General features: G+C 34.8%; 4 protein-coding genes across 5 annotated transcripts; 2 read left to right on the forward strand and 2 right to left on the reverse strand.

Annotated features, from left to right (window-relative positions):
* Positions 1 to 15,274: 15,274 nt before the first annotated feature.
* On the reverse strand, positions 15,275 to 22,084 carry LOC132273904 (uncharacterized). Of its 2 annotated transcripts, XM_059775009.1 has the most exons (4): positions 21,807 to 22,082; positions 20,353 to 20,447; positions 18,692 to 18,966; positions 15,275 to 16,403 (listed from the first exon to the last, which is right to left on the reverse strand). In XM_059775009.1, exons 1-4 carry the CDS (start codon positions 21,834 to 21,836, stop codon positions 15,592 to 15,594), a joined length of 1,212 nt encoding a protein of 403 aa, XP_059630992.1. In that variant the 5' UTR covers positions 21,837 to 22,082; the 3' UTR covers positions 15,275 to 15,591. The 2 variants fall into 2 exon arrangements, with proteins under 2 accessions (XP_059630992.1, XP_059630993.1); XM_059775010.1 differs by lacking the exon at positions 20,353 to 20,447 and having other exon boundaries at positions 21,807 to 22,084.
* Positions 22,085 to 23,502: 1,418 nt separating this feature from the next.
* On the forward strand, positions 23,503 to 44,000 carry LOC132273906 (uncharacterized). Its single transcript, XM_059775011.1, has 13 exons — positions 23,503 to 23,748; positions 26,443 to 26,527; positions 26,649 to 26,719; positions 29,339 to 29,453; positions 29,594 to 29,673; positions 32,457 to 32,541; positions 32,631 to 32,711; positions 36,603 to 36,697; positions 36,876 to 36,926; positions 39,729 to 39,809; positions 42,525 to 42,597; positions 42,686 to 42,763; positions 43,600 to 44,000. Exons 1-13 carry the CDS (start codon positions 23,633 to 23,635, stop codon positions 43,636 to 43,638), a joined length of 1,050 nt encoding a protein of 349 aa, XP_059630994.1. The 5' UTR covers positions 23,503 to 23,632; the 3' UTR covers positions 43,639 to 44,000.
* A 1,507-nt stretch (positions 44,001 to 45,507) lies between these two features.
* Positions 45,508 to 46,923, forward strand: LOC132272604 (pentatricopeptide repeat-containing protein At1g09900-like). Its single transcript, XM_059773719.1, has one exon. It carries the CDS (start codon positions 45,508 to 45,510, stop codon positions 46,921 to 46,923), a length of 1,416 nt encoding a protein of 471 aa, XP_059629702.1.
* A 1,233-nt stretch (positions 46,924 to 48,156) lies between these two features.
* LOC132273907 (uncharacterized) lies at positions 48,157 to 54,952 on the reverse strand. The gene is made up of 10 exons (XM_059775012.1): positions 54,754 to 54,952; positions 54,352 to 54,481; positions 51,768 to 52,406; positions 50,933 to 51,256; positions 50,792 to 50,850; positions 50,615 to 50,710; positions 50,403 to 50,484; positions 49,439 to 49,531; positions 49,097 to 49,146; positions 48,157 to 48,860 (listed from the first exon to the last, which is right to left on the reverse strand). Exons 2-10 carry the CDS (start codon positions 54,442 to 54,444, stop codon positions 48,836 to 48,838), a joined length of 1,461 nt encoding a protein of 486 aa, XP_059630995.1. The 5' UTR covers positions 54,445 to 54,481; positions 54,754 to 54,952; the 3' UTR covers positions 48,157 to 48,835.
* Positions 54,953 to 72,089: the final 17,137 nt, after the last annotated feature.

A 72,089-nucleotide genomic window follows, 5' to 3' on the forward strand; every position in this document is an offset into this window, starting at 1 on the left:
TGAAAACAGTTTTTATGTTGAAAACAGTTTCATTGGTTTTGTTTGGATATAAATTCAAATAGGAAATCAAAGATTGCTGCTTTTGATTTGGGGGTGAGAAACTCTCAGAAATTCCATTGCCTAGTTTCTTCACCAATGTTCATGAAATGTGCAGGAGTAGAGGTATTAGGAGGATGTCTTTGTGTAAAAATACCGGATAGTGATGAATTTTGGGTAATGAAGGAATACAGAGTGGAGCAGTCTTGGACTAAAGTTCATGTGGAATTCCCAGATTCACTTTATGTAAAGCCATTGGATTTGTTAAATAATGATGAAACTCTTATGAAGACATACGGCTTCAATTTAGTTTTATACAACACAAGTGAGAGATCATACAGAGATCTTGTACCGCATGGCCTCCAAGAGATTGTTTATGATGCAGTAGTGTATGCGGAGAGCCTTATATCACCTACCAATTCTTTTTGCTAATTCCTTAGATGGTTTGTCATTCTAGTTTCAAATATTTATAGTTTTATATTAAAATTGTACCGCATGGCCTCCAAGAGATTGTTTATGATGCAGTAGTGTATGCGGAGAGCCTTATATCACCTACCAATTCTTTTTGCTAATTCCTTAGATGGTTTGTCATTCTAGTTTCAAATATTTATAGTTTTATATTAAAATTATTTAGGTTCCTTAAAAATAATAAAAATAAAAAATAAGGTGCATTGATTTTCTCTACTTCTACTTGGAGTTTATATTGTCATTTAATTTTGTAATATCATGCTTTACAATGTGTTTCTTCTTTATCCTATTAATTAGAACACTATTTACTAGGGTGAATTTATCAAAATTGAAAATTTGTAATTTATTAATATATTCTTGTGGGACCATTTTCTCAATCCTAAAGTCTGTATTTAACTGATCCACCAAATGTTAATGGTCTAAGACCATCAAATAATTTCTCATATTACAGTGTTTTGTTTTCTGTATTTTTTCCCCTGCTCATCAATGCCAAAAAGAGAAACAGTAACTCGTTTTGAGAACCATGGCCCATGGGTGACTAACTAAAAGTGGATGTGCTAATGTGCAAGTTTCTCGTTCTCAAATGAACCACCATATATCATCTCTACCAAAAAATATATATATATCAAAATCAATTTAACAAGTTACGTGTGAACCAAAAAATTATTATTTAATAGTTTACAAGAATAATTTATAACTTTTATACAAGACTATAACCAAAATAAAGTTAAATTTATATTATTTAGATTATTTATAGTATCTTCAATTATGGATTCATGATATTCACTTAACTTTGTCTCTTTTAACACCTTTATTTTTAGAGAATGCTACACATCTCGAAGATAACTAAAAAAAACATTACTGTCCTCTATTTTAATACATATTACACTTTTTTTTTCTTTTTTTTCTTTTTTGTGTTTTATATTTTAGCAAACTAAAGGAATTGTTAGTAGGAAAAGGAAAGAACAAACTATTACATTTGTTGGTTTCTCTTTATCTCTATTTTTTTTTCTTTGCTACTATTTTTTTATTATATGTATTATATATATATATATATATATATATATATATATATTATTTTCTGCACTCTCTATATATTTCAATTACTCTATATTTGTTAGGTATCTCTTTCAAATTTAACCTTAATAAAAAAATACCAAATCAAAATAAAATTATAAAAAGCTAAAAGGGAATTCTGTAAATTAGGATTCTTGTTGTTGAGAAAGAGGCTATTCATTCATGATAAAAAATTGTAGTTTTTAGTTTTAATTATTTAACGATTTAATGGAAAGGGGTTCTTATTCACAAAAAAAGAGATCACTCATGTATGGTAAAAAAATAACTTCTAATTTTAATTATTTGAAGGTTTAATAAAAAGGGTCTCCCAAACGAAGATATATACTGGCATAATTGAATTGAAGTTATTTAGCTAAATAAGGGTTTGGGTGCTATAATAGTAAGTTTTGCTATTTTTTCTCTTTTTTCTATATTAATTTATTTTCTCTATATTAAAAAATATATTTTTTTAAAGCACACAAAGCTAAATAAGCTGACATATTTATAAGAGCCACCTAATTCAAGATAAAATCACAAATCAAAATTCGTGAAGTATAGCATTTTCCTTATTTTTATAAAATAAAAACCTAAAATAATTAAATTTTAGTTAAGGAAACAAAATATTACATAATATCAACTATTGAGTTATTTCCAAGTTTTTGTTATGGGACTTTTTTGACCATGTTATGTCTTGAAACTTGGAATGATTAATGTATCTTTTATTAGAAATTATAAATTATTGCTATGACATCATATTTTATTACACATAATTTGATTTTATTTTTTTTTTCACATGATAGGTTTTATTTTATGTCAAGTTTATGTCACTATATACTTTAATATTTTATTTGTCACAAATTTATTTATTTATAGGTTATTAAAATTTGGGACGACAAAAGAAACCCGAAAAATCAATAAAACCTGTGCAGTATGGTGTGTGTTGATATAATGAATTTCTCAAGACTTGGGCTTGGTGCGGGCTAACATGTTAGAACCTTGGGTTTGGAATGAGCTAACCCCTTGGCCCGCCCAACCCACGCAAGTCCCACCCCTACTTAATATTTATCCATGTCATGATAAAAAAGGATCTCATGAGAAGTTTCAAGAGGAGACATGTAATGACCTGGTCATTTCCTTCCTTTTCTTTTTCCTCAGAATTTCACGAATGACTTTTTTTTCGTTGAAATTTCTTGTCTGAGTTCAGTTTCTCGTCGCTTAGTGTCGTCTCGAGTGCTCATAAATGGTTTATGAGTCTCTTTCCTTTGGATTGACAACTTCCTTTAAGGACTGAGTCATTTCTACATTTTTCATTTTTCGACACTATTCACTTTTTTTCTTTTTCCCGTTTGTTACTTTGTTGGCACAACCTTATTTTTTGTGTTCGGTTTTGCTTCCATTTTTGCATGCACTCATGATATATGATTTCTTAGAAATGTGTATTTATATTTTCTTAGAAAATCATGCTAAGTGTTTACTTTTCTTATAAAGGGTATGGATGCATAACTTTTTTTGTAATAGTCTTAACTTGTGGGGTTTTAGTGTAGTTATGTAAAATAATTATTTTTTTCGTCTTAGGGACCATTTTGCAATTTAATTTGGAAGATATTTTCAAAAATGACCTTTTTGCAATTTTCGAAAATTGTCACAAGTGTCACCTTCTCATTGGTCCACTTGTTGGTATTTGTGTGGGAACACTTTGATGCCTTGGATGATGACATGTGGAGGGTGGAGATTGAACCACTTGTTGACCTAGGATAGGTGCACTTGTTCGCTTGGATGGTTGACAAGTGTAGGCTTAGGATTAAGCCCACAATAGATACTTGGATGAGTGACAAGTGTATGCTCCAAATTAAGTCTTGCAATTATTTTTGGGCCACTTTGGGATTATGGTTTTAAAGAAGGATTTTTGTGCAATTGATCAAAACTTGTGTGTGTTGACCATAGTGTAAGATCACATAATGAGTGGAGGATTTCTAATTCCTCCACTCATAGTTCATCTCGTTGTTTCATTTCCTCCCTCACCAAAAACCCTAGCCACCATTAAAGGAGCTTGATGTTTAAGCTTTGACCTTAATTTTTGAGTCCCTTCCACTCACCTTTGACCATTGAGTTTGGAACACTTTTTGTTCCCCTCATCCTCCTCTACATAACCCTGAAAGGGTTTGTCATTTTGTGTTGATTTGCCTTGGATTCAAGGGGAACAATCCTCTTGTGAGGTAAGGGGAGTTATAGTTTATTTTCCAAGTCATTTTGATTGCTTTTGTAATGGAAAACAAGTGATACGCATATTTTAATGTTAATTTGAGAAATTAATGATTGTTGTAACTTACATATAATTCACTTTTGACTTGATATGTGGCACGGCCTTCACTTGATCCTTGTTATATAATTAATTTGAACCATTTGAATGAGTTTTTAAATCTAGAGATTTAAATGAATTTAATTTGATTTAAATTTTATTTCATTGTACCTTACTTGTTTTCCATTTTTGACTTGATATATGGTATGACCATGACTTAGTTCTTGTCAGATATTTATTTGGGATCAATTGAACAACTTTGAAAAATTAGAGATTTAATTAATTTAAATTAATTAAAATCTACATGATGATGTCTTGCTCATTTTGCTCTTTTGTTTGATATATGCAATGAGCATGCTATGTTGTTTAACATATATTAATTTGAGGTTATTTGGGATAGATTTGAAATCTATAGACTTTCCATGATTGGGTTAAAAATCTCTTAAAATGTAGTATTCTAATTACCTTGTGAGCATGCTACTAACTTGATGTATAATTAGTACTTGTGGCCTCTTAAAATGGTAATTGGACTTAACATGATATAGAATATCATTGATTTGCAAAGCTTGTTTAAATGTATCTTATGTAGGTATATAACTTGTTAGAATATTACAATCATTTACCTTGGAAGCTAGTTACTAAATTGAAGCTTATTTAATGCTTGTGGCTTAGGATGGTAATGTGGCTCAATTGTTGTAAAATATTCTTTTTTTGTGTATAAATTGTATATTGAGGACATGACTTATCATATGCTATTTAGACTTGAATTCTAGGACATGAATTGTGTGGATTTAACCTTACTTGTACATGGAATATGGTAACTTGCATTCGATTTTGTATAAGTTTTGAACTTATTGATTTTGGAAAGCTTGTGAAGACATAAATTATGTGATGGCTAGGGTTTGGCTCTAGTACGGAGATAAGAGTCTTCTAAGTCATAAGTGTGCACTAGGTAATACCTTGTGGGTCGTAATTACCCGAAAATACTTGCATGGTCTAGCGACCACATGTCCTAGTCTTTTCACTATTTGTTTTCGCATTTAATTTCAAACTGTTAATCATGGATTACTTGTAGCTTAAGAATTGATGTTTACTTTGGGCATTTGAATCCTATTTAGTATACTTGAACTTGTATACTTGTTCTATGAGTTTAGATTGCATTTAGTATACTTGTGCCATGTATACTTGTCTTGTGCGTACTTGTTTAGCTTAGTATACTTTTGTTTGTATATATCTTATACTTGTATATGTATGCTAGATATTGTTTATCCCGTTTAACGTGATTTAGTGTACTTGTGAGCATGTGTACTTGAATGTCATGTATCATGTTTTAATACGGTTTAATGTACTTGAGCATGTATATTTACATGCCGTAGTTCATTTCAATTACATGAGTAGTTTAGGATGATCCCTGAGTCTCATCTTAACATAGACGTTAGGTGGCATGACCCTTTTGAACTGTTTCATGTTAGTCTAAAAAAAAATCTGTAAGAAATCGAGTCTATGCATGTTTATTCTCTACAAGTAAACTTGTTTACTCACCCTGAAGTTATTGAGGGATTTGTTCAGGTACGAAGACTTAGTTCGTGATATTCATCATTGCTTGGATGATTGTAAACTTGAATATTTTAATTCTTGTAAAGGTTGGCTTGAAATGCCACTTATAGTCTTTTAGGTCAAAATGTGTATATTTGATTTCATTTATGTAATGTGTACATAAGTACACTCTATGCAATGTATTTGACTTGTATGTAATGAGGCCAAGGGCCAAAGACACTTTATGTGATATGTATGCAAATTTTTAACTTCATTGTTGCTTATGGAAGTTAGGAGATTTCATGCATTGAAGGGTCATATTTTACATACAATATGCCATGAGGCCGTAGGCCATTGTAGTACGTCTATTTTATCATATTACGTATGTTTGCATGTTCACTTTGGCACATAATACCCTTATTGATAAAACAGAAACTTAAGGTTGCATTTTTTTGAGTTTTTACCCTATTCTGTTCCAGGGGCATTTCGGGTATTTTGCAATGTGTTTTTTAATTTTTGCTCACGTTGTTGGGTAGAAAACTCAATTTCGGAGGGGGTTTCTTCTTTGTGTTTTTTCAGAAAACGTCATCTTGGCCCTCAAAATCCATTTTTTTTCCAAAAAATCTTTGCTGCAAGGTTTTTGCTGAATTTTAATACAAGTGTACTTGGTACTATTCATCGACTTTTTTCTTAAAAAGAGTGACGACCGATCTGAAACTTCCGGAGGTCTTGTGGGTGTATTTTAAGATTGCATTTTCAATTTAGGCAATTTAAAAACCTCCCGAAGTCCCATTTCCTTTTCTTGGGCAGTAGCTAGGACTGATTTTTACCCTCTTGACCTGATTTTCTTGGGGGCATTCTGGGCATTTTACAATGCATTTTTTTTTGTTTCCGTTCACATTGCCGAGTAAAAAACTTGATTTTAGGGGGGGTTTCTTCTTTGAATTTTTCCAAAAAAGTTCGTTTAAATGCCCGTTTTTACTCTCAGTTGTAGCAGTAGTGGGTTGGCAGCACTGTAGCAGTCTTGACCCTCGTTGGGCCGCCACGACATTGTTTTTATTTTTGACCTTTCTCCCACGTCCGGACTCCAAATCGAGTAAAAAAATTTTTGAACTTGACTAATTTTTCGTCGTCTATTCAACAGTATACTCGGTTATGCCCGGATATTTCTAAATAATTACCAGTTTACCCTTTTTGCTTTATATGTCCGTTTTTCTTTGTTTTGTCGTTTCTCCTTCGTCCGGACTCCGAATCATGCGATTCTTGAGTCCATCATGATTAGTTTTTCATTATATTTCCAGCGGTGTTCTCGGTAGCATCCGAATCCATATTTTTGTAAAATGACTATTTTGCCCCTGGGGGCTTATTTGTCATATTTCTGATCTTTTGCTTCCGTGTCAGTTCTCATTGAGTTTCACGACCTTATGGAAGGTCATCAAAGTGTCTTAAAGGCGTGTTGTTCCTTGGGAGACCGTTGTTTTATTTTTTGCTTCTGCATCTGGATCCGTTATCGATTCAATCTTCGGTTCATCACATGACGCACTGGCTTGAAAAATCAGGGCCGTCACAAGACATCATACTATCATTACTCTTCTTTTCATTTCTATTTTTTTATTTTTTATTTATATATATATATTTGAAAATAAGGGGAAAAAAAAAAGTTATCTACATTTTCCTTTCATGGGAACTTGAATTGGACTTTTTACCGGTGAAAAACTTGAATGGAAACTTTTGCTTTAAAAGTAGAGAAAGTATTACTGATAATAAAAGGGTAATTTTGAACTATTTGTTAGAATCTTCCCTAATAAATTGCCAAAAACCTATCTAAAATATCATTGCAGTAACCGACTTGGGGAACAAATGAGTCAAGAAGAAAAAAATTTAGAATAATGTTTGCCTTAGGCCGGATAAGAAGAACATTGCAGTAGTCAACCTTGTTTTCAACTCTTGAAAGGATGACTCACATGCCTCATTTCATACAAACTTGATCCATTTCCGGGTTAATCTGGTCATAGAAGCTACCAAACGGGAAAAATCCTTCACAAATCTGCAATAATATCCCACTAGACCAAGGAAACTCCGGATCTCAAAAACATTCTTGGGTTGCTCCCAATTCAAAACTGCTTTAATCTTTGATGGATCAACTGACACTCCACCTTCCGAGACGACATGTCCCAAAAATTTCACTTTATGTAGCCAAAACTCACACTTCTCATATTTGGCGTACAAACGATGCTCCCGTAAAATCTACAACACTATACTCAAATGGATCTCGTGCTCCTCCCGAGTCCGTGAATACACAAGTATGTCATCCACGAAAATTTTCACAAACTGGTCCGTGTAATCGTGAAAGACACGGTTCATTAAGTCCATGAATGCCGCCGGCGCATTAGTTAAACCAAAAGGCATGACAAGAAACTCATAATGTCCATACCGCGTACGAAAAACGGTTTTTGAAATATCCTCTTCTCTAACTCGCAACTGATAATAACCCGACCTCAAGTCCATCTTCGAAAAACAACTGGCTCCTTTCAACTGATCAAATAAATTATCTATAATTGGCAAATGATACTTGTTCTTAATGGTGGCATGATTCAACTTCCGGTAATCAATGCACAACCTCAAAGAACCATCTTCTTAACAAACAAGACCGTTGCGACCCACGGTGACACACTCGGTCGGATGAAGCCTTTCACTCTTAAATCATCAAGTTACTTCTTCAATTCTTCTTATTCAATCGGTGCCATACGATACGGTGCCATAGAGATTGGCGAGGTACCAGACATTAAATCAATAGCAAACTCCACCTCTCGGTGTGGAGACAACTTAGTCAAGTTTTCCGGAAACACATCCAGAAAATCGCACACAACCACTGGATGATCAACCCCACAAAACGCACCATCATCATCGGTGAAAAGGCTAGCCAAGAAGAACCCTTGTCGATCCCAACCTCTAACACCAAAAAATGAAGGAATGAGAGAATCACATCGATCCCCCACAAAATAAAAGCAATCCCCATCCGGGGTACACACTGACACTCTACCCCTAAAACAGTCGATAACAGTCCTAAAGGACGACAACCAATCCATCCCAAGAATGACGTCAAACCCTGTTATCTCGAGAAGGATGAGATCAAACTCCAGTACCCATCCGGTAATGGTAATAGAACAACCCTGACAAACTCTACCAAGAGTGACTGAACCCCCAATAGACGTGTCAACACAAAGCGGTCTGTCTAACTGACTGACCTCCAATCCCAATGCCCGTGCAAATGATGAAGCAATGAACGAATAGGAAGCACCAGAATCAAACAATACACGAGCCCAAGAATGGGACACAAGAAACATACCCTTGACAACTGAAGGACTGGATGATGGCTCGACTGGAGTGAGTGCAAACACACGCCCCTGAGTCCTCTGCCCTTGAGAACCACATGTCTGATAACCCGATTGCTGAGTGGGTGCACTCGAAGAAGTCCCTCTGCCTGGTCGAGAACTCTATGCTATCATAGCTGGCTGAGATGACTGAGGTGGTGGTGGTGGTCAAAACCCTGACTGAACTATGGCAGACTGCATCTCTGCCTCTGCTGTGGACCTCCACCTCTGCCTGAACTACTGCCCCGCTATGGACAATCCTTTACCCTATGGCCTTGCTGGCCACACCCAAAACATCCACCTGACGCTGCTTGAATCTAAGTGCACTGGGTTTTGTGGTGCCCCAACTGCCCACATATGAAGCAAGTCAACTGAGTTTGAGTGCACTGGGACTTGAAATGTCCCGGCTACCCGTATCTGAAACAAGTAATATTCGGTCTAAAAGACCCCATAGACACTGAAGCTGTGGGTGCGGATCTGGCTGACTACTGTCTCCTGAACCCTAACTGTTCATTCTTCTGCTTCTTACTTGATTGACCCTCGGAGATAACACTCATGCTCCTGTTGTGCTTATAGGACTCCCTGATAGCTTTGCTGTCCTTGCTTTCGGCCTCAACTACTAAGGCTTTTCGCACTACTTTTGCATACTCTGTCGGTTCTGAGGCAGCTACAATTGGCCTGATGGTAAGATCAAGGCTATCAACAAATTTTTATATCTTTCCCTCCTCATCATTAGCAATCCCTGATGCAAACCTTAAATGGGACGTAAACTTATTCTCATACTCAGTGACAGTCATATTTCCCTACTTCAAACCATCAAACTCTTTCTTTAGTTCTCTCCGCTTAGGTGCCGGAAAGTACTTCTCGTAGTACAACGTCTTGAATGTATCATAGGTCATTGTGTCCAGATTGTGGGTGTGAAAAACGGTCTTCCACCAAATCTCAGCATCCCCAACAAAGTTATAAGTTGCCAAAGTGATCTTCAACTTGTCCGTCACCAAATTCATGGCGTTGAGATGCTTCCCCACCCTATCCATGAAATTATCCGCAACAAGCGGATCTGGACCGCCTTCAAACAGAGTTGGCATCAATTTCACAAACTTTGCAATGTGGTAAAGAGTCTCATCTGACTCACTTGTCTTTGGAGGTGGTGGTGGTGGTGGTGGTGGCACAACCTGTGACGATGATGCCACCGCCGTCCGAAACACCTCATAAAAGACCGCATGCACTGCCAATTTAAGTTGTTCCTCACTTATTTGAAGAGGTGGATCAATAGTCCCCCTCACTTGCCCCCCTATTAGTGGGACCAAATCACGCAACAAGACATCTTCTTTAACTTGCTCCTGATCCCTTTCTACGGGATTGGAGCTAGAACTTTCCCCGGGGTCTTTTCTTGGTGGCATGACGCATAAGAAAAAGGAAACTGGTAAAAAGCGATGACACTAAAACACGTCCGAAAACTGAGTCCTCACATGAATGACTTGACAAGAATAGAAACACATAAACACCTTCCATACTTCCGGAATACGCAACTAATGATAAACATAATCATAATAATAATATATATCAACTTTAAACACTTAGCACGTAATCACATAAGCATTTAAGCATGCCTTTCAAACAATTTTAACACTTTGCACATAGACATATAAACATGCAATTCAACTTCCCATGCAATCCTAGGTATGCCTCTACCAGTCGTCCTAATGGTATTCGAATCATTACTCTAATACCAAATTTGTAACGACCCAAAAGATACCAAAATATAATAATAATAATAAAATATATAAAATTTCGGCATGACCTCCACAGAAAAAGTCCCTCTACAACCAGTTGAAATACATAAAAATGCAATGGTCTCACTGGGCCTTAAAACTAATTTATCTTGTCCCAACGCACAATACAAATATTATATCACATTCCTAAAATGATTACATACATATACAAAGTCCCGTTCCTCCATCTCATCCAAACAAGGAACACACTTTAATCACATCAAGTTACAGTCCATAAAATATGGGTAAAATTTAAAAGTCCATAACTTACAATATTATACCAATTAAATTAAAGTTTCACAAAATAGTTAAGATTACATTTACAAAATATTAGAGTTCTAATACAAAAGATAGCAAAATAAAATAGGCCTCAAATCTCGTCTAAACTTGTGGGGGATTGTCGTCCGCCACCTCTTTTTCGTATCTTGAAAAATGTGTAAAATAATGGGATAAGCATAAGCTCAGTAGGAAGTGTCTAAGACACACTTCTTATGACCCCGTAAATTCACGCAAATAATAGAAAAAAGTAGACGGGATCATGCAAATTCTGCAAGAAATATAATAATAATATCAATAGCAATAATCCAAGTCACAAATAAAACATGTCATGTTATAGGATGCAATGTCATGTAATGTCTCTCCCCAATTTTCAAAACAATTTCATTTCACCGTTCCAAACTGTTAATGTAACCCGACCCATAACACCTCTATGGCATCACGAAAAAAGGGTTGACTAGCAATCCCCGACCACATGATACCTCCATGGAGTCATCTGAGCCTAGGTAGCTCAACCACACTAGAGTCTCTCTCTAATTCCCTCTAAATCATAGTAACACCACGGACCACTAGGCGCCTCCTAGGCGTCCGGGTTTTCATAAAATCATTTATCAAAGCATTTCCCAAAAAAAAATCATTTTTTTTCCTTTCTCTCCAAAAGATCTTTCCCATTTTCTTTCCCAATGTCATGCGTGAATGTCAATATATTACAATGCCGTGAAATGAGGAAAAAATCATGTCTTTCGATGCCATGTCAAATATACATTCTCTTGTATCATATTTAAACCTTAATCACATAGCATGCTTAACAAAAAATAAATAAATAAATTCTAATAAAAATCAAATCATGCTTTCTAATAACAAATACTTGACACATTAGTCATATAAGACATGAAATAAATTACTTAAGCATACTTCTTCACATAATATCAACAAATTCCAACACATACATATCACTTACGACTTTGAAAATTTATATTTCATAAAATTGTCACAAGTTAAACATGTTATTCAACAAGAATTGAGAAGTAATTCACAAAAATCAAAGAATTTATGCCTTAGAAATCCCCTACCTCAAATGAGAGAAAAAACCCCAACTTGAGCCCTATATTCGAAATCCCTAAGCTTGGCCAAATGGTGATTGGCTCCTATCAAATCAACGGTCTCGACGAGCTCTCCAACTTTGCTTCATAAGGTTCTACCAAATTCCAAAGGGATAAAGCTAGATCAAGCCTAAAATGTGGAGAGAAAAAAAGAAAAAAGAGAATGCCGACAAAGAGAAATTCTGTAATGAGAGGAAAGAGAATGCAGAATGGGTCTGTGCAATGACTCATTAGTCATTGTAATGACTAAAAGTAAGAGTGGGTCCCGCGGCTGAAAAAAAATTTCTTTTAATATATGCACAATTTATAAACATTACACTATAATTGATATTTAATGGATTAGTCGAAGGGGTAGTCAGGGATGTACCCTATAATGACTTTTTGGGTATGATCAAGGACTTGTCTATTTGGGAATGCATTACCCTTTTTATTATGGCCATGGGCTTAATGTGCCCTTATTGTGTGGATGTGATCCGGGATAATCTGGCGAATAGACTACAAACCAGCCACACGTGTGTTTTCGGTAGTCCGAGACTATACGACTCACACCACTTTGTTGGATGGGAGCCTGGGGCTCAAGTGAGATATGTGGATTAAATAAAAGTAAATGATATATATGGTTATTTATTGAGTTTATAATTAACTGGAGTTAAAGTATTTTTAAAAAAAAATTTATTAATGCACTTATTTGAGTTACTTATATATATGATAATACAAAGTAAGGTTAGCTTGCTGAACAATGATTGTATTTAGCATTTCTTACTGAGCTTGTAAGCTCACCCCATTATAACACTTTAGGTACACGTTGAGTAGGAACGTGATGGGATCAGATGACAACGATGGATATTAGCTCGTTGCACATTGATTTGTTTTAGCTTAACTTTTTCCTATTATGATCATTGTAATAAGGATTATGTTATTTTTATGGAACCTTATTTAATTGGTTCAGAGAACTTGGATTAATTTAGATGATATTATTATTGTCTTGGAAGTATCTATGTAATAAACTGTTAGATGGTGTTTTACCTCGATTTATTTCTTTTTATAACTAATATAAAAGAAATTTGTATTGACCAATAGGAAAGCGGATGTATTTATTTGGTAATCAATAGAATACACAAAGCATAAATAATTCACTAATATATATATATATATATATATATAAGAAACTTGTATTGACCAGTAGGAAAGTGGTTATATTTATTTGGTAATTAATAGAATTACAAAACATAAATAATTCATTAATATATATAACTAATTTGGTAATTAATAGAATACACACAGCACAAATATTTCATTAATATAGATATATACACACATATAAGTTATATGTGTGTGTATATATATATTAATGAAATATAAAAAAACTAATATGAAAAAACATGTATTGACTAATATGAAAGTAATTGTATTTATTTGGTAATTAATAGAATACATAAAGTATAAATAATTCATTAAAAATACATATAACTAATACAAAAGAAACTTGCCAATGAAAAAAATATACAAAAGAAACTTGTATTGATCAACAATATAAGAGCAGGTATATTTATTTAAAAATAAATATAATACATGAAGCATAATTTATTTATTAAAAAAAAAATATATGTAACTAATATAATGAAATATGAGGTTTCTTCTTCTATTGGGGCTTTGGGTATATATATATTTACATTTGACAACTAAACTATTCCGGTTGTACAAGTCGAGAGAATATTGGGTACCCAAGGGTACCCCGTCAGCATGTCCCCCTGCTATCCCAATCCAATAAAAACATGACACCTGGTAACTTTCCACATCAGCTTCATACTCTACAAGCCACTAACGGAGACGTTAACTTCTCTAGTTTCTCTCTCTACCCTTTTCTTCTTTATCCTCACTGTACTCTCTCTCCTCAACCGACCATTATAACCAAGCTCGCCACCAGCCTCTCCCCAGCCCTATCCGACTGGACCGGCGCCGACTACTGCAAGTGGTCCGGCCTCGACTGCAACAACTCGAACCGGGTCACCGGCATCAACCTCAATTCCAAATCTTTCAATTTAAGTTGTAATTTCTGAATTCATCTTTTGCCCAGATTAATTGCATAGTGATGATTTTCTATGTTGCGGGTTTTTAAATGTTGCGAAAAAAAAAAAGAATCAAGATAAATGTGAGCTTGCAATCTTACACAGGTTGTGTTTGGGAATGAATATTCAAAGAATTAAACTTCTCATTTTTTTCTTTCCCGTGAACAGAGCATTGAGCACTTTGTCTTGTCTTTTATTTTATTTTTTTTTCCTTTGTGGGTCTCACCAATTTGCAGACCTTGAGTCTCAAAGACAACCCCAGTTTGTCGCCATAGACGATTTTTCAATAACTTCCCCAATTTGCAGAATCTCCGGTTGTCTGACAACAATCTGACCGGTCCGTTGCCAGCGTCTTTCGGGTCATCGAAGATTCAGAACCTCTGGCTGAACAATCAGTTGATGGGATTGTCGGGTACGATCGACGTGTAGTCCGCGATGACCCAGCTTTCTCAGGTGTGGATACAGCAAAATGGGTTCACGGGTCCGATCCCGGACCTGTCTCAGTGTGCGAATCTCTTCGATTTGCAGCTCCGGGACAATCTTTCAGTAGTCGGCGCCGGTCCAGTGCAAATCTCTTCAGTAGTCGGCGCCGGTCCAATCAGAGCTGGCGAGAGGCTGTTGGCGAGCTTGGTTATGACGGCGGCCTCGTCAGCTGAGGAGAGAGAGAGAAAGTACGGTGAGGAGAAAGAAAAAAAGAGTAGAGAGAGAAAGTAGAGAAGTTAACGACTAACGAAGGCTTGTTGAGTATGGCGCTGATGTGGAAAGTTCGCCAGATGTCATGTTTTTATTGGAGTGGGAGTAGCAGGTGGACATGCTGACGGGGTACCCTTGGGGTACCCGATATTCTCTCGTACAAGTCAGGACATGTGTACTTCAAACAAAAAACATTATTACCAACATACCCAACCTAAAAGTACTTGACCCCTGCTTTCGAAAGAAAGGGAAGGGATATTAGAGATTAAAATCTAAGACTTTCGAAGTTGAAATCTAAGTGGAAACATGTGTGTAAAATAAAATAAAATAATTATTTAAAAACATGACACCTGTAGTGACACTCAAAACATGACGGCGTGACAGTATTTCCGTCTCCGTGTTCCCAACAGAACTTAAACTTACCTTTGCTTGAAGAGTACAAGTGTAGATCTATGCTTTCATTATCTCTGCTTTGTTTTGTATCTGTTTTGGGCCTGTTTTGCCCTGCTTTTTTATTTTTATTTTTATTTTTTTAAAAAAAAAAACAGAACTATGCTTTCAAGTTTGTTTATAATTTTCTGCCAGCTCAAACTCTGAATCTGAAGCCCCCATTCAATCCAAAAACAAATAATAATCACAATAATAACAAAACAATGAAAAAGAAAAGACTCCAAAAATGTCATCCTTAGTATAAGGATTGAGTTGATGTAAATTACAACTAACTGGTCAGAAATGGTAAAATTGCAGCTTTCAAATAGGCTACAAGATGACATGGAAAGAAAAGGAAAAGGGAAATGGGAAAAGGGGGGAGAGTGAAAAGAACTCCCACAAAATCATAACCTCCCCTGGGCCGAGATTGACGACTTCATGACCGAAAACCTCCTCAACTTCCAACCTTGTATTGATTCAGCTCCACCTCCTTCGATCCTCTTCTTCATCTACTGGAGTGTACCATGATGGCCGCTGCTTCGTGCTGCTCAACCTGTAGTTCAAGAGCAACTCTTCATCACGAAGTGCCCTAGTAGCCACAAGAACAAGAGTCTTGAGAATAGGAACATCTGATCCACCATTGCTGGACCCTCCAGATTTAAACCAAAAACTGCCAAACCTCTTCATCTTCACATCTTCTCCACTTCCGAATAATATATTTGGTATATAGGTTCTCATGTCCTTTTCAGTTAGTGGAAAATCATAAGGACAAACCATGACATTTGGGACCATACCCTTCGGTGGATGGTTGGCAAAATGAGCAAAAGCTAGTGGGTTTCTCCGCTCCAAAATGTCACCAGTACGTCCTAATCGCGGGCCTTCCAAAGGTTTACTGAGTAGCTTCCAAATTTTGTCTGAACCTTTCTCAGCAACTTGCACGTCAGGCTTGGATTCAGGAACACTTGACCAATCCCATACTTCACGTGTTTCACCACCAACACCCCAAGGCTGTGCATTGATCACACTTCCATCATACCTAGTGATCAAATAAGGATTGTGTGCATCAACTCGGGGGTATCCAGGAATATAACGGTAATAAGCAGGAGAATATATAACACCAGGGTAGAAAGCTATGACAGCACCAACGTCAGCTTCACCATCCAAGAATAAACCCTGTCCAGCTTCCTGGTGAGGAATTTGAGATGGTTTAAGCTCTAGAGTGTAGCCCATGAGATCCTTCATCCTCTCAGACAGCTCAGCACGTTTTAATGGTTTTGTCTCAGGTATAGCTGTGCTGAAAATCCATTAATAATCAGATTGAGAAGCAAAAATTGCTTTATAATAATTGGGTGCTCCATCCATATGAGAAATTAAGGACAAAAACTTCAAATGACCAAATTTTGTGAAGAAATAAAATTAATACTTCTATTTTATTTTTTATTTATTTTAACTTTCAAATATGCATGCAATCAAGTTACAACGACGTCCCGGATGCCTCGTTAATTGAGGGTGATGGGAGGGGTAGATTATAGACCTAATTTTTTACATTATTTGCACGGTGATTCTCTCAGGATTCATACTACATTCTCACACTGAATATAACAGTGAACAATTTTTGCTCAGCTAATCTTATGACAAAAATATGATTCAGTCATAAGTTTATTAATTCTGGAACCAAGGGTTTGGCCTAGTGGAATTTCTTCCTCCTTCCAAATGGGAACTTAAGGGTTGAAGTCTCCGGACTTCCCACTTGGGGGCAATAGTGGGTGTGTGTGCTCTCACCTTTTAAAACAATTTTCTTTTATTTAAAAAAAAAAAAAAACGAAGAAGAAGAAGAAAAAAAGTAGTTTTTGGATCAAAATTCTGGACAGAAAATCAATTATCACCTTAGCCTCAAATTATTAATGTATCACTATCACATAAAGGGTGTAAAAAAAAACTAGTATCCTTAAAATGACATTCTGTCTATTCAAAGCATCAAACTACAATAAACAATAGAAGTTAGCATATGGGCAGACATGCAAAGACATGCACAAAGAATCATCCATTGTCTTCTCAATAAATAAATAAATAATCGTCTATTGTTCATGGAAAGTAAACCACATTCCATGTTTTCCAACTATATATTTCTTTTAGAAATCATGAATCATAACAGGAGCACTCCCACAAACACAGTTAAAAATCATGAATCGCAAAGGAGCCCCTGCAGTCCTGCACATAACCACAGTGTCCGTATTGCTTATTCTTATTTCCCAATTCCTACCTAGATTTTATTGTAATCTCTCGCGTAGCGTTATGCATAACATAACCAGCCTTCCCCTCTAGCGGAGGGGGCCACCGGGTAATAACCTTTTTAAATCTTTTTATAAGCAGACTGCCCTTTTTTTGGTGACTGAGAAGCAATAACATTATTGTACCCCTGTGGGCCATGTTGAAAGTTTATTTCACAAGTCACAACCATAAACTAATGGGAATTTGCAATGAATGCAGAGAATGGAGGTTATAGCAGCATTGGCTGCATCGGTACTTCTGCAAGCCTTCAATACATAATTGCACTGGCATTGGCATGTCAGAAGTGGACATGGAGGTGATGGTGCTCCAGTAGCTGGAGATGGTTGTTGGAGAAGATGGTAATAGCAAGCAGTAAGGCAATGGTAATAGGGTTGATGATGTGGATGTGGTGGGTTGGAATGGTAGTGTTTTTGTTGGTTCTTAGGGACGCTGGAGGCATTCAGGTAATAGCAGAGGTGATTTCTCATGGAAGCAATGAATACCAAAAACAAAACTGGAACAGGTTCAACAAATTGTCCACTGAACCAATTCGCTGTATGGTTATAAGGAGAACAATGATGGCCCAGTCTAAAAAATCTTTAATTTTCCCAGTTCATTTGACCCAGAAGATTGAATTAGAAAACCAGGGAATTGGACACCAGTGTACAGAACTCTCCATGTTCAGACTACAAAACTGAAAACTGCAATATCTTAATTCACATAGAAATGGAAACCCTGAATAGTAAAAAAAAAAAAAAAAAATTGACACCATATCAATTGTTCAAAATATAAAATTTCCAAAAACCAGCCCCTAGATGCTAGAGATTTTGAAAGGAGACTCGGATGATTTAGTCAGTCAATCACTCTTTTTGGTAATACCGAAAACAAATGAAAAGAGATCGGGGTTGATAGTTGGCAAGGAAATTGATCCCCCCAAAACACACATGCGCGTGCACACAAAAAAAAAACGAAAAAGAAAAAAGGAAAGAGTGTTCTATCTGTTTTTTAGCTCATCATGGCATATAGATTGAACTACTTTAAACTAGGATCCAATTCCAGTAAAATTGTATACCTTTCTCTTTAGGACGACAACAAAGAAGCTAAGGTAAGTAAATGTAAAAATCAGGTAAAGGACTTATTATATCGTTGTCAGCTTCAGTAGGAAAAAATTGAATTATAGAACTTCCATTAATATGCCACTGGAACAATGTCTAGCAAACAATACATCACGTGAAATGTTCTGGCAATTCAAAATCAATATTGCATCTACAGATAAATATATATACATATAAACATGTACACTCACCAGAATGGTCACTTGGTGGACTATTCCCACCAACAGCAAGACTAAGGCCACTGCGGCGAGGAGCAATATGCGGTTGTTGAGTTGAGTTAAGTGGCTCTTTTATGCTCTTCATATCAGGAAGGAGGATGTCATTCATAGACGTGCAGAAGGTTTTAATTTGAAAATGAATATTTTCTTGGACCTGCTTCTGTTGATCAGCAAGGGAGGCCTTACCAGCCATGTCAATTATCTCCTCAGCATCTGCTTCAGCAGCATCCCTTCCTAAACGATTGTAGCTGAAAAATCAAGTTTTTCGTGAGTAATCAAGATTACCATGCAGAAAAGACTTGTCAATTTAAAATGAAGCCACATGGCAGATTCAAAGTCTAAAAGTCATATAGTAATACTAAGTCTAGTCTGGCGGAGTCCCGGCATAATGAAGTACAAGATGTAGGGCTTATGAACATGATGTAGGACACAAGATGTACAAATAGTAAATCCAATACAAAAAATGTTTGATATTGTTCTTTGGGTTGACGTTTATCTTAAAAGACATCAGTAGTAGGACTCACAAAAAGGAGTCCATATAACCGAATATGATCTAAAGCCTTGCCACTCATTTAATAAGTAGCACAAAATTATGAATTTGTCAAACAACATATACTGATCATTTATATTATGTATTCAATTCAACAGAACAAACAAGAAGCTTAATGCAATGACTTTCAAAAAGTGTAATATTATTTTAAAGAAAATTTGAAGGAGTTTCGGACTTTATTCTTTTTCAAGATTAGAAAACGAACTTGAATGGATATAATACATTCGTAACTTAAAAGGCACAAAGGGAGAGTGGGTGCAAGAGGCAGAGGTGGGCTCAACTGCAGCAGTATCGGAACACTTGCCTTTAGGTGGTTCAAAGCTTTACATATGAAAAGTTAATTCGATCTAAATTACCATTAGAGCAGTACTTAAAATTACTAACAATTAAAATATTAAAGAAGTAGCGGATGAATCTCTGGATTCATATGTGGCAGACACTAAAGCAGCTGCATTTTCCGCAGCTAAAGTGGTTGAAATGGCAGGAGGCAGTCATATGTTGGACTCGAAGGGGACTACTTTGCTGTTTGTGCTGCAATCCAGTCATGACTTTGATTTTATAAATTTAATTGCCTGTTGGAAAATTATTTATTATTATATAAGAATATAAGTAGGATATTTATTATTAGTAGACGAAAAGTCAATTCTCCATAGAATAATTAGATATCAACTCCCTGTTTTAGATCTAAAAACAAGCAACTATTAATCCATTTTATTTAAGATACTTGATAATCGTCCTGTAACAAATAAAACCAGTTAACTTACAAACATCTAGGTAAGAACTGCAGGGTTGAAAGTTGGGATTCCTGATTGGGAGCTTGTCAAAGTCACAATCAATCCATATGACCAAGGTTTATTCACACATACCAATCACGTGATGACACTCCATCAGGATCACAACATAATTTGAAGCAGATAAAAACAACATTAAACAGGTGATCAACTATGAAACTAGTAGTGGCCACCCAGACATATTGGCGGGCCAAACACGACCAACACCAGCAAAGTTCTTGATTGAAACATGATTCATGTCCAAAATGACATCTTACAGAACAAGTTCAACTCGGATAAGAAAATGAACTGACCTGGTGTAAAGGAAAAGGCGATTAATGTCTGCTTCAAATTGAAGCTGCCTTGGATTTTTAGCAAATGTTGGACTTTTTGCAAGAGTTCTCACAAACTAAAAGAAGAATGCACAAAAAGGCAAAATTTTATTAACAAGAAATGATAGAACAGAATTATTCAATATTAAACCAATATGGCCACATGCAACAGATTGGAGAACTCATTGATTGACAGATATAACTAAGAAGAACTGCAATAAAATAAATTGCCTCTAATAAAATATGTCTCCGCCTCATTACGAGAATGTTAAAAACCCAGTGTTCATGTCTACAGTCAAAACACAAGACGTGAATCTTTTAGATGGAATACTTTACTTGTTAGAATCAACTCCCAACATGTTCATAAATGCTTTTTCTTTCTTTTTGGTTGGTAAGTTCATAAATGCATTTGATATGAAAACATTTAAATGAATATCAAGATCTCCAATTTGAAGAATGTCACCTACTATGCAAGCATCAAGAAGGCATTTGTCTAAATAGTGCCTAGTTTCAGCAAAACTCTCTGTTTGCCATAGTATCGGGGTTGCAGTGCTAATCAAATTAATAAAAGATAGCAACCGAGGACTCCAATGCCTCATAACAATAGTTGCCTAACTTGGCTCCCATATATTTTACAATTTTGACTCAAAAGGGTGTACCTTCAAGAGGTACTCTGGTTGGATGTCTACTATGCTGAAAATAGTACTGCCAAGAAGCTAGACAGCCAAGAGGTCTTGTGTCGATCAAAAGACTACATCATCAAATGATTTTAAATCACAAAACTAGTTAGATTAGCCAAGCATATCTTGGAAAAGAAACGTGACACCCAACTTTTCAATGTCAAATTTTGTAAGGCTTGTTGCATTGAGTGTTGAGTGCCGTCCTGTGTTTTTCAAAATACATTATGGGCAAGATGGAGCTTTTATATGATGAAAAATGAGGTTGTATGTGTTATTGCACAATTGTAAACACTTGTATCATCCAACCTAATACACTCCTAAGACAGCTATTGCTTCATTTGAATATCAATGGAGATCATTACCCTTCATACCTAGTGAGTAGTGAGCCAACTTATCACAAAAAAAAAAAAAAAAATCCAAACCAAAGATCCTTGTGCCCAAGATCCCCAGTAGCTTTTTAAGTCCTGGAAAAATTACTGAAAATTCTCATAGCTGATTGGTTTACAATTGATGACGCTTTTTAACTGTCACCCAATAAAATTTTACTACTCTACATCACATAGAAGCTTCAAAAACTTATAAACCTACAGTGGGTAACAAATGTGTTATTTGAACAGCATCTGAAACCTAAATTAAAAAGAAATGGATCAACAATAAGCATTGTAAACAGAAAGAGTTAAGACAATCATGTTCAGATAAAACCAACAAATAATCAGTAAAGCTTGAAGATGATAGGAGTTGAAAATAGATGTAGACCTCTTGAAATTTTTGAAAAAGAAACGCCATGGAACAGAATCAGGTGAAACTCTAGCTGTGGAAGGCCAAACGCTGCACCTGAAAGCACTATGAGAGAACTGAGAAGATTAATCAACCCTAGTTTCAAGAGAACCCAAAACTCATCGAACCCGCGTAAAAGACCCAAAACCCCCACGAACCCACAAACCACAATGGGTTAGGACCTCTCTTAGTAGCTGTTTGGCTTGCAATTGCGTGATGACTTCAATAGGTTTGTGAAAGAAAATGCTTTTGTTACCCTTTAGCAATCGTGGAGAAAAAATAACTATTTTCCATCAATGTCACAAGATTTATTTATTTTAACCAGTGTTTTCGTCTCGCGAATTTAAATTCTAAAGCTTTTCAAATTTTATTTTATTTTATTTTTAAGTGTTTTGTTGTATAAGACACCATTTTATTAGATAAAAATGGTAAGAAATGAAAAGAAAAGTTTAGAACATCTTGAGTTTAAATTAGGGTTGCAACTCGGACGTGTTAAACGGGTTTGAGGTATAACTCGAGTCAAACTTTTCATATGAAATGTTAAACTCAAATCCAATTCTAATCTTATATTCAACTCTAACTATTCAACCCGAGCCGAATTCATCTTTTTACTTTTAAATTTTGACTTGCAACTCGGGTTAAAATTAGTGATTAAAAATTCGGGTTACTCATATGGTTGGCACACTGAAAATTTAATATAATCTTCACACTGAAAATTTAATATAATCTTCAATTAGTTTTATATTAAATTATTCTTAATAAAAAATAATATAAAGATTTTTTTTTTAATTTTAATAAATTACAAACATATTTTTAAAAAATTAATTCTACTACATGTTAATTTACAATAATATAATCATACTTTTACATACAATTAGTTGTCTACTAAGTTGAAAAAGAAAAAATGTAATCATGGTTTAAATATTATATATAATGTATTTAAAATTAAAAATATATATAAAAAATAATATTAGAATTCGGATTGCTAATACCTCAATCCAAGCCCAATCCTAATTAAATTGAAGTTGGGATTTTTTAACCCAGGCCTAACCTTGATTGTAAAAATAATTGTCCAAACCTACAAAAAATTGGAATGGGCTCGGGTTAGGTTCGGGTTGCCAAACTCAAGTTACACCCCTAATTTAAAGGATTTTTGTATCAAAAAAATAACTTTTCATAACCACTTATAATTTTCAATAATTTTATTTTACATTTATTTATTTAATTTGTTTTCTTGAAAAAGTTATATAGAATTACAATTATATCCCCTTTTAGTCTTTAAAATAAACTGTTTTTATTCCAAAATTTTTACAAGTATAGCATAATATTCTAAATCTCTTTTTAGATGTCCTAAAAAATTTTAAATTTAAATTCTTATAGTACTTTTATTTTTAAAAAGTCCAAAAAGTATATATTTAATATTTAGACCTATTTGTCCTATTTAATAAAATTAAGTACACTTAGGATAAACCATAATTTTTATTGTAACTTTTCTGTTGTACAAATCATAAAATTGTATTTTTCAAATAAATTTCTTAATTTTTTTTATACTAACAAAATAAATCCAAAAAAATTATTTTTCTTTCCTTCTTTCTTTCACAAATGGAACCACCTTTAATTTCAATATAAACAAACAGACCCTAGGCGTTGAATTAAAAGAAAATTGCTTGCAAAATGTTTTACACTGCTTTTTTCTGACAAAAATGACTTTTCACCAATCCAAAGATCAAAAGTCACTGTTGTGTGAAAAACATAGAGCGAGATCGTCATTCGGGTTCTGAAAATTCCTACTGAGAATCGATCAAATGGATCCTTCAAACCTCTCCTCTCTTCCCGAAGAAAGCTCAGAAGAAAATCAACAACAAACAAAGAAGGACGTCTCTGCATTTTCTTCCATTCCCGCTCGTCCTCCAACTAATAAGTGAGTTCTCTCTCTGTTCCGCTCAATGATGTCCTTTTCTGTTTGTTCAGAGCAAGTAAAAATATCTATATTTTGATATCTGAATTCTGAAATTTCCCAAGTTTTACACGCTCATATCAAATGGGTATATACTGATTCTAGCGCTTCACTAGTCTTTTTCTTATTTATTTTTAAAAAAATTTATATATTATGTTCCAATTCATGATCGTGAACTTGGGTTTTCATTTTCCTTGATTAATTAATAGTTTGAACTGGGTTTTCTTTTTCTTTAGTAAAGGAGATCAATATTATTCAAAATTATTTCATTTGGCTGTCATGGTAACTCATATTCATATATTCATATAAATGTATATATTTTTAATTGAACAGGAACATGAACATGCAACAAATTTGACAAACCAAAAATGTTAAAGTTAAGGTCAAATGGAAGAGGGAATGGATTGGCTTAATCAGAGGGAGATAGGATAGAGTTTAGGTGATGAAACAGCTAGAACTCCAAGTAATCTTTTTTCTACTATATTTGTGACGTCCCACGGGGGAGAGGTTTCATGACACTATAGAGTATAGACACCCCTTACCTGTGTAGACACTTTTTGAACAAAACCATGAACACCAAGAGGAGAGTGTGCAAAGCGAACAATGTCTACATGAGTTGGGTGGGTCGTGACAGATAGTATCAGAGCCAATCTTTAGCTAGAAATGGGGGAGCATGCACAAGCCCATGCGGGTCAGGCCAATGAGGACACTGGATCCCAGAGGGGGTGATTGTGACGTCCCACATCGCTTGGGGGAAGAGGTTTGTCACTTATATGTGTGGACACCCCTTAATTGTGTAGACGCGTTTTGAACAAAATCTTGAGCACCGAAAGGAGAGTGTGCAAAGTGAACAATATCTACATGGGTTGAACGGGTCGTGACAATATTAGTTTTAGGTTGATAGGATTAAATTGTTTATGTAGGGAAGGATTGAGTTTATTGAAGGAGGACTTCTAAGTTGAAAATTATTTGCTAAGGGCTGGTTTAGTTAAAAAGGAAAATATAGAGAACTAAAGAAAAGAAGAAGAAACATCTAGGAATATTCTCTTTCCTCCAGGTTAAAATATAGGAATTTTACCTAATTTAGCTTGGCTATAATGCACATTACACAATCTTCAATGCTTTAAAAACTCGATTATGCTGAATAGATTACATAGATATTTATGTACTCCATGGCATGGAATACCATCACATAATTATATGAAATATACCACAAATCACACAATCTTATAGGTTGGACATCTCTTGCCTTTTTGAGGTTTGATACTTTAGAGATGAAACTCTTGACACTTTGACCGGTAAGGATATTCCAGACCTAATGGACAGCACGTACAACAAACTAATAACTTAACCCAGAATAGGAGACCATGATCCACTACCTTTGCCTATGTCCAGCAGAAATTATTGAAATCTCTGATTCTTAAAATATACAGGACACAATATAACGCAGGGCTTGATTGATGCAAATAGAGAAAGGAAATGGTCCACTTATAGCAGTAATTAAGGCGGGCATTACTCTAGTAATCATTGCAGCTTATATCCTAAAGGAAATCAAGGAAAAGACTGAGGAACAATTGTAGACTGATTACTGTAAATTATATTGGAGAAAACATGTTACAACAAAGTAAGGGTACTTTTCGTTCTATAATGCAATCACTAATGACCTCTGATCCTTAAACGGACTTCTTAGATTTCACACAATATAATGACACTCTTTAGTGTTCGCACTTTGACTCTATATTTAGTAACAAGGCACTTCCCAATATTATATGCATCACTTAAAGCTCTTATGGTTACAATCTACAATTATGCTACCACTTTCCTAAGCATACTTAGTAATTCCAAAGCTTAGTAAAACAAGGAGGACTCTTTGACTTTTCTTCAAGGCACTTTCCAAGGCGGCCATTGACTGCCTCAATACTGACTAAATTAACTTTAATGACTTGCATCACATTGGCTCTGGTACCATCTATAAGTACCCGCCTGGAAGTGCGGACTTTAGCCGTGCAGATGGACCAATGTCTTGAGCTGCACACTCGAGGAAACGTATGGTGCGTGGTGGACACCTGTTAATGGGATCCTAGGTCGCTTGGGAGGGCAGAAATTGTTGAGAATATATGGGGGGTTTGCACACCATATGTTAGCAACACGCAACTTTTAGTCATCACTTGTTCATATATTGTACCTAATCATACTTTTTGTGTAAATTTTGTGTTGTTGTCATGTCTGGCTCTCACTTTTGCTGATACATTTAACTTTTAGTCATCACTTGTAAAAATATTCATACCTAAGCATACTATCTATGTCAATTTTGTGTTGTTGTCCTGTTTGACTCTCGCAAGTATGCTGATAATGCGAAATTTGTGTGGCTACCTTTTGAAATTATAGTTTTGTTGAGAACTCAAACCTGGTAATCATGAGATCATAAAACTTACACATTACTTCAACCTGTTTTTATGGTGATTACATTGCTTAACAACTTTGGCATTGACAGTTTATTTGGGATTGGCCAGGATACTAATTTTATATATTGTTATTTCCTTTTTATTTTTATTCTTTTGATGAATATCTTCTTCTTCTTCTTCTTCTTTTTATTTTTATTTTTTATTTTTTATTATTTTATTATTTATTATTTTATTTTAACACTTGTTCTTGTAGGACTTCTTCACAAAAGTGCTCACCTTTAGATTGGTCAGGGTATTTTGATAAAGAGGATGATGTTTGCATCCCAGATTCAAATGATGTTAGTGATATCTGTCTTTGACACTTCCATTACATGTGAAAGTTTTTCTTATTTTTGTCTTGTTCTTGTGTTTTTTTTTTTGGGTAAAATTATTTTTGTTTAATGTGCCTTTCTATTTTAGGTCTTTCACGTATATATGGCAGGAACACAGGGGCCAGTTATTTTTTGTCTGCATGGAGGTGGTTATTCTGGGTATGTTTGATTTTCATTTTGCTGAAATATTTTCTATTCAACATTGTACATTTGTACCGTGTTCAGTTTTATGCTTGAATGATGTGAAACCTGAAATCCAAATTGATGTAATACATCGTAAAATTTAGTGATGCATATCAACAAACAAATACATAAGGAGAATTAAATGTTACTTTTGTGTGTGTATTTTGGTTGGGGGGTGGGGGGTATGCATTATTTTCTCAATCTTATCCAACAAATGAATGGCATTAGAGACCAGAGCAAGAATTAGCAAGGAGAAGTAACTTTGAATTATTCATGTTCATAACTTTTAACTTGAACTGATTTTTTTCTTTATCATTTTCTTTTATTAATTTGATAGACAGCAGAAACCCAAACCTGGACCTTGTTTCCTTTCTACCTTTGATGGTCATTTTGGTTCCTCGTAACCACCACCACCACCATCATCCTTGCCTTATTCTCATATGAATGGGGTCAGCCACATGAATTCTGTGTCTCCATTCTATTTTGTTACACTCTATTTCACCTAATGTGCTTAACCTTTTAAAGTCGTTTCTACTAACCACATCCCATGTTATTTTTGGTCTCCCTCTCCGTCTCTTACCATCTACGAGAATTAATCTTTCTCATCTTATTGGTGCATCCACAGGTTTCCGTTATATGTGTCTAAACCATCCAAGTCTACTCTCTCTTATTTTCTCACTAATGGCAATGGGTGCCATTCGTAATTTTTGTCTTTCAGTTTCATCAGTGACGTTATCTCATAACCAAATCTACTTATTTGGTTGTACATATGAATCTGACATTCTTTTAAGTGAAGAATTTTCTTCCATAAGTTAAATCTCTTATAGAAAATGGTGCTGTCAAGTGCATGGCAAGTATACAAGAGGGAAAGCCAACTCAAATAGAAAAGGGCGTATCACCATGGACTTGTGAAAGAATCAATGGACACAATCACAGCTTCATTAAGCCATAGAAAGCGGTTAATCAATCATAAACTTCATTTTCTGATACCAAAGTTCCACCTGTTTGTAAGATCTTCTACTCTTCTCCATCCATATATGCCACATCACGGATAATGTGGCCACTTCCCAGATCATCTGAACACTCTTCAGGGTGCAACCCCCAAACCAACTCCCCAACTAGTCTTACACAAACCTGCTATGGCCCATATCACTTCGAATAGAGCGACAGTTAAAAAGAGAGGCTCCTTTTAACTGCTATGCAGTATCACCAAAAAAGCAGGAGATGACTAACAATTTCCCCTGCAGTATTGCATATGCAAAAACAAAATCATTCTGTAAGATCATCACCGCTCATTTAAGGTGAAAGCGTACTATAAACAGTTTCTTGCTCTTGTGGAAGGTTGGAGGATTCTTTTATTTGGAAAGGAGTTTGGGAGAATACAGCTCCTATTAAAGTGGCATGATTTGGATAATCAACGGCTCAAAGCAAGATCTTAAATGTCATAACTTGATTTTGAGGGACCAATCTATGCCAAACTGGTATTGCATTTGTAAAGAAGATGGGGAATCAGTGACTGCATTCATATTCATTGTAGAGTAGGGAGGTAGATGTGGCGTTGTGTTCTTTTGATGTTTGGGATCTTTTGGGTGTCTCCTACTTCAGTATGTGCTCTTTTCAAACACGTAAATGGGGAAGAATTCCCAAGAGGGAGAGGAAGAATTGGGAGGTGGTGGTACCTCATTGTATGATGTAGTCAATTTGGAGGAAAGGAATCTGAGGCATTTTGAGGGGTTAGAGGAAACTATTCGCAAACTGAAGAGTATGATTTTGTTTTTGTTGCATCGTTGGACTACAGGGACGGTGAGTCCGAATTTAGAGCAGTTTTAGGATTTTGTGGAGTCGGGATTTTTTCGCCCCTAAGGAGTCTGGATTCTTTTGTTTTCTCATAGAGTTATAGCTTTCTTCACATATGCTTGTACATGGTAACAACACTTTAAAACCTTTTTGGTGAATCTTATTCCTTGTCAATTCTGGATCTCGGAGCTTTTTTTGTTTTTATTATTATAAGAGATATCAACCTTAGAACCCAAGTAATAATGCTTTTTAATTGTGGGTATATGTTTAATGGCTCACTAGACTTTTCCTGTATGGCACGACAATATGTTGTCTAAGGTTGTGTTCTTGTTCTTCTGATATCATCAATTTTGTGTGTGTGATAGTTTCTTTATTCGAATCTTGATGTATTCAAGAAGTGGTAGCAAATATCAGCATGTTTGTCAGCATTGTCATAAAAACCTTTACAGTTAATGCTGTTATATGAATTCTTTAATTCAACTTTCTGGTTTGTTAGTTCATTTTTGTCAAGAAATGATTTATGTGTTATATACAATGTCTTTCAAATGTGGAGCTAGACTGCCGTTCAAAGATCTTGTTCTTTATTCATTCCTATTTCAGTTTATTACTGATAATCATTGAAAGTAATACAGCCGGGAATTTAGTATTACTAGCCTGTTGGGTATTTTTCCTTTTATATAATTGCTTGCAAATTTGAGATTATAAAAGACAAAAAATCATTGCTTATTTTGTTTATGTTGTTATTCCAAACTCTCTATGAAATTATTACAGATTAATATAAAATGATTATTTGGGCAGCCTTTCATTTGCATTGTCAGCAAGCAAAATTAAGGAAAAAATGCGGGTAGTAGCCATGGACCTGAGAGGACATGGAAAGTCAACCGCAGAAAATGATCTAGACCTGTCTATTGAGGTATGCTTTTTCAAAACTGCTATAGATCTTATTAATAAGAGTGTGTGGTTCACTACTCTTGCAGTTGTGATTTTTTAAATGTTTTATCCAAGATATGCCATCCCTGTGCTTGAATTGAAGCGGAAACTTATTGATTGCAGACTCTGTGTGGTGATGTGCTGGCTGTTTTGAAGACAATGTATGGAGATTCTCCTCCTGCAATTGTGCTTGTTGGCCACAGGTTGTGCCCCTTTTGATGTGTTAGTATCCCTCCGAGTTTCTATATTGTGCAATAATCATATTAAGTAATTCTTTTATGGAAAAAGAACATTGTGCTACACAGTTTCTGAGGCACATCTATGATGCACCAAAATAGTCAATGCCACAACTATGTGGGGTTTATGTTCTTCTTTTAAAGAAATAATTTCTTATTCCTATGACTTATCAAAAAAAAATCTTAATACTTATTTGCTTGCATCAATAACAATTACGAAGAGAAGTTCTCTGAGCCTGGTTAAAGTAAAATGGCAGAAGTAATTTAATGATATTGCCTGGGAAAGATGTAGTTACATACCTATTTATTGCTCCTTCTAAATATCGGGGCTATAAATCATAATGGCCGTTCCAGAGCCATAGTGGTTTATAACGGCAATTCCACTATGTAGCTCCCATAAGCTTTTTTCTACCCATTTACATTTTCGTTTTCTTTTTTACAGTTTCAGGTTCCAAACCCTTTGTAAACATATTTTAGTTCAAAATTTACTTTTCAAACTTTGAAGTAAAAAAGAGTTAAGCTTAGAGCTTGAATCAAATGTTTAAGACATCTTTTCAGTTGATTAGTTTTGAACTATTGTTTATTTACTTTTCGTATTATTTAGGTAAGGAGTTTGCTTGATCTTGGATCCTGAGAGATTGTTTGATTGATCTTGTTTCTATTTGACATTTATAAGGAATTATTCTCAATTTTTAAATTAAAAGATGAATTGTTTATATTATTATTATTATTAGTATTATTATTATTATTATAATTTGTGTGTGTGTGTCTTACTGATCTATAAGTTGAAATTTTGTAAGTTTAATGCTATTATTTTTATTAGTGATGTTATGTCAAGCATCTTTTATTTTATTTTATTTTATTTGGTCACATTTTAATATCTATTTTTTTTCATAGTTGGTACTTGGTACTCACATACACGTCTCTACTGAGACTTGAACCCCTGACCTTCCTTTGGGAAGTAAGAGGCTGATACCACTAGGCCACTGGTCACATTTTAATATTATTTATGATGTTTGAATTTTGAATGTTGTTTTCCTGTTAATTTATTTTTATGGCATATAGAATTAATTATTTGCTGTCCATAAAGTCATATAAGTTCAGTAATTCAATTATCAATTCGTTGTTAACCTTAGAAAGTTGGAATTTTGAATATTTTATAAATTATTGTATACTTTTTTAATATGTTGCTAATTTATTCTTAAGATTTTTAACTAAGACACAAATATAGTTTTAATGTCTACATATTATATTATAAATATTAAATGAAGAGTTTTTTTTCGGGTTAAATAATATTTAATACCAAATTACTGGCTAAATTATAAGTGCTAATTATAAATGACTTGACAACTAGGTTATTAGATATATGTTACAAATTTGTAAACAATGTTAATAATTCAGTAAATAAATAAATATAGGATATACTGGATCTAATTACTTAATAGTTACTTATTAAAAAAAAAATTTACTTAATAGTTAATATGTAATTACATATTATTTAGTTTTTCCATCTTTCAAATTCTGTTTATAATTTAATTTATAAAAATTATTTAAAATGTAATTTTCTTGCAGAATTGATTATTTCGCATCATCACGACAGGAAAGAGAATACCAATTTAAGTCTGCATATTTTGTTGGCGGTAAAGGTTGGATCACAAAATTGAACTTGAAGAAACACTTGACGCAAAGGCAAGGCAGCAGTGTATCACTGTTTGGACGTGTTCTTACAGAAGTTGTGATATAAATGATGAAACTTGTTAAGGAAAATAAAGGGAGGAGGTGAGAAAAATAGAAAATGAGAGAAGGATAGAGGTTCACTTGAGGGTGACCGGTGATGATAATCATGGAGATTTTGTTGACTTAGGAAATCAGTTTGATCCAGATGACCTTAGGGAAATTTTTGAAGGCAAAGAGAGAATTGGGGCAGAGATAACATTAAAAAAAAAGAGTTGGTCATTTAATATGAGGTCAAAGCACTTTTGGTTCTTGTAGAACTTTTAGTTAAGAGGTAACGGTAGTAATCTGGGTAAGGTAGTTAGAAAGGTGGTTGAAATATTGCCTTTTGGTTTCGTTGGCCACAGTTTTTGGGATAGTGCTGAGTGTTGGCCGTCTATGGATTAATGCATATACTTGTGAAGTTAGGTTCATGGCAGTATTCAGTACCCTAAAGTGTAAGAGTTCCAAGCATTCAAGAAAAAGGTAATCAACAATTAAGTTTTTGAGGTAGGAGTTGGGATGCAGTATCAGATTTTACTCTTTTATCACATAGCTTTTCACGTGGAAAATTCAGAATGGATGTAGCCAATGCTTCATGTTTTTGCAGTATAAAAGTACACTCTTTAGACGTATAATATTTTCAAATTTTATTTTTGTACTACTTGTTTGGTTCCCCAAATGAAAATTCTTGGGTCTGCTTCAGAGTATTTTCTTATCTCAATGCCCACACATTCGTTAAGTTCTTACAAGAGATAAAAATAGATGCTGCCCAATAATTTGTACAATAATTGCACAAAATTTTAGGCTTTGGTATGTCACTAAATCATTCGTTCTTAGTATTTATACGCAATTATATTTTCAGTGAGGAGACTGCTAATGCAGCTGTGGCTTGCCATTTTCCCATTTTCCTGCTTTTATCTCTAATGGACTAAATGATTGTGTAATTTAGTAGGGATTCTATTTTATCAGGATTCTCAACTGTTGCTATCTTAACTACCATTGTGCATAATTTCATTGCTGAAATTGTCATACAGCATGGGTGGCTCAGTTGCAATACATGTTGCTGCAAAAAAGGCATTACCTACTTTGGCTGGGCTTGTTGTTGTAGATGTCGTTGAGGTGGGAATTTCAGACAAAAAACATGTCAACATTGCTTATCAATGGTTAAATAAAGCTTTATTGACACTTGACAGCTCACTGAATTTCAGGGAACTGCCATGGCTTCTTTGATACATATGCAGAAAATCCTATCAAACAGAATTCAGAATTTTTCAACTATAGAGAAAGCGGTAGGTGATGCCTTTAGATTCCAATCCCTTCTGTCTACAGTTAATCTCATTTGTTTACTGTCTGGCTATTGTTAATTTGTCTTCTTTCTTTTGCATATCATTGTCTTTAAATGTTTATCACATCTGAGGTTACTTAATATTGAATATATAACTATATATATATATATATATATATATATGGAGAGAGAGAGAGAGAGAGAGAGAAATCGTTGGATCCCAGTTCCCTCCTCTACACACACACATGTTTGTGTGTTTGTTTATCATTTGTGAGGTTGAGTAGAATTATAGATCGGTGCATTCCCTTGCCTAGCAATAGAATCAATAAAAACAAGATTATCTGAGTTGTTTTGATTTCAGTTACAGAAGTGTTCTGACATTGGGTTGTGAGATTTTTATTTTTTATTTCTTACATAGGCAATCAATTAAAAGGTTTAGAAAAAAAAGAACAAAAGAAAAGAAAAGAAAAAATGATGACCGCATATGTTCTTTTAGATTTGAAGTAAGCTGAAAAAAAGCGTATGATTTGGTTTCCTTGGTTTCAGCATCAACCCATTTTTATGCTTATGTATGAATTGTCAAAGGTCTCATGCGACATGCTATATGCTTTCAGCATATGTTTAACTGATATTAGTTCTGTAAAACTGTTATATTAAGGTCTTTGAGATAGAGATTTTGGTTTAAGCAATGTATGACAATATATTGCATACAAGTTGTTCCTATTGCTGATTGTATTTCTAGATTTTATTCTTGGTTTAATTATCTATAAGCTAGGAGTTAAAGATCGAAGTGACTGTCGTGCTCAGAGTTGAAGTGATCCATGAAGTTCTGTAGATATTTGGAATATCGGGTCATTGATGTTTACTTTAAAACTGAAAGAAGAATAAACATAAGATAGCATAGAGCCATCCACATTGATAGTACAGAACGTTGGGTCATGAAGAAGCAGCATGGTCATTTAAGTGAAAGGAGCTAGAAAAAGGTTATTGAAATATATGAGTGGCTTGACCTGAAAAAAAGCAGTAAATTGAAATTGAATGCATATGCGAGATGTTAGGACTTTTTGGGGACTGGATGAGAGAGTGGAGCACAGGATTGAGGCTTAGAGACTTGAGACTCCATCATGCACCTCATGTGCATCATTGATTTTTTTAGTTCATGCTAATGGTGCAGCTAGTAGGAGAGAACAAAAAACACGTGAACGTGATAGTAACTTGTAACATAGTAAATTCGCATATGGTATGCATATAAATTGTAGCCGTTCATAGCTTCACACATTAATATGAGTATGTACAAATTGTTAAAATTTCATCCTTATTCCGTTCAACACAAAACGATACAGTAAAATTTGTGTCTTATTGTTTGCAATCATATAAAACTCTTCTATTTGGCTGTCATTCAAAAAAAAAACGTCTAATATGTTCAAATTGTCCCCCAGTTCCTGATTCAATTGCTTCCAATTGTATTCTGATTAAAAAAAAAAAAAAAAAAAAAAAGGGTGATACCTAAATAATAAACACTGCTATTGTCTTCCTCTTTCAATTTCCTTATTCTCTCACCGCAATTGTAAATATTCTCTCGTCAGAGTGATATCCTATTGCAAAAGCTGCAAGCCGGCAACTAATAATGTGTGAAGCTATGAACGGCTACAACGGGATCCAATCAACCATAATGATTTGAATAGATTGTCTCTAAACTGCCATCTATGGTTGGATTGAAGTTATTCTCTCTCTCCAATTGCATGTATATATGCAATATAAATTATAATTTTTGTGAGCATCAAACAGCATAATTTATATAGCAGCGTGATGGATTTGAGTGATTGCTGGTGATGGATCATTGGAGATCTCGTGCAGATAAGGGAACTTTATATTATATAGAGTTCTCTTAATAATGTTCACTAATCATCAGGCTTATGACTTGTTAATCTAAGATGCCTGATTAAAAAAATTCGACAAAACTTCTCTTTGTGAAGGATATTTTAAAGGTTAATTAATATTTAACCCTTTTTTTAAAATGAAAATTGAATTATACTTGTACCGTTTTACGTATGCAAACATATATTTTCTCCTTACCTTATCTTAGTAGCTATTGGTTGTAGGTATTATGTTATGTTTGATACAGTACAATAGAGTAGGATGGAATTCCCATTCTAGCTCTTCATTTCCTTTCTCTTGTTTAGTAAACCAAAACAACGCTGGAATGCCTATTTCCTTGGCATGCAATTCTCACAAATGTTGGATGTTCATTTGTCTTCGTCAGTCCAGAAATGAGCATTCAGTTCCATGAGAGAGCCAAACAAAATCAACTTAAGAGATTGATGCATAAACATAAAGCTTCTTACATGATAATATTATATAATCTACGTTACATGGGTTCTTCAAGAATGCGTGAAGTACCCATGTCGGGCACACAACAGTTGGACTTGGTACGAGATATGTGTCCTACCTGTATTATGTTCCTTTTGCTTCAAAATAGAACTCTTTTATTATGTTTCTTTTGCTTCAAAATGGGTGAAAACACTTTTTAACTCTACAAAATAAAAATATTAAATAATATGGAGATTTGGTTGCATCCTTAGAAGTCTTTGGGTTTAAGAATTTGATAAATCTGTAGGCACATATTAGCACTCAACACACACGAGTGCATGTTAATAATAATAGACTATATTATCATGTCATATGTAGTATAATATCTTTAATACAATTTAATTAATTAATACTATTTTATTTTATAATACTATATAATCAAATATATTAACAGTAATTATATTGTATTAATATTCTATCATATTTTAATACAACAATATATTTTGTTATTACAATTATGTAGTATAGATTTACATGATATTCTACATTATAATGTTATTTTCTAAAGCATTGTAATAATGTTATATCATATCATATTATAATGTTATACGTAGTATCATATCATATCATTATATCATATAAAATGAAGTGCAGAAAACCCCATTAAATTATAGTGTTTTTTTCTAGAAAACCCCCTTGAACTAAATGAAATATTATATGAATCTTGTTTTGCCATTCCACTTTATCTATGACCATTACCTCAGCTAAATTAAATTCTATTTCTCTCAACCCATGTTACGTCAGATCTTCCTAACCAGTGCAATTATTGGTTGTCGTTATGCATGGCTAGACCATCTAAATTGGTTTTATCTTATTTTATGTCAACTAGTTGCTACTTCAACCATCTTGCGTATGTACTCATTTCTAATTTTATTCTTCTTTTGATTTGTCATACATCCATCTCAACATTCACATTTTTGTCACTCTCATATGAAAACTTGTCTAAAAGCTGTTTTGTAGAATATTATCTTCCAATTTTTCTATAGTTACGCACCAATCTCACAACGTCCTCGAAGCACTCCTCCATTGAACAAATCATGCTTTAATACTATTGTTAACATCATTTCCAATTTCTGTCATTGTGCATAATCAAACCTAGGTAAAGAAAATATTTGTATTTTTTTTGTCATCTTTTGACCTTCAATCTTCACTGCATCCTACTTATCTTAAACCCTTCTGTTTCCAACAACTAGTTTTGGAAATTTCAGTAACTTTTCACTTTTCAAAACCAAGTAATTTCCAACGCCCTTTCCTTTAAAGTCTAAACTTTCTCTTCCATCTTCTTTACCCTAATCTCTCAACCTAACAACTTAGTCTCCCATAATATTGATCATAGACAGTATTATTCTAACATCCTTGAAGTTGGTCTACACTGGTTCATGCTATCTTTTCTAAGATGACATGGTTATCTCTAACAAAAGATGTATAATTTAACAGCTTTTACGTTGACATGATATTTTCTTATGTCAGCTTGTGTCTACCATTGACGTTTGGCTGTCATATTGATTCTAAATGTCTCTAATAGATCGAATGGAGTATCAAAAGTGGTTCTTTAAGAAACACAGAATCTGCCCGCATATCCATTCCCAGCACATTAAAGTACGACGATTCAAAAAAGTGGTGAGTATACATGTTTTGGTTATTAATATCAATAAATATTGGAGGTTTTTTTATTGTTTTCCATTTGTTTTATCAACTTTCAGTGATAATTTATTTCAAGTGTTTAGTTAAAAATATAGATTTGAATTAGATCCTAGTCTGACACCTAAGATTGTATAACTTGATTTTGGTTTTGTAGTTATATTCACCGTGCACGGCTGGAAGAAACAGAACAATATTGGAGAGGCTGGTATGAGTTATTTCTTCAATTAATTGATTTGCATATTTAAGAATGATGGCGCACTTCAAGCTTATTAAATTGCTCGTGGTCATTTGAAACATTTGTTCTTAGTATTTATTAACCGGTTTCATTTTGTGTACTGAGATATATTTTGCATTTGAATTTTTTTTGTTAGTGGTATCCTTGCTAGTAATAATGTGCTGCAGGCTTCACTTATACAAGTTACAGGCCTTGCTAGATGGAATGACTAATCACCTGCTTGTGCCTTTTCATTGCTGTCTTTTTACTTCTTTTTCCGGGATATTTTCTTTTGCCTTCTCTTTTTGCACCTACTTCATACTTGCTCGATTTTCTGGACAACAATAAGAAATAGAGTGAGAAGAATTAGAAGAAAAATATGGTTGATTTTCTGCATTACAGCCCCTGTATGGTGTGGCCGAAAATAGAATAGTTTCACAACTTAAAAATGTTTACTGCTTCTCTAATAGAACATGATCAACCAATTCTGTGGGAAACTGACCCATTGAGCTCTATATCGAAGAATTTTGTTAGGTATATGAGCCATGTGTTGGCAATTTTCTACACAAAACTTTGGTTGTAATATGTTGCGAGTTATGAAGACAATGCAGACGCACATTTCCAAAGAACACGATGCGATATTTACAAGCGCAATCACATACCTAAGGCACATGGAAATGAACTTAGAAAGACCTCAAGTGACCTAATTTTGATCTTGGTGAGGCTAAAGAATTCGTAGTTAAATTTGTTTCTTGAAAAATTGGTTCTTTAAGCGTGATTTTCGAACGTTTAAAACTAAGTTGTATTGAAAATCAGTAGGCCTCAATAATTGAGTTCTCCTCAGAGTTATTATTGATGGGTGGATCAATCAAAATTTTACAATAATCCTTGATCAATGTCTCAATTGATCGAGAGGTTCCTAGTAAGCGTTGATCGATGCATCGATCAATTGAACCTTGCCGAAGTTTATTTTTAATGACTCTCGAAGAGTACTACAAGGTTTCAATTTACGAAAAGGCATGTTCTTCTATATTGGCTATATATATAAGTCTATAGTCAGTCTAATTTATCCATGCCTCTAAGCATCTAAGACACAGAAAAACCTTTTAAAAGAAAATTTCTTTGTACCACCCAATCTAAGGAATCCTCTAGATTCATACATATGTGATAAGAGTACAATAAGGAGAAGATCATTAGACTACTGTCGTCTTTATTCTTTTGGGTTAATGGGCGAAATTGTATATCCTTGGATAGTCTTTTGGATTTTGTTGATAGTTTAAAGATGTAATGTCGCTGGTAGCGGCTTTTTGTTCTCTTGGGAGCGCTCCCCTTTTGAGTGCCTTTAATGAATTTTACTTATCAAAAAAAAAAAAAAAAAAATCAATTCATTGATCAAAATATAGAGTAGAAGGATCGAACAGGAGAAGTAGTTTGCCGGAGTGATGGAGCCGATCAAAGGTCTGAAGACTCTGAGTGTGAGTTTGACTACAGTAACTAGGGGTCCTAGGGTGTGGGAACTGTAGACCTAGTTATATCTTTTTTATCTTATGGATTGTTCATGGTTGGATTGGTTCTGTGGTTTTGCCCTCGATAGTCGATAGGGTTTTCCACGTAATAATTTTGTGTCCCAGCTCTCAATTTATTTTCATGATTGTGTGATTAGCTGTAAGGCTGAAACAAACTAAAAGGTGTCTCTGCTCTCTATTTATTTTCATGATTGTCTGATTATTAGCTGTAAGGCTGAAGCAAACTAAAAGGTCAATCACAATCAGTAAATATTTTGCCTCCTAACTAAAATTTGAATTAATATCCATAAGACCTATTCATCCCTCTTCTAGTTCTAGTTTGCTGCTCGCACTCTGACCTAATCAGAGTTGCAACGGTCCAGCAATCTATCAAATCCAAGCAGTCCTATTTGATCATCTATTTAGGTCTTTCAGATGAGCTCCATAATTTCAATGATGGAAATAACTTGGGTATGAAAACTGTCCAGCTACTGTCTATCAAACAAAGCAGTTTTTCAAAGATGAGCTCCATAAATTCAATGATGGAAATAACTTGGGTATGAAAATTTTTAGCTTCTGCATATCAAACAAAGTAATTGTTGACAAACCAACAGCCATTCCCATCAGTAAAGTTTTTCAGAGAGAACAGCCCTAGTAACTAGGCACAATGTTTTAATAGTGAAATGACCATCCAGTTCCTTGGGGATGGGCAAACCCACCTTTATCCTGTCTTAAATCTACTATTTGACGATTGATACTTGTAGCAGTCCAGTACCTAGTGAAATTTATGTTATCCGTTATGAATTTTAATTAATGCAAAAAGATCTTAGAACAGTCGCATTTCCTCCTTTTTCCACTTGTGGTCAGAGGCATCTTGGTTCAGCTTTGACTCTTTGCAAGATATGTCTTCTACTTGCTTGATATTTACATGCTCAGGTCTTTCAAGATTCTTGAACTTATACAGTTTGGAAAGCAAGGTCGATACTTTGATTTCATATCCAAATCAAAATGATAAGGAAAAATAAAGCCATATTTGTTTTCCCATTATAGCTAATAACTTCTGCTTTTAATTTATGAAGAAAAAAAATAACTTCTGCTATTATGATTTATTTTCAACATGCATTTTCATTTATTATTATCTGATGCTTGTGGAAATAGAACTTCATGAAGAAATTGTTGATTTTGTTGTCAGTTCGTCCACTGATAGGAGGTTCTTTATATTCTGTGCATCTTCTGTTGTGAACGTTCATATCCACTTCAAATTAGTTAATGCTTACTTATATTCCAGGTATGAAGGCCTTTCAGAAACATTTCTGTCATGTTCTGTTCCAAAGCTCCTGCTGTTAGCTGGAACAGACAGACTGGACAGGTGTTATCTCCTTACCTTGCCTACAAATCTCAGAAATTTCAATACAGTTTTTCATATATACCTTTCCTAACAATATGATCCCTCCTCAAAGTTTCAATTTTTTTTTTTTTTATTAACATTATAAACTTGTTACATGGTCATCACAAGTCAAGCATGCAATTTCACTTTTTCATATATACTGGGCAAAAGTATAATTGTAATGACAAAGTAGGAGAGTAGTAGCATATATAATATATAAATCTTTATGATCTACATATAGCATTGTCTTCAAAATTATGTAACTCTTAGTATAGAAATTAAAAAATACTTAAAATTCTATGTTATCTTATTTTAACAGATTTATTTAAACAAAACTTTATATTTTTGTATCAGTTTCGTATCATGCGCGTGTCTGACTTACATTGCTACTTAGCTCGACTCTTGAATAAAAAAATTCTAAGCCTCACCTTTTGCAGCCAAAAAGGCCACAAACCACATACATATTTTCTGTTCTTACAAGTCACCCAACAATCAACTCCCACCAATTCCAATTACATGCATTGTGTGTGTCATGTGTATTCTCTTGTAAAACCAGAAATGAAAAAGTAAAAGACTGAAAGACTTGCTATATAATATGCCATTTTAATACATTGGAGGGTCTTTCAGTGGATTTTTTATTTCTTAAAGAAACACAACAACTGTGTAAGCAAATATAATAGCATGATTAGTGACTAGTGTTTCCTCATTTGTTAATACTATTTCTTGGTTGACATGGAACTGGGACTTATGAAACAAAAGAAAGACACATAATAGTGAATTTTGCGTCTCTTTCTAACCAGAAAACTTATTATACGCAAACACATCAGCATTTTGTTGGAGCTTGATATACACACTTGGGCCTTTTTTCTAAAAGCTTAAGCTTTTGTGTTAATCGGTATTCCAACATGATTGTTAGAATATTTGAGATATATTCGAGTTAGAATATTCTAGAAAGGGGAATTCCTTTAATTTGCCACTCACCAAATAATATATAAGTAGCAGTGAGTAAATTTTAGGGTTAATTTCTAGAAGGTATATTGTCTTCACCACTGCCACAACAGAGGTCTCATCGGCTGCGGCGACTCCCTCCTCGCTTTCTCCTCTTTCTGTTACTAATTCTCATCCTGTGTCTGGCGCCGACAAATCCAATCGCAACCCATGTTACCCACAAATCGCTTCGCAAATCAAGCCCTAAATCATCCACCTTGCTGTCGCTACCTCAGCGTCGCCCTAGGCTATGTCGCCGCTTCCATCGCCTAAAGTTGCTGTTGTGAACCACGCCACCGCTTCCAGCCCGCCTCAACTTAGCCATTGTTGATTCGGCGTGGTTGTTTCACCTGAATACAGAGTGGTTGATGGGGGTGGGGATGGTGGTGGTGGCTGCTACGGGGGCTATCTATATCCATATCTATATATGTAACATAAGAAACCATAAAGATATATAATATAATTTGTAAATTTACAAAATATTTAGGGATATTTTAGTCTTTTTATCTAATTCTTTAGGTTAAAGAGTTATTTTTACAAAGTCAAAGGGTATTTAAGTCATTTTACATTGTGTCAGAACGGTGCAGGTAACGATTGGGGTGTGAGTGAGAAACGGAGCAAAAGTTTGTAATATGAGTGATAGTTATTTTCGAAAGATATTTGAGAGAGATATTTGGCCAAACCTAAGGGGGTGTCAGTGAAATTAACCCTAAATTTTATATTTCAACTTGGTATCAGAGCTTTGATTTTGGGAGGTCATAGGTTCAAGTCACCATATTTGCATTTGTTCCCTAATTTGGTGTACAAGTTTACACTTTCATCATGTGCAAGACGGTGTTATACACGAGGGAGGGTGTTGGAGCTTAATACACATTGTCTGACCCATTCTCTAAAAGCTTGAGCTTTTGAGGCAACCGGTTGACACTACCTTTTCTGTTTCCCTTTTTATTTTTTTGTGCTGAACTTGTAACTATTTATAACAGAAATCAAATTATAGCCAAATGTATACGAACCAAATTTTTTCTGTACCCATGTTTAACTAACCTTGCTTTTTACAATCCACTGCCAACATCCCGCTTAGGCAAGGCCAACAATAGGTAATTTCCTTTAATTATTATTGGTGCATACACTGTATCACTAAAGTGTAGATGCATGTACGTTGCTATGCTAGTATGTGTTTATTAATTTAGTAAATCAGGTATATGTGTCTGCGTTTGTATGTCTGAAGAGTTAAAACCAATGTAATAAGTTCAACAGCAGACGACATAATGCATTTGTTTACTGCTTGTATCTGTCCAAATTAGTGTTACGCCAACAGTTTTTGGAGATAGATGGAAGTTTTGTTGTGTGAATAAGTTGAACAACAGAAGGCAGTATACACTTGTTATTTTGCTCATATCTGCCAATAAAAGCAGTGCCAAACAGCTGTTGGGCCTGGGGTTGGAAGGTTGTCTTGTCCTGTCGAGAAAAAAAAAAAAAATATATATATATATATATATATGTTATTAAAAAAATTAATCAAATTCATGAATTGTTGTAGATTTTGTGATACATAACTTTTATAGTCCTACGTGCAGGAAGCTGGAAACATGATATACGTGGTATTTGGCTAATTTCACGTTTTTCTGAAGTAAACATCATCCAGCAAGGCTGGTTGTGGAAACTTGAGAACTTGATCACATACTGAGAACTTTATCTGCATTGTTGCAGAACTCTCACAATTGGTCAAATGCAAGGCAAGTTTCAAATGGTGGTTGTCAGACACACTGGCCACGCTATTCAGGTCCATCTTTTACTTTACTGTCCTTTAGTTTACTTTTAGTTGACAATACTCTCTCTCTTATATCCATTAAAATCTTTGAATTTTGTAGGAAGATGTACCTGATGAATTTGCCACCCTTATACTCAATTTTGTTTCTCGCAATCGAATTGGCCCCCATGGCGTTGAGGTTGGTGTCGATAACTTAATATTTTGTTTCTATGAAGGTTTTAGTTCTTGAGAACTAAGCCCTGAAGCTACACAATGGGTGGCTCCCCCAATTTTTTTTAATATTTGTATGTATGGCCCCTCAAAAATAGTGATTTTGTAAATAAACCTAACTTGTGATCTGGCCCCCCATAATTTTCCATAATACTTTTTGGGCCCAAATAGTTAGGGTTTTCCTTGCTTGAAGTCCACCATCCTTCTCGTATCCACCATGAAAGCGTAACTTATAGTAACATATGCTCAAGAATTATAATAAAACCATCATAACTTCAAAAAAATTAGAAATTCAAGCACTGCATAAAAGTGGAGAATATGATTCTTGATTTTCCATGATTTGCCGGATAAACTTCATGCTAAGTAAACATTTGATAGTTCAGCATAGGGGATATGGAATGAAACATCAAATATAGGAATTCTCTTCAAGTGGTCTTGGGGACTGTCCAAGATTTTACTTCATGATACACAAGGATGTGTTTGTGTGTACAGGAGTCATAAATAGAATTTGGTTTTTCACATTCCAAGTTCATGCTTTATTTTCTCGTATTCTACAAGTGCAATTTCAGACGTACGCTTTTAACTTTTCTCAGAATCATTGTTTGGTAAATCTGATTCCATCACATTATTTTCTTCTGAAAATTCTTGATTGTTTTATGGAATTAAGATGATTGAATTAGTACTCATTCTCCTGAATTTTATTTTCGATGTGTATGCATTTCCTTTTATATGAAGACATTGGCTCCACCAATCCCTGTTTGTCCAGTATCAGCTGTAAACATACTTTATTATATTGTGTTGCAGATACCGGGAATCCGCCGGCCTTCTCAGTTGCAGCCGTAAATCAGATACTTATAAAAGCTTAAAGATGCTGAGCCCCCCCTGACGATTTATGATTGCGAGAGTTTATATAACCAGAGATGTGCTTCCCTATATCTTCTGGCTCTTCTGAATTTGTGCGTCATTATTGTTGGGGAAGACTATATTTTGCAAACGATGAGATACGCCGTGAGCTGAATAATACATATTTTGCGGCTTTGTCCTCTAGATTTTTAATATGCTCTGTAAAGCATGGCCCTGATTGATTGCTAAAAGCCATTTTGTAATCAAATAATTATAATGACTCAAACCGGAATTATCGAAGTTTATGTATTCATCGTCCGCTGATCATAGCACCATTGATGGTATAATTTGTTCTGTACTAATCTTTGTTAGTGGCATTGATGAGTCCATCTCTTCCTGGCTGAAGATAGCTTTCATTGGATAGAAGCAGAAGTAAATGGTGAGAGATTCTAAGAGCAAAAATTTTATTCATGAAACAGTTTCTCACTCATCTAGTATCTACTTGGATGCCCTACTGCATGATATATATATACACTGTCAGTTCACTACTCTTAAGCCTTTTACTTTGAGTAGTTTTTCCTCAGGAAAACAACTCAAAAAAATAAATTATCAAAAGGGCTTCTAGCCCAATGGTATAATTTCTCTATCTTCAAAACAGGAGGGAAGGGGTCGAACTTGAATGTGCAAAGAAGTGTGTGTGAGTACTTACCTGATAAAAAAAACTTCGCGACGGAGGTCATCCCGTTAAGTGTTTAGGTCAGTTACAAGGAATATCTTTTGTTGTGATGATTAATTTTTTTTTTAATTATTATTATTATTTTTTTTTTGAGTATTTTCTCATGGGCTGACGGGAATTTTAATTTTTGTTAGAATGGACACTACAATATCATTTGACCTATTATTTTAGCACATTTTATACCATTCAACGTAGAAAGTGAATCTTTCATGAATATTGGTCGTATCTATTCTCATCAGATTCAAATAACAAGTCAAAACAAATAATTAAATATCATTTTTTTACATGAATTGATGAAGATCGATAGTGAATTTTGATTACTGTGGTTGATGCCTTTACAAGTATTATTGCGTGCAATGTTTCAATAATGAATCTTGATTGAAACTTCAACTATTAATTAATTTTTTCACTGTATGCAATATTGCTAGGACCCTTTTTCTTTCTTTTTGTTTTTTTTTTTTTTTTTTGAAGTTTTGAAATATTACTCGAGAAATACAGCTAAATGACAAATTTTTTCTTTTCAAAATTGATAATAAGATATGTAAAGAAATAAATAAAAGAACAGTCGAAATTTTACTTTTAAAAAACACGAAGAGTTCGGAGAGAGAAATTTTTCCCTATTTTATAACTAAACAAATAGGTCACAAAACTGAACAAAGCCATATGACCCAAAAGAGAGAGTGAGGGCTTCTGGGAAAATGCCAACGACAGCAACGACGAGAACATGAAATGAGATGGAAATCTCAAGCATTCATCGCATGAAACTCATCAGGTACTTCTCAAATCCTAACCACTTCTTCTATCAATTTTCTTCTCTATCTCAGCGACTCCCTATTTCTCTCTCATCCTCTCTAGAAACCCTAAAACCCTCTTTCTCTGTCACTCCTCCAAACACTACCTTCCACTCACTTCAACCTCAATCAAACACCAATTCAAAATCTCTATATTCTCTGATTTCCTCAACTGGATCACCTTCAATTTCTTCTCAAACATCTCCAATTTCTCAGAATGTAAATTCTTTAACCATCTGTAGGTGTAATTATAGATACCCAATATGTTGTAATGGTTTGTTGAGACCTCAGAGTCTCTTTCGGTTGTTCTCTGTATCTTCTTCCGATGTCTCTTTGACTTCCATGTCAAATGGGACCACGTTTGCTGATAAAAATAGTGAATTTGAGAATTTGGATGGTGATGGGTCTGATGATTCTCAGTTGACGAAGAGGAGTGTTGATGGGTTTGGATCAAATGTGAGTCCCAAACAAATTAGGGAAAATATTGAGCTCATTAGGAACGATGAGGATGAGACTATGGTTTCTGATGAAACTAATGGATTCGAGAATTTGGACAGTGTTGGGTCTGATGATTCTCAGATGAAGAAGAGAAAGGTTGATGGGGTTGAATCAAACGCCATTCCCAAACAATTTTCTAAAATTGTTGAGCTCATTAGGAGTAATGAGAATGACCTAGAGTCGAAGTTGAATGTAATTGGTGCAAGTCTTTCTGTTAGATCTGTTAGTGAGGTATTTCGGGTTCTGAATCTTGCTAGAGTATCTGGATTGCGTTACTTTGAGTGGGTTCTAGGTAGAAATCGGCAGCTGTATTATAATGCTGATGTTTGTAGTTTGATTATTGATAATTGCGGGCGGTTAGATGATTATGAGACAATGATTTGTTTGTTGAAGAATTTTAGTACACATCGAATTTGCCTCACTGAAAAGGCATTTGGGTTTTTGCTGGTTTTGGGTTCGAATAAGGATTTGGTCAAAGGATCTATAGAGAGAGTGATAAATGTGTTAAATGAAGCTGGGGGTTCATGTCGTGGGTCTGGTATTTGGGCATTGATTAAGATGTTTGTTTCGCAGGACTCATTTGAAATGGCCGAGTTTGTGATGGGAAAAACAGAGAGGAAGGTGTCCTATTACAATATTTTCATTCGTGAGAAGTGTCGGAAATGCCACTTTGAAGAAGCACTTGGTATGCTAGAAGAAATGAGACAATTCGGTTGTGAGCCAAATGTTACAACCTACAACTACCTCCTTAGCAGTTTGTGTAAGAATGAGAGGTTAGCTGAAGCTTGTAGTGTGCTCGAAGAAATTCAAGAAAAGGGTTGTCATCCCGATGCGTTAACCTTTGAAATATTTATTTATTACTCATATAGGCTTGGCAAGATCGATAGTGCAGTTCAGTTTCTTGATCGGATGGTGTCTGTTGGTCTTGAACCTCGGCCACAAACCCATGCTGCCTTTATCAAAGGTTATTTCAATTTGGGGAAATATGAGGAGGCACACCAGTATGTAATTGATACGGGTGTCAAGTATGAGCACTCGAGCAATATGAATTACAGTTTGCTTGCAAGTCTTCATGAGAGAGAAGGAAAGCTCAGTGTTGCCATAGACATTCTAATCGAAATGATGGACAAGGGTCTCAAACCACAATTTTCACTTTATAGGAGAATTTTGAAGAGGCTGCAAAACTCTAGCCAAGCGAGAAGTGTAGCGAGAGATTTGGTAGGAAGGTTCTCTAGATTGAGATCAGAATCATCAGAGTAAAGCATGTTGACTTGATACATCGATTCTAAGTGCTTGCGCCACTCATAGAGAGAAGGTTTCAAGCCGAACTTTCCAGTTGTGTGGTAAATGATAATTTTAGCCAAAGTTGGGGAAGCTGCTTCTCTAGGTTGAGATTAGATTCTTTTATGTCATGCCTTCTTTTTCCTTTTTCATCTATTCAATTTCTTGCTACAAAAAAACTAGAATATAGAAGCTTTTTCTACAAAAGCATTGAGGTTGTTAATCGACAGATTTTGAATTAACAAGAGATGAAGCTTGAGGGCATTTATCATGAGAATGTTCATAAATGAATCTTTTCCCACCATTTACACCATTACATTTTTGTATCAACTTATATCTTTTATTTTTGATTTTTTGATAGGAAAAGTAAGATTATCATAACCAGTTTATTACTTGCGCTTTCAAAATGTTATGGTATTTTTTTTTCTACATTATTCTCTTATTTTATTTTTTCTGAAAATTAGTAATTGAATTTTGGCATCTGGTGTTTCTTGTCTTGGTGTATTTTGGGGCTACTACCAGAATATATGTATAACTTTTTGGTTGTTAGGGTTTTAGGATAAGAAATAATGAAGAAATTGCTGTTGGAGAATGGCTTCTCTTTGCCTTCTTTGGTGCATCCTGATTCTAAATTTTAGAGATGTTTCAAGAAAAAATGTTATTTCTGTGTGGTTCAGGGTGAGTAAGTTATATACTGTGTATATATATATATATATATATTGCCATTTTATCCGTATAATCATAAATAAATTAATAATTTGGAATTTAAAGTTAAATTTTTATTATTTTAATTTGTTAAATTTTATATATATTTTTAATTAACTCATATTATATTTTAAATTGAATTGAATTCAATTTTTTTTTTAAAAATAATTACAAAATCACCCAACCATACAAGTATCCAAAACGTATCTTGCTGTGTCCGATTAAAAAAATATTCACTAGGAGTCAATGTTCCATACTGTCACGACACCGGAAGAGAAATATTTTCCCATTGCCGACCCTTGATATTTTCCCATTGCCAATGCCAACCAAGGGTCTAAATTGACTTCTCCCAGATACCGTGAGTAGATATAGATGCTTGTGAGACCCACCGATCATGGTGGCCCAACAAACAAGCCGTGCGACTATTGATGGGCTCCACAAGCAGGTTGTGCCTAAATACACTATCAAGGGCCGAAACTCAAAAGTGAGATCATATGCAAGATAAGATTCATACAAACAACAGACTGCAATAAGACGTTCCAAATGCCATATGCAGCTTCTAAAGTCACTATATTATGTTAATACAGCTCCATAAATCAGAGTTACAACCTTCTAAAGTGCTGTTAAAAAGTACATACCTTTTATCATTGGGCCAAGTAATACTGTTCTTTCATTTTCTCCCAATCAATTTGTAAGAAGAAAAAAATGAGCTAGGTTAAAATGAAATCATAATCGGACGACAAGCGATCTACATTTACATATTGCTGTGGCACCAGTTATTAATGTGGCACCAGTTTTATGGTCACCAATCACACGGACTGTGTTAAATACATAAAGTTGGAGAGACTGATATGGAGGAAGATGGTGCCGAACTAAATTCTTTCGTTAACAGCTGACCTTGTTCCTTTGCTTGGTTCATCATTTGCTGTCGACCGAGCAAAGCAGCATATACAAATTTATTCTGTATAAGCTTCAGCATCATAAATCAATTGTTGTTTGTAAAGGTAATTGTAACGTATCTCTACTTCGATTCTCAAGCTACTCTGATGACGTTTCCAGTCGGCTTTCTTGCATCCGCTATACCTTTTGGACCACCGGTTTGCTGCATTTTGCAAGCCATAAGAGGGCCTTCAGCAGAGTCTCTTTACCAGTTACAGTAGCACCGAACTCTAATCAGATTTTACTCTCATCGCCAGCTTGGCATCTTGTGCCTGCATGGTAAACCTGGGTGAGTCCTATTGCAAACTCATACATGCTTGGTATTAGGTAATACAGATCTTTTGTGTGTATCTGTGATGCACACCCATGTCTGTCCAACTGTCCTTTATCATGACAGTTACAAGTCCTTTTTGGTCAATTTTAATGTATGATTGATCAAAGCCAACATCTAACATACAGTTTCTAAGTGGGGACCTTAGATTTGACAAATTCAGATAGAACATCGTACCCGGGTTCCCTTCGAGCGTGTGTTAGATCTACAGAATGCCATGGTCCAACCTGAAAACGGTGAATAGATAATTTTCATTTACAATAGTTGTTCACAAAAGGAGAAAGTAACACTAGAGAAACACTGTTTATAAATAAAAAAAGACAAGGAATTATATTTGTAAATGTGGGGGAAAACATTCATAAGTACTGCCCAAAAAATTAATAATAAAAAATAAAAATAAAAAATTTCAAATGCAAGGAAGAGCAAATTTACTTGTTTTTTTTTTTTTTTTTTTTTTTTTTTTTTTTTTTTCAGGAAAACCCCTAAAACTATGAAATGAAAATACTGATATGGTATAACCTTATGCTCCAGTTTCTGATTCGGAGCTTTGATAGTGCCTGATGCCAAATATGAGGCAGGCTTTGGAACTCTTCCACTACCAGCATTAATTACCTGTTCACATACAAAAGAACATGGTCAATCTTCCAAATTCAGTGTGATTTACAGAATACCTGAAACAACTGTGAACTGTACCTATGCATGATCAATACATACAACCAAATTTTGTCTCGTAGGACATTTTCATAATCTCATGAAATGTCCTATGACATTTATTTTTCTAAATCTTACCAAACTATCTGTTGCATTCCTGACTTATTCTGAGCAATTTTTCTTTTCATTATGGTAAAATATATTCTTCTTTTCCCTAACATGCATTTTATTATCCTACATTGATTATATAGCAGATACTTGGTATTGCCTTTGTTCTTGGGCTGAGTACCCTTTAATGAAATCTTACTTATCATTAAAAAAAACAAAAAAACATGGATTTAGTTATCCTTAATTGCTTGCGTTCAGGCTGAATGTTGTCAGTACTAGGGCAGATATTCTTCATGATAATTTTCAGTTTAAATCTTAAATTTTGAATCATTCCAACTCTACACAATACCCAAATTCAACATTGCTCACAACTATAACTCAACCACTAGACACCAACTCAATTCAAATGTTGTGGCAAAAAAGAGTATTCCATTAAAACAAATAAATAACACTACTCCATATATGTGAACACAAGCATGAAAATTAGAAAAGTTTTGGTGGAGATATAGCTGCCATGGGCCCATGACCCTGGTCCTTGGCTCGCGATGGTGTGGGTTTAAAATAAATCTCAACTTCAAACCTTACCAGCAAAAAGAGGGATAAAAAGAAAAGTTATCCATATAAACCAACAAATACAACCAAATGATTACACAAGCCACCATCATCAGATATCAGAATATATGACATAAAATATCTGCAGTGAACTATGGCTGTTTATGATTACCTCATTATGTCTTCCTCTGACTTTGTTACTCCCAAATTCGTTCCCAAAATTTTGACTTGATTTATTCTGAACAGGCACAGACCTGGGTATATTCCAAATGCTAACATTTAGTTTCATATTCAAACCAAAGAAAAACTCACAATAATGTAACCAAGATTTTTGAATGAGTTCCAAATTGAAAGAAACACAGGCTTGAGACAAAAATGCATTACATGGCTTTTAGTTTCTGCTTCTCGGATTGTCCTCGCTTTGGTATCACATGACAGCTGCTCAACTCCAGAGACTTCCCAGCAACCCCAGCACGGGTCCTGAAAGATTAAATATTATCACTGTCAATAAGTCTCTAATTCCAAATAAGAAAATGACGTGTTACTTTCATGGCAACAAACCTTTTCTCTAAATCCATTTTTCTTGCAGCACCAGTGACAGTGATCTCCTTTGAAGTGCTCTGCAAATAGAAGCCATGGACCAGTTACTAAATACACTCATGCAAGAAGTTTATTTCAACAAAAGTGGCGAACTTTTGGTACCTTGTTTCCCAGGCCTTTGAAATTCATATTTGCCTTTGCTACACCACCTCTGATACTAGCAGAAGAAGATGCTGGCTTATCCTTTAAAACAGAATCTCTCATAATAGTGACACTGGACCGTACCTCAGTACTTGATCTATATGAAGAATCAGTGGTGGACTTGTTGCTTGCTACCTTAGATGTAGTTTTTTTGCTTGAAACAAGACCATTTTTCTTGCTAGTAATATCCCTATCAAGAGATGAATTGGGTTTCTCAGCTGGCTTAACAGCATTTTTCATAGTTCTGCACTCCACCTTTGTTTCTTTTCTAGCTGAAGCAGCAGTCTGCTTGGTTGTGAAAACAAACCGAGACATGGTGTTAGATCAGAACCAAATTACTACTATAATTGAGGAGATATGAACTGAACCAATTGCTTAATATGGCAGGAGTGCATTACAATAAAATAACAGCATGCATGGTAGTGTTGTGAGTACTGAATTAGGTTAGCCTGGAACAACAGGACTATGTGAGTGTACCATTATTTCCCCTGGCTTTCCAATTGTTTCTACACCTTTAAGGAACTGATAAGTAAGAGATATTTCATATGATGAATACCAAGTTGTGATCCTTCATTGTGAATTTTCAAAAGATATTGTCATGTTGCCGATTGACATGACTTTCAACTATTAACCATCTATTTGAAGAGGCAGGTAGCAAATGCCATACTATTCTCAAAAGCATGTAATTCACTACTTTTATTGATTTATTTTTTTAATTTGCTTCTTTTGAAATTTGAGTTAGGAGTGAGGACAATAAAAAGAAAAAAAGAAAAGAAAACGAACACCAAAAGTTCACCTTATCTTTCATAAGAGGTGCATGATCCATTGATTTGTACACACCAAGTGTGCTGGAGAAAAGATTTTCTTGCCGTGTAGTTCCTGAAAACCTTTTAACTGATGGAGTAGGTTTTGCCTTTGGCACACTTTTGTTAGCAAAATGCTCTGGTTTGATGGTGGATGAGGAGATTTCATCCCCATTGCTAACACTTCCATCACGGGTATTACTCTCTTGCTCAGTAACAGACAAATTATTACCTGAAGTTTCTCCAAATGGCTCCTTATCAGTAACAGTGGCAGTTTCCAGAATTATAAATTGACTAGCATTATTGGGTTTCCTTTCCTCTTTTGCCTTGGTAATGTTGCTGACACTGCTTTCTGCTTCTGTAATTGTGCTTTGTTCTTCTTGACAAGGATCTGATTCGTGGCTGGTTTCTTGTTGCTCTGCCTGCATTTTCTTCATGGCTCTGATTTTTTTGTAATATTCTTCAAAGTATGCCTTCTTCTGAGCAACTAGACCAGGGGCCTTGAACTTCTCCACTTCCTCCTGATACCTGTTGTGAGAAAAAACTGACCATTTCTCCCATGCAAGTGACTCCGCAGCAAATCTTCCGAAAGATATTGAACCATGATCAATAAGTTCAGATATGGATACTTCCTGCTTGTAGAGTTCAAGACAAAAAAAAGTAAAAATAAATCCATAAGGCAAAAAATATGAGAATACTCTCCATCAGGCAGACAGTCAATGTACCAGTCAGGGACAGAGCCAAGATTTCATTTGGCACGGGGTGGGGTAGTGTACTTGATAAAAAATAAAATAAAAATCAACTAAATGGGCTTACGATGGTGTAATGGAATAACTAATAAAAGGATGGTGTGGTGGTTAAACATTAGACACGTTGATTTTTTAACACGCAATATTGACTCAATCCATATATTTTGTTTTTTGATAAGTAATATTGACTCAATCAATATTGGGCACATTGGCTTGATTATGGCCACAGAATTCAACCTAGGTAGTACTATCCAACTTGTTTATTTTTTGAAAATCACACCAATTTTATAAAAATCATTTCTACTCACCTGAAAATGGAGTTTGTTGGAATATTTTACATAAAGACTATCTTTAGTCTTAGAAGACTATCTTTAAGCATATATGGTCAAAATAACTTGTTCAAAAAAATTAGGGTTTGATTGAAGAAAAGAAATGCAAATTTATTTGAAGATAATAAAAAAATAATAATAATAACAAGTGAAGAGGAGGAAGAAGAGTAAGAAGGAAAAGAAAGAAAGAAAGAATTAAACAGATTTATAGAAAAAGATAATTTTCGAGGGGGGTATGTAATATTTTACAAATTATAGAATTATAAGTATACATATATATTAAAAAAATAGTGGGCCAGCTGGCTCTGTCCTTTGTACCAGTGATTATAAGTATCCTTTCGTGCATTTAAATATTTTAATGATTATATCAATCCATTAACTATGCATTGCATTTATAAGAGTTTATTATTCTCTGTTTGCTTTAGAAATAAGAAAGTAAAAAAGTAACTTTTATGTATTTTCGTTTATCAAAACTTTATGTCAAATAGCTGTCAGTTTTACTTAAGTGGAAATTTTGTATCTCTTTTCATACCTTATCACCAATCAGACATGTGTTCAGTCATGTATATACATATATAAATTTCTATATATATATATATATATATATATATATATATATATATATTTTAAATGTGTTCAGTCATGCTTTATCATCATGATGTTATCATGTAAGCAATAAGCAAGCTATAAAGGACATAAATCCACACTGAAGTGATTTCCTTTTAAAGGGCAACCAAACACCCTTAATGAACATGTAAAAATCTGTGTGTTAATGATTAAATGTCTTTACAAAATTCTGAATTTTCCCTGTATTTTTATCCAGAGTTATCCAAAAATCCTATTAAATAGTTGTGAAATCAATATGAAATTCTGCAAATTTGGTTTTGAAATTTTGGTTTCACTTGTAAATTCCTAATAATTACTTACTCATCATCATCATCCTAGCCTTTTACCCAAATGAATGGGGTTAGCCACATGGATTCTCTTTCTCCATACCATTCTATTATACACCATGTCCCCTCTAAGATTCAATGTTCTAAAATCATTTTTAATTTCTTCATTCCATGTCAGTTTTGACAGTTTTTACCGTCAATTCCAAAAGACATCCTGCCTAATTTATTATTTATTTTCTTAGAATGCATTAGTTTTTCCTCAGCTGCAAATTCTTCTTCTATTTTTGCCGATAATAAACCTGAAAATTCATTCAATTTGCTCAATCTGAAGTATGAACAGTATGGCGGCTAATACCTGAATACAGAACTATGACAATAATCCCAAATTATTTGAATTAATTACTGTACGTCAATCTAATTTCTCATTTCGTTAAGTGTTCACTGACTCACGCAATCCAAACAGACCCTTTTAAAATCCAACCAAAATCAATACCATGTTCATGTTCTGTGAGTTATTTAAATAAACAATACAGTCCCTAAATCGTCAACCGATAAAAAAGCATATCAAAATGGCAGAGAGAGAGAAAGAGATAGAGTAGTGAATACCTGAGGGTGTTGGGGGTCTGAAGGTAGGCAGTCAGAACGTGACCAGTTGTTGCAATAAGTGTGATGATGATGATGATCAGTGTCGGTCGCCATTTTTTAAGATTTCTACTTTATTCTACAAAGAAAACCCCTGCAAAAACCATTGAATCAATTTAACTATATATGCCTTTCAGTTTCAACTTTCAACCATCCCTCAACTCTCTCTCTCTAATCTCTCTCTATAAAAAGAAAAACCCAATAATTAATGGGTCGAGACCAAGAGCAATGGAGTAATTAGGAGTTCTTATGCAATTTTCGAATCAAAAATTGAAGTGAAAATGCAGTTTATTTATCAATTCAATTCTATGAACTAATCGAATCTCTCAAGAACACAAAAGTAGAAAGAATCAAAAGCTAACGTACCAGTTAAAATTGCCCTAGATCTGACTCCACCTTCGGAAACCATCTCCTCTCTCGCCGATTCTGCAACGACACTTTCTCTCTCTATATGTATATGTGTTGTGTGTGCATATATATATATATATATATATATATATTAGGGCTATGTAATACGCATGTGTGTTGCAAAATGGTTCGTTGCTTGAAGAAGAGAGTGAGAGAAACATACAGAAAGCAACAAGAAGCAACCACCGGGGACATTGACGTACTTCTCTGCGATGCACCACCACGCCTTTTTATGCAACTGGGTCCCATCCGCCGCCACGTTCATCACTTCTTAACCGCTCGGAACTCCATCTTTTCATGTAATTACATAAATTGCCAACATGGTGGAGCTATATGCTATACATGAGCCTATGTCAATTGAAAAGTACCAAGCGTAATAGTGTGCCACATTTCACACAATTTATGTTGATTTCTATGTAAATAATTTGAGTCTAGATCTAAGTCACACAATTCTAGTCAATGATTGTTGCTCTCACATTCCGAACGCACTCCCGCTCTATGCGCTCTCTCTTTCTTTCTCATTCTATATGACTCGTTGCTCTCTTGCTCCAGCTTTTGAATTCAATCTTGCTCCTACTCCTGCTCTGTATGACACTTTTTTATGAGTTTGGGCTCAACTAGGAGAAATTATTCATTGCAATTGCTACAATGATGATGTGGTACAACAGATGATTACAAACACTCTATCAAAACAAAGTGGACCTACAATAAAACCAAAAAGTTAATATATGTGTTAGTGGATTGTTTGTAACTGTCCGTTACACCACGTCATCGTTGCAACGATTGCAATGAATAATTTCTCATCATTAGAACTCTTATGAAATCAAAAAGCAAAATAGAAAACAGTTGTCGAGTGTGACCTAAAAGGGATTTTCGGATTGCCTGTTCATTGCAACGGTTGTAATGAATAATTTCTAAAAAAGCTCTTATGAAATCGAAAAGCAAAATAGTTGTCGAATGTATCCAAAAAGGGGTTGATTGGTTTTGGATTGCCGGTGTACGCATGTGATTGCTTGAGGACCTAGAGATTTGGTGTGAGTGGGTTGTTGCTTAGACCAATTGTGATGGATAAGAAAAAGGGTTAGAGAGAGTATTTTATAAATGGCACATGCGGTTCCACGTGGATGGAGTAGGTTGTAGAGATAGGAGGGTCCATTAGGGTCCACGTGATCTAAGCATGGGGTCGTGAATATTGTAGTACAAAAGGTGAAGAGAATCTAATTTGCGTGTTTTCCGGATCTCTATAGCTGTGTGCTATTGTGTGCAAAGAACAACCAAATATCTAAACTGAAGAGACAGATAGGACATAAATGGAAGTGGGCCAGAGCCCATATCATTAGACTGTCCTATTGGCCCAATTGATTTTAGAAACTATTAATGGATAAAGCCCAAATCAGTGCAATGCAGAATGAGCCCTAAATTTCAGAATATGAAACGAGCAGAGTCCAGATGAAGCTAGAAAATTTTAGTAGCATATATATTTTAAAATAAAATGTTATTACAAAGGGAAAAAAAAAAAAAAAAAAAAATCCAATTCTATTCCATTGAAAATGAAAAATGATAAATTCTTAAAACAATTATTTGAAAAGATCTATCTCCAAGTGGTAAAACAAATGTTTGATCAAAGAAGGAAAAGCAATAAATTTTGGGGAAAAAAAATAAAATAGATTTGAAAGTTATTAAACATGATAATTAAACTATGAGTAATGATTTAGGGAATGAATTTGGTAGCTAGCGAATTTAATTTCTGTGAAAGGGGTGGTGGGGAGTTTCATTATATGACGTCATGATGATGTCACATGATGAGGCTGACCATTCCAATCACATAATTTCATAATTTGAATTCGGTAACTGCTGAATTCGATTTTAAAATATTATTATTAAATTTTTTATGAAAATTTATAAGTGTACTAGCGTGTAGATTTTTTTTTTTTTTTTTTTTTCCAAGGTAAGTATGTAGAATTTGTTGAGCTAAGGCCTTTAACTATGCCTTATCAATGAGAGAGAGAATAATTTATTTTTATATATTCCACACTTGGGCTTTCTAGTCAATTAATTACATTCCTAAAGCATAATCCATCTCATAAAACATTCGATGATTTACTTAAAATTCTATGCATATACCAGAAAGCAAGAAAAAAGGGTATTAAATAAATTTTTTATTAAGTTGCACTATATGATCGGTAACTTCTTTTTTTTTTTTTTTTTTTTGTGTGGGTGGGTGGGTGGGTGGGTGGGAAGGTAAATGTATTGTATGGATATAAGAAGAATGTACAAGCAAGGGAACCCACAACATAGGCAAGCCCAAAATATTGAGTCCACAACAATGACAATCCCATAATTACCCAGCCCAAAGGGTCAGTGCAAAGGCCTGAGTCAGTTGTAGTCTAAGAGACCTAGATTATAGATGACTCCGTCTTCAACATACACTTTGGTGATGTGCGTCAGAGGCCAAATTAATCAATCTGGTGCCGCATGAACGATTTGGAGAAATCCCAGTCCTGCATGCGTATTGAAGTAACCGAGTGATAAGCGTCAAATATTGCATATTTAAGCGCCTTTAATTACATGATTTAGTCTATTTAGCATATTAATAAAGTATGTAAATTCGTGTATATTTATTTTTTTCAGGGTTTATGTAAAATAGGGCTTTTAATGAACAAGGTATTTGGCGAGGTAGAACCCGACAAAATGAACCTAAGTCCAAAGGCACACTTAGCCTGGGAAAGAAGTCGAATCCGTGAAGTTGAATAAGAGATAAAGAAGTCAGCCTTGAAGCATCAGGCTTGGCGTCCGGACGAAAGTTCCATGACCAATTCTTACGTCCGGATGCCATGTGTAATTCAGGACCAACAAATTCAATTTGTTGAAAAGTGAAATCTAGTAGCCAGACGAAATTACGTCCAGACGCTCAACCATGCGTCCGGATGCCCAGTGCCACAAGCTAAGCGAGCCAGCGCCCAGCGCACACCATGACAAGCACCTGGACACTCAGCGTCTAGACGCCCTTCCTTGCGTTTGGACGCACACCTGCGAACTTTAAGCATATTTGAAATTTCAGTTACTTTTCTCTCTCCTCTCTACATGAATGCACGATTTTAAGGGTTTTTGAATTGGATTTTGCCAGTGGGGGTTATATACACATGTATAATGTTGTATCTCATATAATAGATCATTTGAGAATTCAAAATTTGTAAGTTTCTAGAGAGAGAAAGTGAGGAATAGCTAGAGTTCTTGAGTGTCCTTGGGCGTGCCTGCCATGGAGCTGAAGATGGAGGCTTCCTCTTCAACCACCACCAGAATGAGTTAAATCGCCTCCTAGGGGATTTAGGTAGCCTTGATCAAAGTAGTCATGTAGTCTTTGTAATTTAATTTGAGGAATATTATTGTATGTGATGAGTTTCATGAATAAGAAGATGATGTATTTTCAATTTGTATATTTACATTAAATTGATGTATGATATGGGTAGAATATATATATGTAAGTATATATACCATGTAATTCTTGTTTTTGAACCATGATTATATATTTATATTCTTGATATCTTTATATGTGACAATGAAGATTGATTAATGAAATGGGATTATAGGCATGTTATGTATGAATTTAGATAGATTATGCCAAGGGAAGATGGACCGTGGTACACCCCTAGATTAACTTAGTTAGGTATATGGTCCATGCTAACCAAAGATGGTTTATGCTAGATAATTGATCTCATGTGCTAAAACTTGTAACATCAAGACCTTGATAGGCCATGCATAGGAAAGATGGCTCATACCACACCCTAATTTAGGTGGATGAGCCATGCCAACCAAATATAGGTTATGCTTAGTCTTGAATTGCATGAATTTCTGAAAAATTGTTATGGTTTTTTTTATACTTCTACACTTTAACATTACATGCAATTGTCTCCCCAAGTTAATTACATTAAAGCATGATTATGAGTTCTTGGTGAACTCAATTCCCTAGCCTCACTTTAATTGTTATTTTAATCTTTGAATTCAATTTAGTTTTATTTAATTTTTATGGAAGCGAAAAACAAACAAACAACTCTTCAAACCATCTTTTGTGACATTAATAAACAAGAAATTAGTCTTAAAAACTTGATTGCCATAAGCTTTGCAATCTTCGTGGATCAATAACCCTACTTAGTCGATTTCTTTGTGAATCTGTACTAATCGGTGGTTTTATTATTGACGCACCGCTTAGATGTGCATCACTGAGTTACGCACGGATCTTGTAAGTAATCTTTGTCGCACCATGTCTGTAGTTTGCCCTAGGATTATCAATTGGTTTACGTCTCTGATTTTTAAAAGCCTTATTGTTTCTCTCAGTCCAGATTATGTTAACAACAATGGAAATAACAAGTTTATTGACTGAATTTTACAAATTCCAGGTCGTCTACCACTATGATGTCCAGTCGACGAAGTCGTTCCATAGTAATATCGGTGAGTGGAATTGGCATTAGTGCTGAAGGGAAATCCAAATTGGTCGTGTGAAAGAGCACTCAAAAAACATATGGTTGTGAGATTTGTCAACTGCTTGGCAAAAATGACAGAACTTGGATAAAGGGACAAACTACATACAACTCCTATCACTAGTGGGTAAATTATTCTGCACTGCAAGCCAAAGAGTAAATATGCATCTTAGCACCGATATAGAGCTCTAAATAAGATGTTGCCATGGAGAAAGTTGCAACAAAGGAGACATCCATAACATAGTATCTCAGAATGAAAACAATCTAGATAGTGATGGCAGCCAAAATGATATGTCTGTGGAGGAAGATGGAGGATCAATATGTGCAAGTTCAAGGAAAAGTTGAGCAATATCGTCAGGGAAGCTCCAATGATCATTTAGTATTAAAGATGAGAGCTTCTGATCGTGGTGGATGGGTGAGTTACTTATGATCTCCACTGATGTTTGAAAGGTAAGTGATCCACTCTGGAGCCAATTGTCCTCCCAAAAGTAAGTGTCAGCCCTGTTTCCCACATTCCTTCTCATCATAGTCCTCGCTGCCCCCTGAGCTGCAATATCTTTTTCTATCACAGGGATGTTAATAGTCCAAAAATACATGTTCCTAATCAATTGTGACTTTACCTATTGTGCCCATAAGTTATCTATGCGATTAGAGATTAGGGTCCAAATGTGTTTGAGGAATGTAGCCTTATTTACTTCATCTAGACTTCTGAACCCCAACCCCCCCCCCCCCCCCCCATTTCTTTTGGTTGGCAAACAACAACCCAAGTAACCTTGGCCTTAAACTTTTAAACTCTGTCCCTATCTATAGGAAGCTTCTCAGAAGATTATTAACCTCAGCTAATATAGACTTAGGAAGGATAAATAAGCTTGACCAGTAGTTCATCATACTATAGAGCACCGATTAAATAAGTTGGATTCTTTCCATGTAGGAAAAGAAGTTAGACGACCAATACTTAATCCTACGCGTGATCTTTTCTACCAACCCTCTGTAATCAAAGGCTATGAGTATGGTAAAAACTAAAGGCATTACCTAGTATTTGATTGGAAGAGTACCAGAGTCAATCCCAGTAATTGCTTGATGTCGTTCAAAATAGTAGTATCAATCCCAGAGGCAAAGAAGGCATTCTTAGAACAATTGATGTACAATCTATAGAGGCTTAAGAAACGATCCAAAGCACTCTTAATGGCAGTGATAGATGCCATGTCTCCATATGAGAATAAAAGGAAAGCATCTACAAAAATAAGATGTGATATAACAAGGTTTCTGCATCTAGAATGGAACCTGAAAGCAGGATTTGCTGAGATGAAGCTTTTCCGAATAGAGGTGAACACTTCCATGGCAAGTACAAAGAGCAAAGGGGAAATGGGATCCCCTTGCCTCAACCCCTTCATACCTTAGAAATGACCTTGAAACTCCCCATTAAGTGAGATAGTGAATGATGGGGTAGTTATACAGGCTTTGACCTAACTAACAAATAGAGTAGGAATCCAATTAAATATAGTGAATCAATTAGAAACTCCTAACCTAATGAGTCAAAAGCCTTCATCAAATCCACTTTGATTGCACACCTTGGTGGTCTAATGTAACGACCCATTCCACCACATGGTATGATATTGTCCGCTTTGAGTCTGAGCCCGCACGGTTTTGCTATTGGTCTTTACCCCAAAAGACCTTATACCAATTGGAGTGACACACCTATATATAAGCATTTCACTTTTACTTTACTCAGGTGATGTGGGATTGTGCACCCATAGCTCACCAGTGTGATAGTCCGTTAATGTCTCACACCCGCCCACGGCATACCCGCCCACAGGATCATCACAATCCACCCTTCTTAGAGGCCCAACGTCCCCATTGGCACACTTTCGATTGGGTCAGGCTTTGATACCATTTATAATGACCTACTTCACCACATAGTATGATATTATCCGCTTTGGGCCTGAGCCCTCACGGGTTTACTCTTGGGTTTTACCCCAACAAGGCCTTATACCAATTGGAGTGATACACCTACATATAAGCACTTCACCTTTTTCTTACCCAGACGATGTGAGATTGTGCACTGATAGCTCACCAATATGGTAGCCTATCAGTGTCTCGTACTCGCCCACGGCACACCCGCCCACAGGGTCATCACAATCCACCCCCTTGGAAGCCTGACATCCCCGTCGGCACACTTCCGACTAAGCCAGGCTCTGATACCATTTGTAGCAACCCACTCCACTACATAGTATGATATTTTTCACTTTAGGTCTGAGTCCGCACGGTTTTGCTCTTAGGATTTACCCCAAAAGGCCTCATACCAATTGAAATGACACACATACATATAAGTACTTCACCTTTCCCTTACCCAGCGATATAGGATTATGCACCCGTAACTCACCAGTGTGGTAGCCTGTCAGTGTCTCGCACCCGCCCACGGCACACCTACCCATAGGGTCATCACAATCCACTCCCCTTGGAGACCCGAAATCCCTATTGGTACACTTCCGACTGGATTAGGCTCTGATACCATTTGTAACAACCCACTCCACTACATGGTATGATATTGTCCGCTTTGGCCTAAGCTAGCACGATTTTGCTCTTAGATTTTACCCCAAAAGGCCTCATACCGATTGAACTAACATACCTACATATAAGCACTTAACCTTTCCCTTACCCAAGCGATGTGGAATTGTGTACCTGTAGTTCACCAGTGTGGTAGCCTGTCAGTGTTTCACACCCGCTCACAAGGTCATCATAAATAAGCTCCCTGTAATACCCCTGCAGCAACTTTTGGGCTAGTATGCCACTGTCCCCTATGTGCCTTCCCTGTACAAAATCATTTTGACAAGGGACATAATCGAAGGTAAAAGCAATTTTAGCTTGTTAGTTAGGAGCTTTGCAATGCACTTGTAGATTGTGTTGCAACACGAAATGGGCTTGAAGTCTTTAGTGATGAGGGATTAGGAGATTTAGGAACAAGTGCTATATATGAATTGTTGATCTCCTTGAACAGTCTTCCATTGATGAAAAAATATCTAATAGCTTTGATGACATCTCCACCCATAATATGCCAAGACTTATGGAAAAAATGAACATTGAACCCATCCGGACCAGGTGATTTTTCTCTATTTAGAGATAGAAAGCATGCTTAGATCTCTGCATTAGTAGGCCAGGATGGAGTAAAGCCCTAGTAGCAAATGATTGGGTAGGGATTTCGTGACAAAAGGCTGTAGTGATGCCCTCCCCAAGGTAAGAAGGTGGATTACATCCCAAAAGGCTATGAAAATGTGTCACCACCTCAACTTTGATTAAATTCTCAAAGTCAATAACATCTCCAGAGGCTGATGTGAGGTAAGTTATCTTTTTCCTATTAACCATAGAATTGTAGACCTTAAAGAAGGAACTTGATGCATATGAGTTGTGACTCCTTTTAAGCCACTTCAAAATGCAGACTTCATGATATGTATAAAAGCACGACATGCTAATGACTTGTGACCCAATGCAGCTACTTGCTTCCTAGTTACTTGCTTTCAAAATTGAAAGTTAAGGATTCGAGTTCTTATAAAGAAGTCTCAATTAAAAAACTTTATGACATTTACCTAGTAAGGAACTCTCAATTAAAAAAAAAAAAGAAAAAAGAAAAAAGAAAGAAAGAATACTACTGCTTCTATATAGTGTTCATATATTAGAACTGCGTGTCTGCTATTTTGATACGATGAATCTTTATACATGTTCAATCATCACTAACAAAAAAACATTATGACATTTTATCATATTAAGGAATTCTCTTAAAAATAATAATAATAATAATAATAGCACTACTTATATATAGTTTTCATACTGAAATTGAGACTTGTCTAATGCATTATTATCATTATTAGCATACTGAAATTGAGACTTGTCTTCCTTTAATTTTTAATTTATTTATTTTTTATTTATTTTTTATTTTTGAGATTTGTCTAATGCAGCTACTCACTTGTATGTTGTAGTACTTAATGTTTACCATGGACACTAAGATGAAGAAAGTGTCTAGAAAATAAAAGTCAACTTGTGTCAAGAAATGAGCAATGTGAAGATCGACGAATTGGAGTGAGTAGGAGTGCTAGTTTTTTGAATTGAATGATAAATAAACATTGATGATTTGTTCAACAAAAGTGCAACAAAAAATTGAAAGTGTTTCTGACAAATGGTTTTTCTTTCTGGATTTTATGCATTGAACATTGATGAATTGTGAAAATGTCTTAATCTTTTGATATTTTTTTTTTCCTAATTGGTATTCACATACACATGTCTCTTCTGAGATTTGAACCCTTGACCTCCCTTTGGGAGGTAAAAATGTGATACCGCTAGGGCACTGGCCCGTTGGTCAGTCTTTTGATATTTTCAATGGTGTATTTCATTATATTGTTTAGTGGATGATTAGGTAACGTTTGAGTGTGGTTTTAATGTTATTCAAAAGGAGGGGGGGTTGGAGGAAGAAACCCCATAAATAAAACCACATATTAGCACAAAAGAGACACATATCAGCACAAAAGGGACATTTATGACATACTAGTAGGGATAGTAACGGGGCGAGTATGGAGCGGGTTTGCTTATATTCGCACCTGCCCTCATTTAATTATGGATAAATCCGTACCCTCAACAGGTTTAAAATTCACAATCCATACCTGTCCCGTTAGGAGATGAATGTACCCAAACCCTTCCCCACTTTGCCTACATTTTTGTTTTTTGTTACCTATATAAATAAATTGATAAAATCTATAAATTCTACACAATGTAAATACATAGTAAATAATGATATATATATATATATATATATATATATATATGAACACAATAATGTGCATGCATATATAACACACACACATATATATATTTAAAATAAAGTGTAAAAGGAAGGGCAGGACGGGTGTTTCTCAAAACTTGTACCCGCCCCATAACCCATAACGGGTTTAAAATCTAAACTCATACCCGCCTCTACGGTACATAAAAGATTTTCATACCCATGCCATTAGGGGCGGGACGAGGCCATCCATAATGCTAAGGTGTCTCGTGTATACTAAGTGTATTAATAAAGGGCCAGTAATGACGTAAATGAAATATTAACGAGGGACTAGGCATTTCGTAAATCAATTTATTACATAGAGAAAATTAGTTTCTTGTAAAAAAAGAAGAGTTTTTACGGGATGTTTATTGACAAAGGCCTACTATTGTGCACGCGAAGAAGTTTTCTTGGGGTGTTTCCTTGTAAAAGTGCTTCTTCCTTGTAGCTCAACCAATTCTCTAACTCTCACTCTGTTTCTTTCAATTTGGACAAAAAAAAAGAAGGTTTCTTGAGGCTAAGTAGTGATGGCTCAATGTGACATTTGACTGTGGATATTCAATAAGAAAAGTGTCGCTCAACTCATAGCCAACTGACCCTACCAAGGGGCGGAGTCAGGATTTTAGTTTAGGGGAGCGTAGTGTAGGAAAGGAAAAAAATAAAAAAAAAAGCAACATAATTTAGTAAGGAAAAAAATTAGAATTTAATTTAAGGAGGAATTTTTTTTTTTTTTTTTTTGGTAAGGAATTTAAAAGACTAAAAGAGAAAAAGAGAAGAAAATTAAAAGATAATATTAGAAACTAATAATTTTAAGAGGGCATTATATAAAAAACTTTATATATATATATATATATATATATATATATATATATATATATATTGTGTGTGTAAAAAATTAAAAAACAAAAAATTACCATATGTATTTAGTGGTGGTCAGGCCTGGGGGCACCCTAGGCATACACCAGCTCCACTCCTAACCTCATCACAATTTTTCCAACCCCATTGTATATTAAATAAAAAAGTACACATTCAACCTGTAAACACATAAGAAACCACAAAGAAACCTAGTTGACTCTATAAAACATTAACATCAAAACTAGTTCGGAGTTTGATATGAATTTATTTTGAATTTTAATCCATCCAACCTTCCAATCAGATTACATTCAAATTGTAAAGATAAAAAATTAACCAAAATTGATAGATGGACAAGATGTTGGATATATATATATATATATATATATATATATATATATATATATATATATAATAAAAATTATTTTATGGTCCTATGCACTACGTTTTCTAAAGTAGGATTGTAATGTAATTATTGATACTTGATGGATTGGGTTGTACTTTCCAATTTAGTGGTCTAATTGGGAATATGGTTTTTATACTATTGGATTGTGGTTTTTCAACTTATTTGGTGTGATTTAATTCTAACCATAAATATCTAAGTTTCCATGATAGGAAGGGAGACTTAGGTATACTTGTTTGTAGAGAAGCCGTCCCCCCCTATTGTTGTTATATATAGGGGTTTTAAAACCCTTATTCAGTCATATCGTATCGACAACTCTCAGAAGGGGTAAAGCGCTCTAATGTTTTGTAGGAACTCACAGAGGATTACGTGGATATTCAAAAGGTATATGTGCATTAATCATCAATCAAGTACGAGTCTAAATTACTCTTTCATTAATTACTGTATATTTGATTTCTACATAAATTATTGAAATAAAACCCAACAATTGGTATCAGAGCCAAGTTAGGATTTGTAGAAATCAAAATATGTAATTGATTCATATTTTCATGGGTGAGTAATTGATTCTTCTGTTTTAAAAAATACTTTATATAACAATAAATAAAGTAGTGCACAAATTGCTATCAGTTTGTTTTGTGATCAAATTGCATGCACGCCGAACGAGGGTTTTTGCATGAATTTGTTATGCAATATAATCACTTTGTCTTTAATTGCTATCAGTTTGTTTTGCATGAATTTGTTATGCAATTGCTACCAGTTTGTTTTGCATGCATTTGTTATGCAATTTACCAAGTTAGGCTTAAACCACTAATGCTTAAACTAATCATCAATCAGTGGATTCGAAGGCTCAATTTCGCCAATCTTTATCTTCGTCATTATGCATGCCGAACAAGAGCGAGGAAAAAAAAAAAGAAGAAATAATTTGTTTTCTTTTATAAAGTACAAATAGATACTCTTTTGTGTTTATTAGTGACTATTATTTTAGTCGAGGATGCACAAAAGTGGGAAAGGAAAGAAAAAAAGTAATAAAGCTACAGTGAAGCTTTGCAGTTTGTCACTATCTTGTTTGGTTGAATCAATCGATTATAGTGGTGCTTTATATACATATAAAGCTGATTCATTTATAATTATATATAAAACAAATGCATTGGTTTTAATACGCAAATCATTTATTTAAATATTATAATATTATATTATGATGAAAGTTTGCTAGGAAACACTAGTCTTACAGATACAGATATTCGTATGCACACATAATTAATTCATGTATGTATATATTCATGAATTAGAGATGTACATGTACAAGTGATGTAAATTTTTTTTTGCCCACGTACTTGACTGATTGGTTTTGTGAGCAAGCCTTTGTATAGTGAATATATATGTTTTGATATATATATATATATATATATATAAAGTTTCTACTTTCATGAATTTAAGTGAGGTATTAAAGTATGATTTGTTTTTTGCCTAGTTGATGTCAGGTTGAGAATTTTAATTCATGTTATATTACATGAATCAGTGACATTTGAGTGGGACATGAGGTTATGTGGCTATTTAGTCACATCCTACCCAGTGATTTTATTAAATAATTTATGATACTTGGTTAATTTTAGGTTGAAAAACCTGTGGGACTTGCATGCGATAATCTAGTAGTATTAACTTAATTGATTTAAAGATTGAAATACTTTAAATTGTTTATCGGATATGTAATATAAATGCATCAAGTTTTATTATTTTCTTTTAATTAAAGTATAGAAAGAACTGAGATTTTTTTAAAATCTTGATTAATGTACATGTTATTATATTGTTCACTATAATTTCTTAATATGTATGAGGAGGCTTAATTTTATTTGTGTTAAAGCCATCTATATTACAATGAAATTAAGTGTTCCATAATATTTGGGTTCAGTCTATATGCATTATAAAGAAATTGTTTAACTTAAATAAATGAAATTTCTACAGTATAGGTTCTTCCTTGGGGTTTAGGAAGACCGGTAAAGTGACAGTTTCAAAGGTGGTAGCCAAAGTGGGTGATGCCTGCCAAAAGGTGACACGCTCACGGAAGTTATTATTTTTTTTTGAAATTTTAAGGCATAGGTTTTATTGAGGTCTTATAGTGCACTTACCTACATGAGTGCATTTGTTCTGCCAAAAGGTGATCAATGTCTTAGTGTGGGATAAGTGAGTAGAATATTTGAGAGTGCTTAGATTATAACTAAACAACCCTCTTGCAAAAAGGTAATGGAAGTGTTTAGCAATAGTTCAAGTATAATCAAATAAGTCTATGTGCGATTTTATAGCAGGTTTGGGGGTAAAGTAAAATCTAAAATTCTGCCAAAAGGTGATTTTTAGATGGCATTTTATTTGTTCCGGTAGGGTGGATGGTTTTTGCACATAGTAAAACACCCTGAGAAATTCGACTTAAAACCCCAAGTACGAATTAAAGTAATAATTCCTAAAGCTGTGACATATTATTTTATATGTTGTTTATGTGGTATTATTCAAAATAATATTTATTTAGGTGACAGACGCTTCCGCAATTTAAAGATAGCTCATAGGGATTGAACCATTGAATGGTTAAAATTATATTGCCTAGAAGATATGTTTTGATATTATATTGGATTTCTTAGACCATTAGTCTATGTTTTTGAGGAAGAAACCCATATGCCCAGTGCAGAGTCTTCTTAGGTGGAAAAATTGTTGCAATTTTAGGTGGACTAAAGTTACTACCATGCCATTAGGTTAATTTATGCTTCTATTGGTGATACTATTTAGGGTGGTATTCTAGTTTTTGATACTGCCAATGAACATTTTGATTTTATCAAGAAAGAGTTAATGGACATTAAGAAGCAACTACAATATTATTATCTGACATGGTTTATGTTAGTCAGATATGATGTCAATGGTTCAGTGAGGGAGTACATCTATATGATGTGTAAGTTGGTTAATGATCTGAGGTAGTAGGAAATCATATTTGATGATAAATTATTAGTCCACATGGTGATCTATTCTCTACTTAGATTGTTTCAGTTTTTCAAGGTGAATTATAATTCACAAGAAGTTAAATGTGGCATTAACCAGCTGTTAGCACTTTGTGTGATTGAAGGGGAGTGACTCAAGTGTGTTAAAACTAAGTGAGCTCATCTTGCCGTGACAGTAAGAATAGTTTCAAGAAGAAACTAGGCGGCAAGAAAGTGTATAAGGCTAAACAAAAAAAAAAAAGGCAGAACAATACATAAAAAGATATTGATCATGGAATGATAAATGTTGGTTCTGTAGAAATAAAAAGACATAAAAAAGAAAAGGTTATTGTGGTGAAAAAGAAAAACAAAGTAGGAAAGAAAATTGCCATTTTAATTTTTGAGCCTAACTTGGTAAAAGTATAGGTACAGACATGGTAGATGGATTCGAGTGTGATCCTACTTGTTTTATTTTTCTATAAACTCAATACCTTCCGAATAAAATCGTGCTTTGGTTTGAGGGTATTCGTCTATGCTATGTGTAATACCCCTAATTTCTAAAGGATAGTCCTGGTATTTAATTTATTATTTTAGTTGATTTTAATTACTTAATTGTTTATTGGCGTGTTTATTTTTAATAAAATTAATTATTTTTCTTTAATAGTGTTAATTGTTTTCTTTTATAGAATTTATTGTTTTTCTTTAATTGAATTAATTATTACATGGATTAATTATTAATTGTGAAAATATAGTTAGGGTTCTGTTTTTAAGTTATAAGCCGACATAGACTTTAATTAGGATTTTCTGTGGGTTGACCTAGATTCAGTTTAGGGCTTGAATTAAATTTAGGTTTTGTATAAACCTATAAATATATGTAATAAGACTCTGCTTCGGCTTTTAGAACCCTACTTACGGTTGTGGAGGCAGAGAGGGAACAGAGGAGGATTTCAGTAGGTGGTTCGCCAGAGAACTTAGGAAGACGACTGTGCAAGGCTAAAGGCAAGTTCTATCCTTACTCTCTCCCTTAGACCTGTGTTCTTTGCATCTCTATTACAACTCTAGGAGTAAATAAATTGCTAAGTTAATCTGGTTGCATGTTTAGGTTCGTTGTTGACTGTCTATGTTTACATGTCTCTGTATTTGTTTGTTTAATGGTTCTGTATGTATTTCTTGTTCATATTGATGTTGATTAGTGATTAATGATTTTTATAGTCTCTGGAACTTTATTTTTAATCAGTAGAAACATTAAAGAGGGAGGACAGTTCAACTGGTAGTCGCCATAGATCAAACTAGTGAAGGAGGATGAGAGAACTGAGCAAACCAGAGAAGGAGACGGCTCCCCACAAGGGTGGAGCTGGATCCAAGAAAGGTGGAGGTGGCTCCACATGGGGTGGAGCGGGCTCCCCTTTGTGGGGAGACGTCTCTTTTCCCCCTCTCTCTTGATTTTTGATTTTTTTCCGACTCTGGGGTGGTTTTTTGACCTGTCTGAAGTGAACGGGGACTGTACATGGGAATTTAAAAGTAATCTAAGGTTAGATTGAGACTTCAGAGGATGTGGGAATGAAGGATAAACCACTTAGGGATTACAGGTTGAGCGGTGAATGTTTCTTAACAATTATGTAAACTATCAGTGGATGCGAGTGATTAAAATAGCTTGTGTTGTTTTCAATAATTTTTCGAGAATGATTATCTAATTTTAATCATGTAACAGTCGTGTAAAATGAGCATATTAAAGTCTATCTTAATTTAATTACGCTTGTTAATATAAATTGATGACTAAATCTTAGTACTTGTTCATCAATTGCTGGACTGGATGTATAAGCATGATAGGTTGTCTAGGTGTATTATGCTTGCCATTAAATTAATTGAGGTGCCATGTTCCAATGGTAAAATATAGACATGTCAGATTACAGAATTATTATATGCTTATAAAGGATAAATGGAGTTATACATGTGTTAAATGTAATATCAATTCTTGGATAATTGTGTAGCGGTATAAAGTAAGAAGCATGTTCAAACATATATTTGGATTATGCTTATTACGGATTAAAGGATGTATATACTTGTTCACTGTACTATAAGTTATGAGATAATCATGTAACAGTGGTATAAGATAAATATGTTAGTTTACGAAATTCTGTTATGCCTTGTATGCAATTAATGGATGCAAACACTTATTTATATTCTGTCAGTTATATGGATGCTGTGGATTAGTTGGTATTTATATTCATTATGTGTATTATCAACTATTAGATGGATGAATTGTATGCACCGGTATGGGACGATGACATACTAGGGACGGATTAGTTTCAAAATACTACATCCTACCTATAAGGAATAAGGGAATGGATTATGAAATCAATCCTACTTATAATTAAGTCAAAGAAGCTGCACAAACTGAATGACTAAATGGATTACTTGTTATCCAAGTTAAGTCAAAGAAGCTGAACAAGCTGAATGACTAACTGGACTGGTTTGAATGGATAAGAGAGGACTTTAAATATATTTTTATGGTATCGCGATATGAACTTGAGTCTTAGAGTCGTCAGTTAGGGAGCGTATATGCAGTAGTATGCGTAGCTGGATATAAGAGGTTGAGGTGTACCCTGTTAGGTCTAGGTACTCATGCCCACCTATGGGTGTGTTTTCGCATGTTGCCTTCTATTCAGGTTGAGACCTTCTCCATAGTCCAGTGAGAGTCCTGTAGTGTGAATATATATATGTATATTTACGAATTATTAGCTATTATTGAGTTGGTCAGGATGTACATGCGTATCGAGTCTCTGCTTGGATTGTAGTAGGTTAGAACTTGTTCGTGGGCCTGACCCACTCCTATTTTTTAGGTGTTCATCAGTTCCAGGGTTGTGCTTGTTCGTGCTGAGCAGAGACGGTCACTCATTCTTCCGACGACGTAGGACTTCTCGCCATGGTTTACTCTGGATGTTCTTTGAGTAGTTTCATTTCAGTTGGAATTTTGTTAGGGGTCCATTAGAGATGGATTCCCGAGTTGTTTAAAATACTAAAGGTTTTGGATTACCGGATTTAAGTATTTATGGTTAAAGGATTTTATATTTTAGATTTCTTTCAGCTTAAACTATTATTTCTTAAATTCATCTTGTATTCTGTGTTCACTTTAAAATATTAATTGGTTGATATTCCCTCGGGTTTGGGCCTGGGCCTGATCAACCCATGTCTCGGATCCGAGGGGTATCACAGTTGATCAGAGCACTCCAGGTTCAAGTATCTCTAGGATGTTTCATATTAAGACTTTCGCGTAGCTTTTTCTCTTGATTAGAGCTTAAGGTTAGGATTCATTGTATTCCTTTACGGTTCGTTTAGAAATCGTACTGATGTCTGTCTTTCTATGTTAACAGATGGTTAACGGTAGGAGAGGAGGACAGAATAGTAGGAAAAGGAGAGCGGCACGTAGGCAACAACAGTTTCTCCTGGTGTCAGCAGATTGGGGAAGAGCAGCAAATGCCTGCGTTTCAGAATGGTGATGGTCAGTTGCATATCGAGCAGGAGAACGTACAGCTGACTCAGGAGTCTCTGGATCGGGGCTACAATCAATATAGGAAACTAGAGTTTTCTTCTCAATTAGTTTTCACCATTGTTCAAGCTGTAGCAGAGGGCATAACAACTGCACTTCAAAGTCAGCTACACGTTCAGCAGACACTAGAAGCAGTACCAGTGGTGCAGAATGTGTTTAAAGGACATTGTTATGCTTGCGGAGATTATGGGCATAAGCTAGATAATGTCCTAGGTTCGCTTAGCGACAGCATAATGAGGGACCA

The sequence above is a fragment of the Cornus florida genome, unplaced genomic scaffold (genome assembly GCF_030987335.1).
Source record: "Cornus florida cultivar Cherokee Brave unplaced genomic scaffold, ASM3098733v1 CherokeeBrave_3.0.0_Hap2_Chr09, whole genome shotgun sequence".
Taxonomy (NCBI): domain Eukaryota; kingdom Viridiplantae; phylum Streptophyta; class Magnoliopsida; order Cornales; family Cornaceae; genus Cornus; species Cornus florida.

Coding starts and splice junctions, on each gene's coding strand:
- LOC132273906 (XM_059775011.1), top strand. CDS start 23,633: ATGGATCCTTCAAACCTCTCCTCTCTTCCCGAAGAAAGCTCAGAAGAA. Junction 42,598..42,685: donor ACACTGGCCACGCTATTCAG/GTCCATCTTTTA, acceptor TGAATTTTGTAG/GAAGATGTACCTGATGAATT. Junction 42,764..43,599: donor TTGGCCCCCATGGCGTTGAG/GTTGGTGTCGAT, acceptor ATTGTGTTGCAG/ATACCGGGAATCCGCCGGCC.
- LOC132272604 (XM_059773719.1), top strand. CDS start 45,508: ATGTCAAATGGGACCACGTTTGCTGATAAAAATAGTGAATTTGAGAAT.
- LOC132273907 (XM_059775012.1), bottom strand. CDS start 54,444: ATGGCGACCGACACTGATCATCATCATCATCACACTTATTGCAACAAC. Junction 50,711..50,791: donor AAAATGGATTTAGAGAAAAG/GTTTGTTGCCAT, acceptor TTAATCTTTCAG/GACCCGTGCTGGGGTTGCTG. Junction 49,147..49,438: donor ATCAGAAACTGGAGCATAAG/GTTATACCATAT, acceptor CACCGTTTTCAG/GTTGGACCATGGCATTCTGT.
- LOC132273904 (XM_059775009.1), bottom strand. CDS start 21,836: ATGGCGTTTCTTTTTCAAAAATTTCAAGAG. Junction 18,967..20,352: donor CGCCTTTTCCTTTACACCAG/GTCAGTTCATTT, acceptor TTGATTTTTCAG/CTACAATCGTTTAGGAAGGG. Junction 16,404..18,691: donor TCCACCAAGTGACCATTCTG/GTGAGTGTACAT, acceptor TTTTCAGCACAG/CTATACCTGAGACAAAACCA.